At 46.2% G+C, this 56,539-nt stretch overlaps 1 protein-coding gene and 1 long non-coding RNA gene across 6 annotated transcripts; one reads left to right on the top strand and one right to left on the bottom strand.

Annotated features, from left to right (window-relative positions):
• Nucleotides 1-35,894: 35,894 nt before the first annotated feature.
• On the bottom strand, nucleotides 35,895-48,433 carry LGALS12 (galectin 12). 5 transcript variants are annotated; one of them, XM_070457523.1, is made up of 9 exons: nucleotides 48,047-48,433; nucleotides 46,294-46,382; nucleotides 45,985-46,198; nucleotides 44,860-44,979; nucleotides 43,894-43,932; nucleotides 43,275-43,301; nucleotides 42,565-42,653; nucleotides 40,468-40,618; nucleotides 35,895-39,466 (listed from the first exon to the last, which is right to left on the bottom strand). In XM_070457523.1, exons 1-9 carry the CDS (start codon nucleotides 48,113-48,115, stop codon nucleotides 39,443-39,445), a joined length of 822 nt encoding a protein of 273 aa, XP_070313624.1. In that variant the 5' UTR covers nucleotides 48,116-48,433; the 3' UTR covers nucleotides 35,895-39,442. The 5 variants fall into 5 exon arrangements, with proteins under 5 accessions (XP_070313624.1, XP_070313621.1, XP_020743401.2 ...); XM_070457520.1 differs by having other exon boundaries at nucleotides 35,895-39,981; nucleotides 48,047-48,432; XM_020887742.2 differs by having other exon boundaries at nucleotides 35,895-39,981; nucleotides 48,031-48,099.
• LOC139031878 (uncharacterized) lies at nucleotides 47,242-51,754 on the top strand. The gene is made up of 3 exons (XR_011484383.1): nucleotides 47,242-47,338; nucleotides 49,140-49,266; nucleotides 51,564-51,754. It is a non-coding gene; the product is annotated as an uncharacterized lncRNA (long non-coding RNA).
• Nucleotides 51,755-56,539: the final 4,785 nt, after the last annotated feature.

Here is a 56,539-nt window from a genome sequence, read left to right as displayed (position 1 = left end):
CTGTCACTGCCCCACTTGACAGATGGGAAGACTGAGGCTCATGGAGGATAGATGGCCTGTCTCACCTGTAAGTAGAAGAGCAAGACCGAAACCTAGTTCTGAATATTTCCAAAGTTATGTCCTTCATGATCCTGGGACATCCCAAGCCATCCTGGGACAGCTCAAGTCTAGGCTCCAGGCCTTGAGCCAGCTGGGGATCACAGAGTGTGGTTGGGGTTGGCAGTGGGCAGTGCCTTTCTGGAGTTTGCAGCAGCAGGAGGTATGTTGCCCTGGTCACACTCAGAATGCCAGACACGCCCTTCCTGCAGGAGTTTTATTTCAGGAACGCTCTGAGGTCAGCCAGCACCACAGCTCCCCGTGACCTGGCTGAGCCAGCCACACCCTGACAGGGGGCTGAGTGATGGTGCGGGCAGAGGATGCCAGCTGACTAGTGGAGAGACATGGCTGAGAGCAAAGCCTTTGGTTATAGGAGTCAAGACTCAACTTGGCCAAAGATGTGACAGTTTGCACATTAAAAAGAATAACTACACATATATTGAAATGTATCCAATATATTGAAATCTATGTGCTTATAATGATATTTTTAAATTTATTTGTCACCTTTGGAGAGTATGAAAGACTCACCATATCATTTGAAAAACTGATAAACAAAGGAAAAGATCCAGTCGCTCATTTCTTAAATGAGCTATACTCAGGGAATCTGATGAAAAACTACAGCAAAATCTAAAGTCACACACAACACTGAAAAGGTAGCCATACTTATGGAGGCAAATGAGTAGAAAAGTTATCTGGAAGGGCACACACCCAGCTGTCTAAAGGAGAAACTGTCTATATAGGAGACGATGGTGGAAAGGGATTTTTAGCCTTAATGCTGACAGCTTCGATTGGGCTTTGGTTTGGTTTTGTTGTGGTGGTGTTGTTATTGTTAACAAGGAAAATGTATTTACATGTTACTTGTGAAATTAAAGAAATTAATTGTTTTTTAAGTTCTGGCTTTGGAGTCAGACTCTTCTAGGGTCAGATTCCCTCTCTGCCTCTTGGAGAAGTTCCTTTGGAGAAGGGCATTCGTGCCTTCGAGTGTGAACTTGGGAGTAATTATTCCTACTTCACAGCTTCCCTGGTGACTCAGAGGTAAAGAATCTGTCTAATGTATGACAAAAGCCACTGCAATGATGTAAAGTAATTAGCCTCCAACTAATAAAAATAAATGAAAAAAAAAAAAAAGAATGTTCGATCCCTGGGTTGGGAAGATCCCTTGGAGGAGGAAATGTATACCCATTCCAGTATTTTTGCCTGGAGAATCCCATGTACATGATCTGGTGGGCTACAATCCCTTAGGTTGCAAAGAGTTGTCACGACTGAGCAACTGAGCATGCACACACACATTCCTAATTCACAGGGTTGTTTCAAAAGCTAAATAAAAGCCTTTCTCATACTGCAGGCTGCGGTGAGCACTCAGGGAATGTGGATATTTTTGAGCCAGAAGGGAGAAGGAACACATGGAGCAGGATAAAGGGATGGAGGGAAAGCAGAGGGGCTGCTGTGATGGGACAAGGATGCCTTCTGACAGCCCATCTGGGCCCACCGCTGGGAACCACACTCCTGGTCCCACTGATGTGGAGAGCGTGACTGAGGAGGTGGGGCTGGGCTCCCTGAGCCCACCATTCCTGCCTTCTCAGGACTGCCCGCAGGAGTGCTCCCCACTCAACCTGGACCCTCAGGCCTCAGCTTGACCTGCACCCCTCTGAGCCAGAGCTGCAGACCAACAAGGAAATCACCACCAACAGGGTTTTTTTTGTTTTTGTTTTTTTAAATAAAAGCTTATCTGCAGTTTAGACTGACTGAGGCCATCTTTCTGGCAAGATGATGTCTGTCTGTTTTGTTGCCTGGACATCCAGCAACATCGTTTCAAGAATTTGGTTTTTCCTCTGACGCTACCCAGGCACACAAATCTTTAGAAACGTGAGTCAGAGTTCACGTGAGAACTGTAAGCAGGGCCAGGCTACGTGCTGGGTAGACAAGCAGGCCCTGAAGAGGGGCCATCAGAGTTTGAGATGTAGGTTCAGAAGGAGCTGGTGAGGTCAGGGTCACGGTCAACACTCACCAAGTTTCAGGGCAGAGAGGAGAGGGTAAGAGGGCAGCAAGTCAAGCCAGGTGGCGTGAGGCAAGGCAGGGTGGAGAGGCGGAGTGCAGGTGAGAGAGTTTCACCAAGGAGGAGGAGCCCCAGGGAGACCCCAAAACTGGGACTGTTTCGCACCAACCTCAAAGCCAATGGAATAAGACCAAACAAGTCATCAGAGGCACATGGCCCTGCCACACCCTGGAAAGAGTGTGAGCCTGCTCAGCTACAAGGATGGTGGGAGACGATTCCCTGTTTCTCCCTCTGGTCCACAGTTCAGAGGTGCATTCTAGACCAAATGGAAACCCCAAATCCATGACAGCCTGGGTGTGGAAGGGCTGCTTTTTAAGGCACCCAGAATGCTATCCTCCCCAAAGCCTCAAATAAATGTCTCATACAACCTGTCCTTATCAGCTGTAACATCCTGGGCAAACTGGGTGGGGGGCAGGGGGGTGGGAGTAGGGAAGGCCTTTAGGATCCTCATTATGGGCCGTGTGGCCAGGGAAGCAAGGACCAGTAACCTACCTTCTTCAGGCTTTTAGTAAAAAAGGGGGCTTTATTTTCAGGATGCAAGTGGACAGGAACTGGGACTGGACAACGGTTCAGCATCCGCCCCTCTCTGCAGACCATCTGCTCTCACAGCTCATGTGGTCTTGCTTCCCTGGAAACTCAGCCTCTCTCAGCATCTCCACTCCATTCTCTGATTTCAGGGGACAGTCTTAGAAGTAACCCTCATCTTCCATTCTGGAGGGAGTTAGTGCTGTTGGCTCAACTGATTATCTCCTGAGTCCTTTGGCCAGCCCCGACTTGAGGATGCTGGACACCTTTGAGTTGCCAGCCTGGAGTCACATTATCAGGGTTCATCCAATCAGTGCCATCCCTTTGCCATGACATCACAACCCTGTTTCCCTGAGCTAGAAGACTCGCTGTGCACTTTTCAGTTAAAGAAAACTCAGATAGGGATGGCAGAGTGAGTAACCCAGTCTTTGGTGGTTGACACAGGAAGAAACGTCACTGTCGACATGCTGGGGCTTGTGGCTTTTCACCTAATCCAATTTGTTCAGGGCATCAGAGGATCAGACCCAAGAGCCTTGTGGCAGTCAGCAAAGCAAGAGCTGGTGGGCTGGGTGTTCTGCTTGTCCCGGTACTGTGCATAAAGGTGCTGGGCAGGAAAGAGGCCAAAGTGCCCCCAACTGTGCAGAGGGGAGATAGGGGTACCAGCCTATTCACAAGCAAGACATACAGTTTTGATCTTACGTGTGTTTGTGTGTGTGTGTGTGTGTGTGTGTGTACACTCAGCCACTCAATCATGTCCAACTCTTCGCAACCCCACGGACTGTAGCCCACCAGGTTTCTCTGTCCACGGAATTTTCCAGGCAAGAATACTGGAGTGGGTTGCCATTTGTTCCTCCAGAGGATCTTCCTTACCCAGGGATTGAAGCTCTCTTGCATCTCTTGCATTGGCAGGTGGATTCTTTACCACTGCACCATCTAATATAATTTAAAATATATATATATAATTTAAAATATGTATACTTTTTAAAATGTATAAAACAAAAGATGAGCTTCTATATTCCCACCTCCAGGCCTTAACCACCCAGATCCCCTCCCTAGAGGAAACTGTATTAATTTCTGATAGCCTTCCAAGAATATATTATACTACATATACTTTTTAATGAATTTTCTTAATATTATATCTATAGAGAACAGTCATAAGTGTAAGACATAACAAGTAACAATAAAATACCCATGCACCAACTTCTAGTTTAAGAAAGAGAAAATAACCAATAGCTTAGATAAGGCCCATGACACAAAAAAGTCTGTACATAAATATTCACAACAGCATTATTCATGATTGCCAAAAGGTAGACACAACCCAAATTGAAGAATGGATAAAAAACATTAGTATATCCATACAATGGAATGTTACTTGGCCACAAAAGGAAGGAAGTAATAATTCATGCTACAAAGGGGAGGAAACTTGAAAGCATATTTGTGAAAGAAACAGGTCATAAATGCTACCTATTATAAGATTCTATTTATATGTAATGCCCCAAATAGACAAACATATAGGGACAAAAAGTAGATTTAAGATGGTTTAAGATTGGGGGCACAGGTGGTGCTGGGAGATGATAGCTAAAGGATATGGATCTTCTTTTTGAATTGTTCTAAAATTGATTATGGTGATGGTTTCACAAATCTGTGGATATTCCAAAACCCGCTGAATTATAGACTTTAAATGGGTGAACTGTATGGTATGTGGATTCTATTTTATTTTATTTATTTCTTTTTTCCAACAAGAATGCTGGAGTGGGTTGCCATTTCCTCCTCCAGGGGATCTTTCAGACCCAGGGATTAAACCCGGGTCTCCTGCATCTCCTGCATTGGCAGGTGGATTCTTTACCACTGAGCCACCTGGGAATCCCTATGTGATTTCTATTTTAAAGAAGCTGTTATAAAAAAAAGTTAATCCCATTTCCTCTCCCTCCTAATACTGTTGTGGACATGCTCCTGAGTCTAAGGGCTTGCTTTTAAAAAATTTTTACACATATAAATGTATCCCTTAATGATATTTTAAAAAAATTGATAAAAACAGAATCAAACATCATACATTCCACAACTTAATTATTTCTGCTCATGATTAGGTTCCATGTTGATGGATTGTAGCCGTTGTTCATACATGTTCACAGTATTCCCTTTGTAGAATATAGCACAGTTAGTTATCCTGCCTTGTGTCAACGGACATTGGGGCTCTTCCCAGGGTGCCACGTTACTGACCAAACTAGCCTGAGCATCTTTATATGAACCTCCTGGAGCTCTTGGAGGCTCTTCTCTGAGCAGAGGCTTCTAAAACTTTTTGACCAAGACTCACAGTGAGAAATACACTTTATAATGCATCAGGACTATATACAGACCTGACATATGTAAGTAAAAGTCTTACCAAAAATTTACCAAAAAGCAAGATGAGATTCATTCTGATAAAAACTATTCTCTACATTCTGTCATTCTGTTAGTAAAATAATGCTCAAAAATCTGCAAGCCAGGCTTCAGCAATATGTGAACTGTGAACTTCCAGATGTTCAAGCTGGTTTTAGAAAAGGCAGAGGAACCAGAGATCAAATTGCCAACATCTGCTGGATCATCGAAAAAGCAAGAGGGTTCCAGAAAAACATCTATTTCTGCCTTATTGACTATGACAAAATGCCGGGAGCCAGCACACGAGATCCACCCATGACAAGGTCATGAGGAGAAGACCTGACAAGCGAGGCAGATCAGGACTTCAGGGATTTTGAAAAGCTGCCCCGGCGCTCACCTTAAAGATGATCTCTGTCTTTCTGATGCTTGCTATATTAGACTACTGCCTAATTTCTGTGATACAGGTAGAAGGCCTTCCCCGATCTCTTTCCAAACAGAATCAACTTAGAACTTTAATTAATATGTCCTCTGGACGGTGGTATCCTATAAGATTATCCAGGATAAAAGGAGTGTTTCAATTTAGGCCCCTTTACTGGCATTCTAGTCTGCTTGGCTAATGTGTACTAATGCACTTCAGGGGGTGAGGAAGCCCTATTAAAAAACACACAAAATATTATTCTAAAAGTGGTTATTGGATCAACGTTTGATTGCTGTTATTGTGCTGAAGTTGTGCAGTGGAAACTATTGTTAATATAGTTAGGGATTTAGAAAAATAAGAATTTAGCCCTAGTGTAGAAACAATAAGATAATTGTTAACTTTAACCAAGAGTGCTAAAACAGAGGCTGCCTCACCAGAGCTGCAGAGTCTTTGTGTGCTAATCTTTTTAGATAAATTTAGCTGAGAACTTCTGCAAAAAGACTGACCTTTGTGTTAACAGGATTGTATTTCTACTATGTTGCAACCTGCTGTGCCATGAGACTGCCACTGTTCTATTTTCTGCCAAGCTCAAGGCCAGAAGATAATGTACGAAAAATCTACGGGAAAAGACTCGCATAAACAAAAAATATACAGAGAATACCTGGTTTCGTGAAAGACAAGCTGATGTCATGTTAAACTAAGTCTGTGTGCTTATCTCCCCCTTAGAAATGTACTAACTTAGGGTATAAAGGCTACGGTGAAAATAAAACGCTGCCAGACCCTGCTGCACATACCCCGGTCTGGTCTCTCTCTCTCCCCCTCTCTCTTTTTTCTCGCCAACGCTGTTCATCCTGAGGGTACCCCTGGATCCTGCTGGGGCTGGACCCCAGCAACAAAACCTTTGACTGTGTGGATCACCACAAACTCTGGAAAATTCTGAAAGAGATGGGAATACCAGACCACCTGACCTGCCCCTTGAGAAATCTGTATGCAGGTCAGGAAGCACAGTTAGATCTGGACATGGAACAACAGACTGGTTCCAAATAGGAAAAGGAGTACGTCAAGGCTGTATATTGTCACCCTGCTTATTTAACTTATATGCAGAGTACATCATGAGAAATGCTGGGCTGGAGGAAGCACAAGCTGGAATCAAGATTGCTGGGAGAAATATCAATAGCCTCAGATATGCAGATGACACCACCCTTATGGCATAAAGTGAAGAAGAACTAAAGAGCCTCTTGATGAAAGTGAAAGAGGAGAGTGAAAAAGTTGTCTTAAACTCAACATTCAGAAAACTAAGATCATGGCATCTGGTCCCATCACTTCATGGTAAATAGATGGGGAAACAGTGGAAACAGTGAGAGACTTTATCTTGGGGGGAGGGGTTCCAAAATCACTGCAGATGGTGATTGCAGCCATGAAATTAAAAGACATTTACCCCTTGGAAGGAAAGTTATGACCAACCTAGATAGCATATTAAAAAGCAGAGATATTACTTTGTCAACAAAGGTCTGTCTAGTCAAGGCTATGGTTTTCCCAGTAGTCACGTATGGATATGAGAGTTGGACTATAAAGAAAGCTGAGGGCTGAAGAATTGATGCTTTTGAACTGTGATGTTGGAGAAGACTCTTGAGAGTCCCTTGGACTGCAAGGAGATCCAACCAGACCATCCTAAAGGGAATCAGTCCTGAATATTCATTGGAAGGACTGATGTTGAAGCTGAAACTCCATTACTTTGACTACCTGATGCGAAGAACTGACTCCTTAGAAAAGACCCTGATGCTGGGAAAGATTGAAGGCAGGAGGAGAAGGGGACAACAGAGGATGAGATGATTGGATGGCATCACCGACTCAATGGACATGAGTTTGGGTAAACTCCAGGAGATGGTGATGGACAGGGAGGCCTGCTGTGGTCCTTGTGGTCGCAAAGATTCGGACACGACTGACCAACTGAATTGAACTCAACTGGACATTCTGCTTTATTGAATGATTTTTAAAATACTGACTGTGACCCACTAAATAGAAGTTATCATTTGCTAAAGGGTCACAAACCAGAGTTGCTGGATTGTAGGGTATGACCTTTGGCTTTGTTAGAAAAAGAATGGAAAATGAAGCTTCTCACTGGCAGAATGCCAGAGGTGTAAATGCTCAGTATTTAAATATTTGCCAGCATGGTAGCTGCAGCTTACAGGGTCTTTCATTTAACATTTCCTTAATTACTTATGAAGTTCTTCATTTTGTCATGTGTTTGTGAGACATTTGCATTCACTCCTCTGTGAAAAGCCCATCAATGAGTTTGTCCACTTTTCTGTTGGGTTGTCTTTCCGTTATTGGTTTCTTTATGCATACTGAATACTAACCCTTTGTCAGTTTTTGTGTTACAAATATCTTCTCCCAGACGTTGCTTGCCTTTTCATTTACTTTCTTAATCTTATTTGATGGAATCAAATTTACCTTTTTGTGCTTTATTATTTTTTTCTGTGTTATTTTGTGCTACAGAATTACAGAAAGGTCATAAAGATGTTCTCCTGTATTTTTGTCTAAAAATTTTATACTTTTGCCTGTGATGGTTAATTTTGAGTCAACATGACTGGGCCAAGGTATGCTCAGATAGCTGATAAAACATTATTTCTGGGTGTATCTGTAAGGGTGTTTCCAGGTGAGATTAAGTATTTGATTAGTAGACTAAGTAAAGATCTGCTCTCACTTGTGGGCAGTGAGAAATGTGAAACAAAATGGAATCACAAAGGTAAAAATTTTTTTTAACGGAACCAGAAGGCCATTAATTAGGTGGACCTTTCCCACATCCTACTTGGATGGAACCTCAACTTTTGAACTGAGTGAAACCACAAATTCCAAGGACCCTGCAAAAACATCTAAAACTTGTGTGTGTGTGCTCAATTCTCCAGGCAAGAATACTGGGGTGGGTTGCCATTTCCTTCTCCAGGAGATCTTTCTTACCCAGGGACTGAACCCATATCTTTTGTGTCTCTTGTACTGGCAAGCCTATTCTTTACCACTGCACCACCTGGGTAATCCCCAGAACTTGTCATAGCAACAGGTTTTCACTTTGCTCTAGTTATAGTTTTAGTAACCCTGTTCAGCCAGGACTAGCTTCTGCATCCAGCTCCAATTAAAATTCTTTGCCATGCAAGCCTCCCTTCATTGTCTTTAAAAACCTATGACTTTTATTCCCTAGTAGGACACTGTTTAGGTTGCTACTCAAATCTGTGTGCTCTGCATTGTAGTTTTTTGATTCCAATAACAGATTTCTATCTCATTATCGCCTTCTAGGCTTTCCTGGTGGTTCAGATGGTAAAGAATCTGCCTGCAGTGCAGGAGACCTGTGTTCAATCCCTGAGTTGGGAAGATCCCCTGGAGAAGGAAATGGCAACCCACTCCAGTATTCTTCCCTGGAGAATTCTATGGAGAGAGGAGCCTGGCAGGCTACAGTCCATGGTGTTGCAAAGAGTCAGACACGACCGAATGACTATCACTCACTCACTCAGGTTTATAAATTGACAACAAGCATCATCCCATCTTCTGACGGCCCAAATAGAGTAGAGAAGGTGAAGGAAGAACTCTCTCTTTTCTTGAGTTGGGTGGTCCATCTTTTCCAGCTTTCTGATATCGGATTTCCTGGTTCTCCAACCTTTAGACTCCAGGGCTTACCTTAGCACCCCACGCTGCAAGTTCTCAGGCCAGGAACTGGAACTTAGACCATCAGCTCCCTTGGTTCTCAGGCCTTTGGGCTTGGACTCAGTTACATGACTAGCTTTCTGTTCTCTGCTTGCAGATGGCAGCTTGTGGGACTTCTCAGCCTCTGTAGCCATGTGAACTAATTCCTATAATGAACCCCTTCTTGCATTCACCTATCTACCCCTCTACTGTTTTGATCACGATAATAATTTACAGTAAATCTTGATATTTGATAGTGCAAGTCTCCCTGCCTGGTATTTCTTCTTGGCAATGAAAAAGCAAATCTTGCCTCTTTACTTTTTAGAGGTCCACTTTAGAATCTGGCAGCAAATTTCAGCAAAGACCCTGTTGGAATTTGATTTGGAATTGCATTGAATCTAGAGATGAAATGCGGAAAGAAACTGACATTTATGATATTGAGGTTTCCTATCCATGAAAACTGTATCTCTCTCCAATTACTAGATTTCCTTAGATGTCCTTCGATGTCTTTTCTCCACAGAGTTGTCATCCATATATTGCTTGAATGTTTGGTAAAACTCATCTGTAAAACTATCCAGGCATGCCTTTTTCTGTGGGACAAATTTTAACTACTGATTTAATTCCTTCAATGGTAATAGAGCTACTTAGATTTTTTTTATTTATCCTGGGTTCAATTTTCATAACATGTTTTTCTTAGAATGTATTAATTACATTCAAATTTACTAATTCATTGTCTTCAAGTTATTTATTGATTTCTTGTTGTTCATTCTCGTTAGCATCTGTAGCTATATCTCCATTTTTCCCTAAAACATTTACTTGTGCATTCTCTTTGTTTGCTTATTTTGATTCATTTCTCTTGGTTCATATCTTTTTACTTTCTTCTTATTTTTTTCCTTCTGCCTCTATCTTCTTTTTTTTTCAGTCTTTTTTAAATGTGTAATTAACATACAACATTATCTTAGTTTATCTTAGTTTCAGGAGCACAACATAATGATTTGCTATTTGCATATATTGCAAATGATCACCACAACAGATCTGGTTAACATCTGTCATACATAGTTACAAACTTTTCTTTTTCTTGTGACGAGCACTTTGAAGAGCTACTCTCTTAGAAACTTTCAAATATGCAATGCAGTATTTTACCTACAGTCACCACGTGGTACATTACATCCTTATGACTTATTTATCTTATGACTGGAAGTTTGTATCTTTTGACTTCTTTCACCCATTTTGCCCATCCCCAAGCCCCACCTCTGCCAACGACCATCTGTTCTCTGTGTCTACAAGCATAAGTTTTTTTTTTTAAAGATCCAACATATAAGTAAGATCATACAGTGTTTGCATTTATCTGACTTATTTCACTTAGCATAATGCCGTTAAGGTCAACTTATACTGTCACAAATGGCAAGATTTCATTCTTTCTTATGACTGAATAGTGTCCCATTCCATACATATATACCACAATGCTTTTCATTTTTTAGTTTTCAGTGAATCAGCACCTTTTTAAAATTAAAAAAACACCATTTTTTAAACACTAAAAACATTTCATATACCACAATTTCTTTATCCATTTATCTACTGATGGACACTTGGGTTGTTTCCATATCTTGGATGTTGTAAATAATGCTGTGACAAACTTGGGGGTACACATATCTTTTCAAATTCTTTTTTTCTTTTCTTTGGATAAATACCCAGAAGGGGGATTGCTGGATCATATGGTAGTTCTATTTTTAATTTTTTGAAGAACCTTCTTACTGTTTTCCATAGTGGCACCACCAATTTAAACTCCCACCAACAGAGGACAGCGGTTGTCTTTTTTCCACATCCTCACCACTGTGTGTTATTTCTTGCCTTTATGATGATAGCCATGAAGTGATATCTCATTGCAGATTTGATTTCACTTCCCTGATGATTACTGCTGTTAAGCATTTTTTCATTTACCTATTGGCCATCTGGGTTTCCCTTGTGGCTCAGCTGGTAAGGAATCTGCCTGCAATGAGGGAGATCTGGGTTCGATTCCCGGGTTGGGAAGATCCTCTGGAGAAGGAAAAGGCTACCCACTCCAGTATTCTGGACTGGAGAATTCCAAGGACTGTATAGTCCATGGGGTCGCGAAGAGTTGGACATGACTGAGTGACTTTCACTTCACTTCACTTCATTGGCCATCTATATGATTCTTTCTATTAATATCTTCTTAAATTGGATGATTAATTCATTAATTTGCACCTTTTTCTTTCTTAATGTAAGAATTCATGGTATAAATTCCTTTCTATGTATCTCTTTAGTGGAATGACCCAAATAGTGATATCTTAGTATTTGTGTTATCATCTAGTTCTAAATATTGTCTAGTTCCCATCATGTTTCCTTCTCTGACTCATAATTTATCTCATAGTGTGTTCTAAAATGTCTTAAAGTGTAGGATTTTTCTAGTTATCTCTTTGTAATTGATTTCTAGCTTAATTGAATTATGGTTAGAAAAAATGATCTTTGTCTTACCAGTCCCTTGAAATTTGTTCAGACTTGCTTCAAGGTCAAGGACATGGTCAGTTTCATAAGCATTCCTTTGTGCGTGGTCAAAAAGAATCTGTATTCCACAATTGTACTGTATGTGTTCATTAAATCAGTTTGCAGGTAACTTTTTCAAAGCTTCTATATCTTTACTGATTTTTGTGTACCCTTAATTTATCAGTTCCTGAGAGAGGTGTATGTAGATCTCCTACTGTATGGTGAATTTGTTATTTTCCCCTTGCAACAGGCTAACATTTTCAATATCTATTTTAGGACTTTTATTAGATGTGAACAATTTTAGAATTATCATACTTTCCTACTGAGTTGCAACTTTTATCAGAATTGTTGTGGAGTATATTCTAAGACCAGCAACTAATTCTCCGAGTTCCAGACTGGTTGCTCAACAAGTCAGTTCGATTTTGACACTAACCACAGACCTCACAGCGTTAGTGCTCAGTACCCTGAGACTGCCCTCCTTCACCTTCAGATGCTGTTCACCAATTGTAAGTCCCAGGCCGCATGTATTTCTGTCAATGGACTAAAAATCACAGGTTCCCACAGCCCCTCTGATGGTTGAATAATCTGCTAGAGAAGCTCACAGAATTCAGGAAAGCACTTTAATTATGTTTACTGATTTATTATAATGGATACAACTCAGGAACCACTAAATGGAAGAGATGCATAGAGCAAGGTGTAGGGGAGAGCTTGCAAGGAGCTTCCATGTCCTCTTGAGGCAGCCACTCTCCGGATACCTTGGTTTGTTCACCACCCAGGAAGTTCAAGTCTCCTCGCTGAACAGTTTTTATAAAACTTAATCTTCAGCACCCTCTCCCACGTTCCCTTCTTAGAGATCAGTAGCCTGAAATTTCCAACCCTGTAATCACTGGGTCTTTCTGATGACCAGCCCCATCCTAAGGCTACCTTAGAGTCTAAGTCACCCGATTAGCACAAACTCAGGTTGATCAAAGGGATTCCTTAGAAATAACAAAAGACAAGCCTATCACTTGGGAAACTCTGAGGGTTTTAGGTGCTCTGGCCCAGAACCAAGGACAAAGACCAAGCATATTTCTTATTATGTCATACTTTTTATCCTCTTACTGTCTAGTAATCATTTTTGCTTTAAAGCCTATATTATAGGATATGAAAATGCTATACAAACTTTTAGCTAATTAGTATTACTAATTAACAAATTTTTAGTTAGTACTTGCCTAGCATATCTTCTTTTAATTAAAAATAATTATATAATTTATTGAAACAATTTTGAAAGTTTTATTTTATTTAAATTTTAAAGTTCAAATTTCAGAAATTTTTAAGATGTTTTATGTGAAATTTTTAATATACAAAAATACTAGAAAGACTAGTACAATGACTATTCATATACCCAGTGCATAGATTAAAAATTTATTTTTTGTCATATTTGCTTTATCTGCATCTATTTTTAAACTGGATCATGTGCTTTACATAAAATTTCATGCCTATCACATTTAATAAAATTCATAATTTCTTAATATTGTAAAATACTCATTCCATATTTAAATTTCCCCAGTTATTCTGACTGCTTTTATACTCATTTTTCACACTTAATTGTTTTGCCTCCAACATGTTTTTCAGTCTAGGACAATTTATACACACGCTCAGTTTTTCTTCTTGATAACATTAACATTTTAAATACATCAGATGAGTTGTCATGTAAAATGTCCATCATTGTAACTTATGTTTGTGTTCTTATATTCCCTGGATTAGTTTTCTAATCCAGTGTAATGTTTGCTTTTACTTGGAAAGTTTGGCAAGTTTAATCCATTTATATTTATGGTCATTACTAATACATTTGGAATTAGTTCTTACATCTTACCTGGTTATTTCTACACACCACACTTTTTGTATTTTTCTTTCTTTATTTTTAAATTTAACTGGGTGTTTTGATTTGCTTTCTTGTTTTATTTTTCCTCATTCTTTTTTTAAACTACCTAATTAGTTTGGAGGTTAATAGTCTATGTGTCCACATCACATTCTGCCCCATGTAAGAGAAGGGGCTCTAAGATGTCTACCCTTTTTTGTTTGGCCTGTGTCTCTTGGATTTGGGGAGCTTGAGAGCTCGCATGACATGTTACATCAATAGGGCTGAACCAAAAAAAAACTACACCAGGAGAAAATTATTCTTAAATCAACACAGGGGCATAAAAAAGCACAAGCTTATCCTAGGTCAGATATGGCCCAAGCAGGAGGGAGCTGGCAAGGAGCCATTTATAAGTTCTGTCCAGGATTCCACAGACAGATGGTCCCCATACCACCGGAGCTGATCAAGGAAACACTGGCAACTAGATGGAGGATAAGACTTGTCCTGTGGACTGAAGGACAAATTGGCCCCATCAGGGTGCTTCTGAGGAACCCACGAATGCTCTTTTCAGGAAAATGGTAACTCTGAACATCTGCCAAGCCCAGTGAGTGATGGCAGCAAATCTCAAGGGTCCAACCAGGAATGGTCTACCTCCTTCCCTAGCCCCTCCCCAGAGGCTTCAGCAGCACGCAGGTCAGGTATAGGACCATCCACACCCACACTCCATAAGGTCTGAGGCAGCCCTGTACCATGGCACCTGGCTCCACTGGGCAGAGCTGATTGGTCTGGTGGGCCACCTGACCCAATGGCAGTCAGCCAATCGGTAGACAGCTCAGGGTGGTGAGTGGGCCAATCAGATTCTCTCTCAGGAGCTTGTGCTAGGAGCACCTCGCAGGCCACAGGGAGGGATGAAGCTAAGTGGATATGGGAAGAGAAGCCACAGGAGTGGGTGTGGGATCAGAGACTTGGGGGCCGTGACAAGCCCCAAGAGGAGAGAACATAGGATCACTGCGGGGTGGAACTGATAAGGCAGAGAAAAGCTGTGGAGACCAGGGGAGGTTTTAAACAAGATTGGCCGGAGCATATACTTTTCATTATGGCTGTGGTTTGGTTTGGTTTGAGCCCCACTGGACATCTACAGACTCCAGCTGCTGACTCCTGGAAGCCAGCCTGGGTCTAGTTCCAGGTCAAGGGTCCTGGTTTCCCTTGGTTCGTGTTCTTGCATATCAGTCAGGTTTGTCTGTCTCTCTTGCTGCGCACCTGTATCTATACAACTGGAAACACCCATTACTTAAGATAACCAGAGCTGGACTTTGTTTCCTGCAGGTAAAGAACACAGCCCACAAATAGAAAGTGAGAGAAGATCACCAAAAACCCAGGGCACAGCCTGGCATCAGCAGGAACAGAGCCTCACTGCAACCTCCACAGACTTCATGCCAAGAAGTTCTTGATGCATGTCCCCCAGTAAGATCCTCCCTTATTGGGTTTTGTCTTTATTATTGTAAGAAAAAATGAAATCCACAAACCAAACCAGAAACTGATAGCTTATGGTGTTTGGTGTCAAGTTTGTGGTCTCCAAAGGAGAAGATTTCACTGCAGGACCAAAGATGCAGTCTTAGTCACTCAGAGCTTTGTGCAGCAAAGATTTTTATTTAATGTAAAAGGGCAGAGTAATTTTCTGACATAGATATCAGAAGGGGGTAGAAAGATTACCCACCTCACTAGTTTAAGCAGGGCATTATATACTTTTCAACTGGTTGCTGAGAATAGATAAAAAGAATAGCTCAAGATTGAGAAAGTTTTATCCAGATCCTCTCCCACAGCATACATGTTGAGATAACATTGGCCCAAGATTAGTCTGGAAGAATGGGGTTTTAAGCACCCTGTCCCTGGGAGAGATGTGTTATTGCTATGTAAACAGTGAAACAGGTTCCCAGGCAACATTTGTTACAGTTATAATGACTAATATAGAGACATAGAGTCTGAGAAAAGCATACCCATGAGTAAGATATATTATGCTTAAAAGGCCAGTTTTCAAATGAAATAGACTGTTGCATAATTAACACAGAGCTTTTAAAATAAGCTAAGCATGTCCTTGAGCAAGATATATCGTAGCTTACAGGGCCTACAAGACTAAGGCAAAAGAATATGAAAAAGAAAGAAAGTTTACTTCCTCCTTAAAGGGGCCTTGGACTCCCTATCAACCTTCCTGTTAACTCTCAAGACTGTCTAGCAAAACAAGACTCTCCTTAATGCATAATGTCACTGCTGGCAAGACACTCCCTTCAGGCCATTGATTTTGCTTCTTGTTTCTTTTTTCTTTTTTTTTGCTTCTTGTTTCTTGACAACGTGACCTTCCAGTGCCAGGAGCACTTCCATGATGATAATTGCTGTGACAGCATCGCTGACCCGTGAGAGAGAGGAGGGTGAGTCAGACTCTGTGTCAGTAAGCTGAGTATGGACTGTACATTCAACAAGGATGTCCAGCTCAGGGAGCTTCACATACCTCATAGCCTCCTTGACAAACTCAGGAGTCAACAAATATTGGCAGGGAAATGCAGAGAGGAGGGTACCATGAGGAAGGAATTTGTGAATGGGGCATCTGGCCAATGACATACACAGGCCTGAAGAAGGAAATTCCCTTCAGCCTGCGAGTTTTTAAAGCAGACAGATCCCCATGGGGTGACTTTGGAAAGGACAGGGAGATGAAGCCAGATGGTTGAAATACTGGCTGATCAACAGGGAGCTCTTGAGGTACGTATAAAGTTGAAGAGGAACTGCTATTGAATCCTCAATGAACTCTGACCTGGGTCCTGGCAGAGCCCTCACTTGTTTTCATCTTTGCTGAATCTCCAGAGCCCAGACCCGCCAGGTGCCAAGTGCTCTTTGCACGTTCTTCAATGAATGACTCAACTATGAAGAAGAGTGGTGATGTTATACTTTAAATTATTAAGATATCTTACTTATATTGCTTGTACTAGAAAAGAAATCCTGCAAAAGAGTAAGTTTCAGGGTAAAAACAGAACATGTATCAAATTTCACTCCTTCCTGAACTCCAAATAAAAATAAAGTAAGACATTAGTTTTAGGCATAATTCCACTAGGACTCAGAGAACACTAAAGGCTAAGGCAGCTGTGGAAAAAGCTGAATATTAATCCTAAGTACAGTACGTCCCCTACATACTAACCTGGTCAGTTCTGAGAGCACGTTCTTAAGTCCAATTTGTTCGTAAGTTCAACAAAGTTAGCTTAGGTAACCAAGTAACACAATAAACTATATAGTACTGTACTGTGAAAGATTTATAATACTTTTCACACAAAAAATACATAAAAAACAAAAACAAAGAATAAAGAATAATTTTTTTTAAACTTCAATTTAAATTCTTTATTATAATACTCAGAAATACTTATTGAAAGTGAAAGCCTTAGCTGTTCATTTGTGTCTGATTCTTTGTGACCTCATGGACTGCAGCCTGCCAGGCTTCTCTGTCCATGGAATTCTCCAGGCAAGAATACAGGAGTAGATTGCCACTCCCTTCTCAAGGGAGACTTCCTAACCCAGAGATTGAACCCCAGCCTTCTGCATTGAATGCAGATTCTTTACCATCTGAGCCATCCTTTTAACAGGGTTCTCATACATTTAAAAGTAAAAGATTTATTCATTTATTTTTGACTGCACTGGGTCTTCGTTGCTGCGTTCAGGCTTTCTCGAGGTGCAGGAAGTGGGGGCTCCTCTTTGTTGCGGAGCATAGGCTCCAGAACTTGGGCTCAGTAGTTTTGGGCTCAGTAGTTGTGAGGTAACAAGGGCTTAGTTACCTCACTTCAGGTGGAATCCTCCTGGACTAGGGATCGAACCTGTGTCCCCTGCATTGGCAGGTGAATTCTTTACCACTGGAACCACCAGGGATGTCCCACTCATATATCTTTAATCTTACAGTATAGTACTTTGAAAAGTACAGTAGTAAAGAACAACACTGGTGTTGTTGGGGCTGGTGTCACGAGAACAGGCAAGAAGCGTTATTGACTGGAGGAGGGAGAGGGGATGGGCGATGGTAGAACTGAAGGATCGTCAGCAACAGGAGACGGAAGGCAAGCTTCAGTGTCTCTCATTCCTGACTTTGCTGGAACACAAGTTTGCATCTTTGAAAGTTCAAAACTTGAATGTTTATATGTAGGGGGCTAACTGTATACACCAGAATCCCTGAAAAAAGATCACATATTGACATCACCAGGTACTTCTGGAAGTGGGTGAAAGAGAGAGAGAGCTGAGCTCTTTCCTAACCACAATGAAAATCAGAAGATTAGGGGGTCTGAAAACAGAAGCACATGTGAGGGTGTGGGTATCATACCTCCAAAAAGGGATTGAGAGGCCATAAATATGGTAAACGGAGACTCTTGGCCTTCCCGTCCTCTCTGCTCCCGGGACTTTACCCTCTACATAAGAGTCAGGAAAACTTTTCTGGGGAATTTGACTGACCCAAGTGGAAACAATGAAAGGTACCAATATGAAGGTTCCCAGTCTACTCTGAAGTGAAACTCAAAGTCAGCAAGCCACTGCCCTCTCTGAGCTCACTCCACAAGACCCCTACTCTTAATCATGAGTGCACAATCCAGATGTACCAGACATCTAGCAGGACCTCTGAAATAGAAGACAGAGAGCAAAACAAAAAGGAAAAGGCAATCTGGAGAAAGAAAAGATAACATCTTTTAAAAAGATGTCTTTAGAGAATAGAATGTATACAGTAAAGAAGAGGGACTTCCTGGTGGCTCAGTGGTAAAGAATCCACCTTTCAATTCAGGATCCCTAGGTTGGGAAGATCCCCTGGAGAAGGCACTCCAGTATTCTTGCCTGGGAAATCCCATGGACAGAGGCACCTGGTGGGCTATGGCCCATGGGGCTGCAAAAATCAAATATGACTTAGTGACTAAACAACAACAACAACCATAAAGAAGAACACAGTGCTATTAAAAATAACGGAATGTTTAGAGAATAAAAGCAATTCTCAGAAAATAAAAATATGATGGAAATTACAAACTCAATAGACATTTTAGAGATAAAGTTGGGGAAATCTCTCAGAAGGGACAGCAGAAAAGATGAAGCTATAGAAAACAACTTCCAAAGGTAAAAATGAAGGCATAATCCAGTCAGTATAACATTTGAATAATAAACTTTCCAAAAAGAGGGACTAGAGGAAACTCAGAGGAGGGGAAGCAAGAGAGAAGTAACTCATGGAAATTTACTAGGACCAAAGGATATATGTTTTCAGATTGAAATGGTGCTTTGAGGATAAAAGCAGACCTATGCAAGGCACATTAGTGTGAGATCTTAGAACACTGGGTAAAGACAAGACATCGCATCTTCTCGAGAAGGAGAGAAAAACAGGAAACCGAGAAAAGATCAGAAATCAGAATTACTTTAGATTTCATCATAGCAATGCTGGAAGCAAGAAGACAAGGGAAGAATGCCTTCAAAATCTTAAAGTAAAACAATTTCTAACCTGGAATTATATACCTATGTGTTTAGTTGCTCAGTCGTGTCTGACTCTTTGTGACCCTATGGACCATACATAGCCCACCAGGCTCCTCTGTCCATGGAGAATCTCCAAGCAAGAATACTAGAGTAGGTTGCCATGCCCTCCCCTCCAGGGGATCTTCCCAACCCAGGGATTGAACCCAGGTTTCCCACATTGCAGGCAGATTCTTTACTGTCTGAGCCTCCAGGGAAGCCCAAGAATACTGCAGTAGGTAGTCTATCCCTTTTCCAGGGATCTTCCTGACCCAGGAATCAGACCAGGGTCTCCTGCATTTCAGGAGGATTCTTTACCAGTTGAGCTACCAGGGAAGCCCTGGAATTCTATACCTATACAGACTATTGAATCAAATTCAGACATACAGGATCTCAAAAAAAATTCTCCTTCCATGCATCCTTTGTCAGGAAGCTGCTGAAGGAGTTTCCACCATGAGAAATGTGTGAACCAAGACAGGGCTTCCCAGGTGACTCATTGGTAAAGAATCGACCTGCCAAAGCAGGAGACATGGGTTTGGTCCCTGGATTGGGAAGATCCTCTGGAGAAGGAAATGGAACCCCCTCCGGTATTCTTTCCTGGGAAATCCCATGGGCAGAGGAGCTGGAGGGCTAAAGCCCATGGTGTTGGAAAAGAGTCAGACACAATTTAGCCATTCAACAATAACAACAAACCAAGAAAGAGGACATGAGATATGGAAGGTGGTGCTCTGGTGCAGGAGAGAATAGAGGGAAATCTTTCTAGAATAACAGCAAGAGGAGCTCCCAGGACAACAACTGTACCCTGTGTAAAGAGTAACTGGTAGGCAGAAAAATAGCCCCCAAAGATGTCTAGGTCTTAATTCCATAATATGTCCTCATTCCTAATACTTGTAAATACATTATGCTACATGAAGAGAGACAATTAAGATTGCAGATAGAATTAAGGTTGCTAATCAGTTTACCTTAGAATAGGAAGATTATTCTGGATTTCCAGGTAAGCCCAATGTAATCACAAAGTTTCTGATGGAAGGGGGAAGGATTAGAGTCAGCATCATAGTGATGCAATGGGAGAGAGACTCAACCAGCCATTTCTAGCTTTGAAGAGGAAAGGGAGCCACAAGCCAAGGAATTCAGGCAGCCCCTTGAAGCTGGAAAAGACTAGAAAACAGGTTCTATGTGAGAGCCTCTAGAAAATAACACAGCCTTGCTGACACCTTGATTTTAGGCCAGTGAGACCCGTTTCAGACTTCTGACCTCTAGAACTATAAGACAATACATTTGTGTTGTGTTAAGCCACTGAATTTCTGGCCATTTGTTACAGCAGCCACGGGAACTCATAGAGCAACCAATTCAAGTTAGAGCCTGGCATGTAGAGTTAACTGTGTCACCATTATCGTATATATCTTAAGGCAACTTCTGGGGGATGTGGCCAACCTGAGTAAGAGAAACAGCAGAGAAATAAGAAACTAAGAGACCATGGAGCTAGGGACACAGTGAGGACCCACCTAGTTGCTGCGGGGGACCGTGTAGAGAGGCTCAAGGATGATAAACTCGCAGTAATTGATGATCAGGCTGCAGCAGAACTCCTGGTCCACCAGCTCCTCCACCAGCTCCTCTGCCGGCTGGACGGTTTTCCTGGGAGGGAAAGGGTTGTGCTTGTCATCGTGCTTGTTGTTGACCCTGTGCGTATCTCCCCCAACTATGGCACGCAGCCGCTCCTTCTTCACGAAGGCCTTGTCAACCACTGAAGACATGATACTGGCCCCATCAGCTCCCGGGATTTTTCCGGGATTCAGTTTAGGGACCATGATTGGTCCTGGGCCGGCCCCCAGCCTAGCATCCACCGCATCCACAAGGGGATGAGCAGATGAGTCAGGGTCAGAGCTGTGTGGCTTTGGATAAGACCCTTGTGGTCTCTGGTCCCTGGTTTTCTTTTCTGAAATAAGGAGGAGTAAAATCCTATGACTTGTTGTGATTTTTTTTTTAATGTAGAGAAGCTGGCCTTGTACAGCCTGTGACACTTTAGTGGGCCTCTTGATTGCGCAGTAGGGGCCCTGAGCACACCCAACTCCCTGGGGGAGTAGAATATGACTTTTTTGTGATCCTGCCAAGGATCCACTTCCCTGACACACACAAAGCTGATAACTGCAGAAAAGCTGAATGGATTTGCAGAAGGGGACTCCATCCTTCTGGGAACAAAGGGACCAAAACCCCACAGCTGCTCCCAAAGGAGTGACACCAGGGAGGTCAAGGAGGGGTACATTCGCAGAGTCCTGGTCAATGCTGAGGGGCTGGAAGGTGCAACAGATTTCCAGAAATAAAACTGCCTTGAAGATAGGGATTTGGGGCCAACACAGAGGCTAGGGTGGTGTGGAGCGAAACCTGGTGCCCACACAGAGATCCCTCTTGAGGTCACCAGCTTATATCATGTAGGGAGGGTATGATGACTGAAAACTGGGCTTGCACTAAAGAGGTGGACTGCAGGGAACATCACAGAGGATACTCATGCCCCTCAGAGAGCCTCTGTGGCCCTGCCATGATCAGGAACCCCCAGGTCCCTCCCAGGAGGGAAAGCAACCCATTACACAGGGCAGGACCCATCTTGCACTGTGATGCCACGTGACAGCAACAAGCAATGGCCAGAGTGTCTGATCAGAGTCCAGGTCCTGTTCTGCTCGGCTTTCCAAAGAAGACTGAATCCCTCTGCCCTGAGAACAACTCTGAGGTTTAGAAAATCAAGGAATTCAGATTTCCTCCCAGTAGGGCAGGAGGTGCTTAATGGATTCAGTGAGGTAAATAGAGATGATGCTGTTTTTGAGCCCCAAGTCTATTGAAAGGGTTAGCGTGAGGACTGAATCAGGGGAGCTCCAGAGGCCCATCCACCTTCAGCCCCTTGGTGGACAGGTAGGGGACTGGGACTGGGGAGAGGCAAACTAGGTGCCTAGGGCACAGGATTTTAGGAGGTCCAGCTCCAGAGGTGCAAGTTCAGAGTCAACACCCAACAGTGAGGGCTTCCTTACACTCCACATGCTGGGTGCCACCCTGATGAGAGTGTGCACAGGCTCAGAGGCAGAAGCAATGGGTGCTGATTCTGGTTCCATCACTGCACGGTCTTGACCTGTCACTTAACTTAGCTGAGCCAACGCTGGGAATCCACAAATACAAGCTAAGATGGATTCATGAACACACATCACTTTAGGAATTTAAAAGTTCCTTTTAAAAGAATTATTTTACTTTTTAAAGTTAGTCTATTGAACAAAATACTAATTAAACAATTGGAGAAAGGGCACCTGGATATGGCAAACACTCGATGACTGAATCTGGGGGAACCTCAGACTTGACAATAGAGACTCAGGTTTAAAGGCAGGAAATAGAGAGTCAGAGCCAGGGCTTGAGTCCCACCTCTGTGACTTTCTGCTATATGACTGTGAACAAGTTGCTTGACTTCTCTGAGTCCCCAGTTCCTTGTGGAACAGGTCCAATAAGTTCCACCTGTGCCTACAGCTGTGGACGGGGAGCTGCAAGGATTTAAGAAACTGATTAGGTAAGCTGCCTCCACCAGTGCCTGGCATAGGGTTAGTGCCCAGCAAGTACCTGCTTTCATTAGTACCGGGTTGTTCTAAGTTTCCATCCAGCTCTAACTTCCACCATTTTCCCTGTAGTATGAGGTCAGTCCCCCTTGCCTCACCTATTTCACAAGATTCCTGTGAAGCTCCAATGAGAAGATGCAGATAGGAACATCTTTTCCTTTTAAGGAGCATTGCTCACCCAGTGATGGGTGTCACACTGTCCACCAAGGTCCCTGTCATGCCTTCCCTGTCTCCTGTCCAGCAGTTACACCCACTCAGCACAGTCAGTCAATACTGAGGCCCTACCATGAACCAGGCCTTGTCCAAGGTGCTGAAGCCCTCCGTGAACTTCACAGCATACCTGCCCTCAACTAGTATACACTCCAGTGAAAGGACACTGACAGTGAACAAATAGAAAAAATAAAATACTTTTAGGTTTTGAAAAGGCTATGGGGAAGATTAAGTGAAGTCACATAGGAGAGGATGACCAGGGGAGGCTGCCCTTGCTTAGACTGGGGAGGGCCACACCCAGGAATGGCCATTTGAGTTGAGACTTGAATGATGAAAGGGAGGCAGCTGTGCTGAGAGCCAGGAAAGAGCATCACAAGCAGAAGGGAGAGCAAAAGCAAGGACCTCAGGCAGGAAGGCTGCAAGGAGGCCAGTGAGGTCTGGAGACCCACGAGGAGAGAAGAAGAGGAAGATCAGATAGGCAGCCTGGGCCAGACCATGCCAGGCTCAGAGGCCACAGCACAGATTTGAAACTTTTTCTATACGTGATGGAAATGCCAGTCGACATCTTAAGGAGTGGAGGGACATAGTCAGATTTATATTTTAGAATGACCATACTGGCCGCCCAGTGAAGGAAGGACTGACAATCCGTGGACAAGAGGCAGAGAAACCAAGCAGAACTGCAGTAGCATCAGGTGAGAGAGCATGGTATCTCACCCCAGGCACATCAGTGGAGATGCTGAGAAGTGATCATATTGTGGGTCTGTTTTGGAGATAAAGCCAATAGGATTTCCTGATGGATTAGATACAGGGTGAAAAGGATCAAGGATGATGCGTAGACTTTTGGTCTAAGCAACTGAATGGTGTTGTCGTCTGGAGCCCTCCATCTGAGGTGTGTGAAGTGCAACATGCCAGTTAGACACCTAAGTGAAGATGCCAAGTAGTCAAAGGTTATACAAGCCTGAGGCTGAGCAGGATCAAGCCTAAGTTAAGGTTGTGGTCTTAGGGAGATATCGACAAATAGAAGGTATTAGAATCCAGGGGACAGGTGAGGGAGGAGTGAAAATGAGAGATACGGGAGAGGAGGAGGGAGCCACCCCACTGCCTCCCACAGGAGGTTGCATGGAAGGGCCTAGAGGGAAAGGAAGAAAGGCAGTGCCAGGGGAAGCACAGAAAGAGGTCACTCGTGCTAAATGCTGCAGAGAAGCAAGGAGGCTGGAACCAGGATCCTGATGAAGCCTTGATGAGAGCTTCTCCAGGAGGGGCGTAAATACTCTCTGGTGGAACCGAAGAGAGGATGGGAAGGGAGGAGCCAGCAATGGCCATGGCAGACAAGAGATCTACCCCATGGGAAGTTAGTTAGAGAGAATGTGTGGTCAAGGGGGTCTTTGTTTAACAGTGGGAGATATTCCAGTGGCTTCAAAGCCAAGAGGAATAACACAGAAGGCAGGGGGGAATTTGAGGGCAAAATGCTTATGAAAGTAAGAGGAGGAGTCCAGGGCCTTTGTCCAACCCAGGGGCTGGCTTTATAAATAAGGGCATAGGCAGATTCTGTATATGTGGAGATTGGTGGTTTGGTTGATCAGGGGTGGCGACAGTGACATCTACCCTGGTTACTTTGATTTCTCTGGAAATACAGCATGAGGTTGCTGATTTTGCTACCATACTAGGTCAGCAGAAGTACACACTCAAGAATGTCCACAGCAGCTGCACACAGAGCAGCCTACAACTGGAAGCATCCAATACCAAGCAGCAGAAGAGTGGATAACAAATGGAGGGATTCCCATCTTCTGAGGATACACAGCAATGGAGAAGTAAGAACAGCATGGGTGACTTCATGGGGCCAATGAAAGAGCCGGACACAAGAGTTGCCCTGAAGTTCTAGAACAGGCAAACAAAAGCAGGAGGACCTAGAGAAGTAGCTGCCTCTCAGCAGGGAGAGAGGGTCCTGAAGAGGCATGAGGAGCTTTTAAGGGCCGTGGAAATGTTCTAGGCCTTGATCTGTTCATCATCACATGGATGGATACATTTAAAAAAATTCATTGACTGTACACTACAATATATACGTACTTGAGGGCATTTAGGTTTGTCCTCAGTTAAATAATTTAGGAAAAGGGAGTGGGGAATCCTCACAACAATTCCCCAAGTTAAGAATTCTCAGCCTCAGTTTACAGATGAGGAAACCGAGGGTGGAGAGTGAAACTGGATCCACAGTCACCTCTGCTGCCCAAAACACCTGTACTCTCTCCAGATGATTTGCTTAATTAAGATTCAACTTAAAAGTTGAATGTGTTTTATACAAGGTCATAATCTATAAAATGCATTACAGTAGAACTGCCCCCTTGGAATCCCACCTCAATCTCTCTGCATACCCCTTGGGTTCCAAGGGACAGAGTTTGAACACCATGGCCCCACACCAAGATGTCTTCTTATAGCCCTCAGGAACCAACTGCCAGTTGGGGAGCAAGAAGAATGTTGGGGTCCCCAGTTACCCACAACTCCCCCATCCCCTCTGCTTCCAGTCTTAGCACGGTGGAGGCGCTGGGTGCCCTTACTTGGGGGTGCCACGTGTACCACATATCCATCACCAACGCAGACAGCCCAGTGGCTGTAACAACAGCGAGATATCTCAGTCAAGTCTCCAGTCTGAGGTTTGGGCTGTAAAACCAAGAAGAAGTCTGTTAGAGGTGATGGGAGAGCTGGGAACCAGGGGTGGGGCTCAGCCCAGAGGGAGCAGCTCAGCGGCCTTCATCTCACAGCTCTCCAGGATGTCCTCCCAAGCCCGCCTGGCCATGCCGGTGCCCGGCCCACTTCACATGTCTGCCAGGGATTATGGGTCTGCCCACCTGTCATTACTACTTGTAAAGTGCACACCTCGCTGGGACTTCTACCTGATTGTTACTCTCAGAGCCTGGCGAAGGGTGGTGGCAGCCTCTGGCAGTAATGGGTCCCTGGCTGCTCATCCTGAGGGTAAGAGTGCGTGCATGCGTGTGTGACAAGCGAAGTAACACTCCTCTGCACCGTGCCCACTCCTCTCCTTCTGACACTGGATGTGTGGGTCTCCCACACTAAGCAATTCAATCCTCGGTGCACACTGATTGGGCATCCCACAGCTGAACTCAGTTCTGACACTGACGGCCCAGAGTCAGCCCAGACCCCACACGTTTAGTCCCAGGAGACTGAGCTTCAGATGCCAGGTGCAATTTGCAGGTTGCTACCTGCCTTCTGAACAACTGGCTGTAAATTGGTGGTTCCCACAGCCCCCCTCCTCGGGTTCAGTGGTTTGCCGGAACAGCTCATAGAACTCAGGAAAACAGTTTACTTGCTAGATGACCAGTTTACTAGAAAATATGCAACTCAGGAATGCAGAGGGCAAGCCGTGGGGCAGGGGGGATTCAGAGCATCCTTGCCCACTCTAAGGAACTCCGCTTTCTAGCACCTCCATGCTCTCAGCAACACCCCAGCTTAGCAGTTTTGTGGAGGCTTTATTATGTAGGCTAGGTTGATGAGATCATTGCCTACTGGTTATTAATGCTACTTCCAGCTCTTTGGTCACCTGGTTGGTTGAAAGGGGCTTCTTCTGAATGATAAAATGCATTCCTCTCTCCCCCACTGCTCAGGAAATTACTCGGGCTTTAGAAGCTCTGTGGCAGGAACCCGGGACCAAGACTAAATAGACATTTCTCAGTAAATCACAGTGGGCGTGTGTGGGAGTGAGGGTGTGCATGCATGTGCAGGGGAAGGATGCTGAAACACTCCTCAGAGCCCTGCCCTGTGATGAGAGCATTGGCCCAGAGCCTGAGAGCACTCAGGGGAGCTTCAAGATCACTGTCACTCGGTGTACTGAGGTCCCAGTACCAGACACTGTGCTAAGAGCTTCGGGTGGGGGCACTCTGATCTGGACTTCCCTCGTCCAAACCAACCGTAAATCTCTTTGGGACACCTGGAGACAGAGCCCCTCAGAGGTTGTTTGAGCCCTCTGTCCTTTCCCGCTCACCCCTTGCTCTTAGGGGACAGACCCATAGGGGTCTGTCCACATCCCACCTCCCAACTCTGGCCTGACTGAGAGATTCCAGCAAAGATGAGTAGGGAGTGTGGACTCCCCTGGGATAGCAATGATGGGCAGTGGGAATAGCCCATCACCACTCTACAGTGGCTGTGAAGCAGGGGCAAGGGCAGTTCAGTTCTATTTGTAGAAGCACTAAAACTGCCAAGAAGCATCCCATGTGGCAGGAAAAATATCTTTTTTTTTTTTGCTGGATTTTACAGACAAATCATGCTGTCTTATTGCAGTAACTATAATTTATCTTCCTAGAAGAAGTCTCCCAGACCTTACTGAGAGCCGATTTCAGAACACTGGACAATGGTCACAATTTATGAATCTCATTTGTTTTCCAGAATAGAAGAAAAAAAATGTACATTAATTGTTGGGTGAGAGTTAGGAGGTCGTCAGGGAGCCCCAGTGGAGAAGGTAATGGTAACTCACTCCAGTAATTTTGCCTGGAGAATCCTGTGGACAGAGGAGTCTGGCAGGCTACTGCTCATGGGGCTGCAAAGAGTCAGACATGACTGAGTGACTGAACACAGGGGTCCCCAAAGGGGAATTTAACTGGGCTTTTCCATGAATGACCCAGGATGTACAGGCAAGGCAGAGACCCAGCCTTCAAGGAGCTTATGGACTAGAAAAAGAGACGTTTAGGACTTGAGTAATAGGGGGTCAAGTAATCAGCAGCAGTAGGTACACAGACTCAAGGAGTTCACTGTGTCCCAGGCAAATACTAATGAAAGGAGAACTATACAGAGAAACAAGCTTGCAAATATATACGTATATATATATACCCAGCAGCAAACTTATCTACAGAGAAACCTGGACTCATCTCACCTCCCCTTTCTTTCTCAAGTTCATGTCCAACTAAAAAGGCTGACCCTGAAAGCTGTCCTTGAATTCACTGCCTCCTCATCTCCCGTCCTCTGACTTGGTCCAGGGCAACCCCGTCCCTGTATCTTTGACTCCCCCTCTGACCCCTGAAACCCCACCCCCACCCCACTTCCTGTCTCCATCTGGAGAACATATAGATGGACTGTTCACTGCATCCCTACGTAATCCCAGATGTCTAAGACCAGGGCCGGGGTACTGGCAACAGCAGACAGCGAAAAGGTGGAACATCAGCTGTGTCTCTACTTGGAAAGGAAATGGGGCAGGAACCAGGCACGGAGTAGCTCAGAGTGAGGCTTGATGCCTTTCTTGAGAAATATGGCACCTCTTCCCAGAATTGGTTGGTTTTCAGTAATGGCAGGAATCTGGCTTGTTCCTCTCCAGCTGCACACTAGGAAAGGAGCCTGCCCTGCGTGCCCCCCACTGAAACTTCTCTCATTCAGAAACACTGGCTGCTTGGGAGAGTGTTTCAGGAACAGAACGTGAAATGCAAGTGCATTCTCTGTAGCAGGACCGATGCCTTGGGTGATGGAGCAGGCAGAGGAGGTGGGATGCACTCATCTCCCTTGTCCCAGGGTTGCCCCCTCCACTGCCACACTAGCTTCCTCTCCATGGACCCCAGAACACACACCACTCCTCCCCATGGCAGTCCCTACCCCTCACTGTGCTGTGTGTGGACAGGAAGCCCACTCTGCCCAAAGACCTTGCGGTTCCAACAGGAAAAGGGAGTTTTAAACAACCGATATATTTTCCTATGAAAGCCTTCTCCAGGCAGGCTGTGGGAAAAGCAAGACCTGGCCTTTACAGGAAGGGAGTTGCCCTCTCATTTAGAGTCAGTGGTGGGGAGTTTCAGGGGACTTACTGATGCCATCGCCAGCCAGAGCAGTACTGAGATCTTGCAGCTCTCTTACCAGCTTTTTTTTTTTTTTCCATTTATTTTTACTAGTGGGAGGCTAATTACTTTACAATATTGTAGTGGTTTTCACACCAGCTTTTATGTCAAAGCTGAGTTTCGCTTTTGCTTTTCTTCTCTTCTTAAAAACTATGAAGCTGTAAAGTTTTTTTTTTTCTTTTTTTTTTAAATGTAGACTATGATTTGCTTTAAGTGGAAAGGTCAATGATTACCTACCTCAAAACAAAATTGCTGGGATTTTAAAGCTCCGTGGAAGTAGAGTAGGAGGCCGGTGATATCATCTGGCCTTGTTTGAGAAAACCAAGGTCTCTTCCAACAAAATCCTGGATGACTGTTCCTACTCCAGGAAGAGGGGCATTTAGAGGTTCAGAGGTGCCAACCCCCTAGAACACCTTCTAGGCCATTGTAACGACTCTAGGAAATACTGGGTCAGAAGCCATGGGGCGGGTCAGATGGGGTATTGCACTCCACAGGGCAAGCCTTCAGGATGTGGGTGCCTCGTGGCATGTGGGACCTAGGACCTCGATGCCCCTGTTGGATGCGTTTGGCTGCAAGAAGCAGAACTTAACTAAAACAGGTTTTGACAGCTTGGACAGTCACTGACTCTGTAACAGGAAGCCAGAGGCCGGTGACTCAGATCCATTTCAGTAGCTCATCGAGGCCACTAAGGACGTAGGCTTTTCCATCATGCTGGTGCTGTGCCCCCAGTGACACCCTGCCTGGTCACCGTGGCCGCAGCAGCCTCAAGGGGCACATTTTCTCCTGGCGATGTCCAAATGCAATAAAGGAAGGTGTTTCTCATCACTTGTCTTTTTTTTTTCTCCTCCAGGGAATAGTCTTTCCTATAACCCCCTGGCTGGCCTGCTCTCCCTCTTCACTGGCCAGAACTGTCACGCTTCCCCTTCCAAACCAATCGTGGGCAAAGAGAAAGGGGCCTCCACAGCAGCTTCAGACCACACACAGTGCGTCGACTGGAGCCGGAGGGTCGCCTGCTGCCTGATGAACAGCAGGATTGTGAGCCTGGGAGAAGGTGAGTGACCGTGGTGTGTGCGTGCATCACGGGGAGAGATGGCTCCTGACTATACAATCGACATATGGGATGCACTCACCTGCTTCTCATCTGGGTGAAAAACAACTTATTTCAAGGCTACAAACAGACAGGAACCAGTTCTCCAACAATCAGACAGCATCTGGCAGGAAAATCAGGGGTGATAGACTCACTGGGGATGGGAGGAGGATGCAGAGCAGGCTTGTGGATATGTAGAGAGCCTCCGAGTTACTGAAACTCAGTCAATTCCTGGAAAAGGTATCCTATTTCTCAGGAAGTATGGGCCTGAGTGGCTTTGACTGTGTGGCTCTGCACCTGTACCCTGCCCCATTTCCTTTCCAAGTAGAGACACAGCTGACTGCCTTTCCACCATCTGCTGTTGTCAGCATCCCAGCCGTGGTCTTAGACAACTGGGGACATTTGGGGATGGAGTGAATAGTCTCCACATGCTCTCTGCATGTAGACTATGTCTGGCCCTGCCCTGACAGATGGGGCACTTGGCCTGAGAGAGCAGAGGAGCTGGGCTGGAGTCCTGGCCCCACGGAGCCCCAGCCCTCCTCCTTACACAGTGCCTTTCTCCCGTTCCAAGCCAGGCCCCTGACTGGTGCTGGAGCCACAGGGAAGGAGGACCAAGCACACAGGATCCTCCCTGGACGGAGCTCCACGCCCAGAGCGGGTGAAGGCAGGCATAGGGAATCCCAGCCAGACACGACCGTGGGGAGGAGGGGGAGGTCCCGGGGGCCTGGTGACCCAGAGGGGATCAGCTCACCAGGCTGGGGCCTGCAGGCCAGCTTCTCAGAGGAGATGGGGGAGAAGAGGAAGGGGGTGTGGGGAGGGTCTGGGATCAGAGAGAGCCAGATGTGCAGAGGAGCAGAGGCAAGGCTGAGCAACCGGTCAGGGCAAGGGCACGGCGTCCGGTCAGCCTGGGAAGGGGGAGGCAGGAAGGCGGAGGAGGGGTGAGGAGGGTGGGTCAGCAAGGGCCTGTGAGCTGCCGAAACCGTGTGCCCTGTGCTCTAAGGCGAAAGGAAGGTCATGGGCAATACGCCCTCAGGAGGCCACAGGGAGTCTTGGGGAGACTGAATGTGGAGTGATAGAGATAGGAGACGGGGGGCGTGGGCAGAGGGTGGAGGGGTCACAGTAGCAGGGATGGGGCTGGCCTGGACCAGGTCAGTGGGTGGGAGCTGGACAAGGCAGTGAACTCAGGACAAACTTCCAGGGTGGGCAGTGACCAGACTTCATGGTTGGATGCAGGTGGCAGGGGTGGGGGTGAGGGTGGGCAGCAGGAAAGGATGTGTTCGGGAGATGGAGGACTTAAGATGGCCCTCTCTGGGGACTAGGAAAGCTGGAAGAGGGGTTGGAACAGGGGATGTCATTCCCCAGATCAGGAATGTAGAGGGAACAGGAAAATGATTCATTTTTGCAGCTGGGGTGGCCGGGGGTGGAACACAGGCCATGAGGAATGGGGTGAGGAAAGCGAGTCAGGCAGGACTGTGGGGTGCCTAGTGAGAGCTGTGGGCAAAGGCCCGGCTTGGCCTCTTGGCACAAGTGACCTTGAGCAAGTCATCACCCTCTGGGAACCCTGGTTCCTGCACCCCTACAACGGGATGAGGCTCCCTTGCCAGGGTGTTGTGTGGGTGGAGGGCCACAGGGCAGGGGTCCACCCCATTGCTGACAGCTGTGTGATCCCACAAGGTTCTGGCCCCTGGCCGAGCTGCCTGTTGGGTCACATTAAGATCCCTCCAACTTGCATCTCTCAAGACATCAGCTATTAGAGGAGGAAATCCTGAGGGCAGGAGGGGACCCAAAGTTGGGGCCCAATGAGGCCATGGACTCCACGAGCACAAGATGGTGGGCTTGAGGGTCTGTCCGCAAGACTGACTGCCCAGCATCGCCCTGGGTGGGCCTGGTGCTGGGACATGTTGGGAAGATGCTGTGCATGTTCTGTCATGAGTACACATGTGCAGAAACACATCCACACAGCCCTGGGTGTACGAAGGTACACCTGAGTGAACACGGACTCAGCCAACACAGTCCCAGGACCCTCCTTCCTTTCCCATGCTTCAGCAGGGGTTGAGGCTGGTGCCCAAGACAAGTGCTTGCACCGTCCTGGTTGCTCATCACATGATGAAGATTAAGCATCACCCCTTCTCCCCAAAGAAGCCACTCTCTGCAAGACAGATGGTTTAGATTCATGTACATCTTGTTTTTCTAGGGCAGGCAGGCCAAACACTATACCTGGAGATCTGGCTGAGATTTTTTCAAAGTGGCTATTAGATAAGAATTCGGTCCATCTGGTCCCTGCAAGCAATGAAGGATTTCCTGTCTAAATGTCAGTTCTGTCCGACTCTCAGTCATGTCCGACTCTTTACGATCCTGTGGCCTATAGCCTGCCAGGCTCCTCTGTCCATAGGGATTCTCCAGGCAAAAATACAGGAGTGGGTTTGCCATGCCCTCCTTCAGGGGATCTTCCCAACCCATGGATCGAACTCAGGTTTCCCACATTGCAAACCGATTCTTTACCGTCTGAGCCACCAGGCAAGACCAAGAATACTGGAGGGAGTTGCCTATCCCTTCTCCAGGAGATCTTCCCAACCCAGGCATCAACCCGGGTTCTCCTACTCTGCAGACAGATTCTTTACCAGCTGAGCTACCTGGGAAGCCCTATTTTCCATTACGTAGTCTTTTTAATTTTTAAGTTGGGTTGGTTGTTTTTCAGTTGCTAAATTGTATCTGACTCTTTGTGACCCCATGGACTGCAGCACGCCAGGCTTCCCTGTCCTTCACTATACCCCGGAGTTTGCCCAAACTCAGTTCATTGAGTCAGTGATGCCGTCCAACCATCTCACCCTCTGTTGGTTTATTGAGTTATCATTTACATATGGTAAAATTTGTCATTTTTAAGTTCAGATCTGTGAGCTTTGGCAATTATTATGTAACTACTGCCACAATCAGGATAGAGAATATTTCATCACCCCTCAAATGTCACTTGTAGTCAGCTCCTCCCCCCACCTAGTTTCGAGAAGTCACTACTCTGATTTTTGTCTTTTGCAGTTTGCCTTTTCCAGAATATCATGTGAATGGAATTGACCATATGGAGCTTTCTGGGTCCAGATGCTTTCATTTAACATAATGTTTTTAAAAATTATTATTACTCATCAATGTTGTTTCATGAAACAGTTTGTTATTTATTTTCACTGGGTAGTGTTCCATTATGTGGCTGTACAATAACTGTTTAATTTTATTTTTAGCTTTTATTTTAAAATTAATTTTTATTGGAGTATAGTTGATTTACAATGCTGTGTCAGTTTCTGCTGTATAGCGAAGTGAATCAGTCATACACATGCATACAGATACACCTACTCTTTGGCTGGTTCTGTTGCCATATAACTCATTACAGAGTATTGAATAGTGCTCCTTGTGATGTTCAATAGGGCTTTCTAGGTGGCTCAGTGCTAAAGAATCTGCCTGGCAACGCAGGAGACGTGGGTTTGATCTCTGGGTTGGGAAGATCCCCGGCAGAAGGAAATGGCAGCCCACTCTAGTATTTCTTGCCTGGGAAATCCTGTGGACATAGAAGCCTGGTAGGCTACAGTCCATGGGTTGCAAGAGAGTTGGAGATGACTTAGCGACTGAACAACTGCTATGCAAATGATTCTTAATAGTTATCTAGTCTATCTCAATTTCCCAAATTATGCCTTCTTCCTCTTCTCTTCTGGTAACCACAGGTTTGTTTCCTATATCTATGACTCTTTTTCTGTTTTATAAATGAATTGATTTGTAGCTCAGTTGGGAAAGAATCTGCCTGCAATGCAGGAGAGACTGGTTTGACCCCTGGGTCGGGAAGATCCTCTGGAGAAGGCATAGGCTACCCATTACAGTATTCTTGGGCTTTCCTTGTGGCTCAGCTGGTAAAGAATCCACCTGCAGTGCAGGAGACCTGGGTTCGATCCCTGAGTTGGGAAGATCCTCTGGATAAGGGAAAGGCTACTCATGCCAATATTCTGGCCTGGAGAATTCCATGGACTGTGTAGTTCATGGAGTCACAAAGAGTTGGACATGGCTGAGTGACTTTCACTTTCTTTTTTTTTTTTTTAGGAAGGACAGTCTCAGGAATTTTTTAATCCTTTAAGACAGAATAATTAAGCTTTTTAAATAACTCAATACATTATCTTGGTTTTTTTCAAACTTCACTGGAAAAGGAAAAATGTTGCCAAGCAGTTCTAGTGCATAGTCTTTTTTTTTTTTTTTTCATTTATTTTTATTAGGTGGAGGCTAATTACTTTACAATATTATAGTGGTTTTTGTCATATACTGACATAAATCAGTCATGGATTTACATGTGTTCTCCATCCTGAACCCCCCTCCCACCTCCCTCCCCATCCCGTCCCTCTGGGTCATCACAGTGCATCAGCCCTGAGCACTTGTCTCGTGCATCCAGCCTGGGCTGGTGATCTGTTTCACCCTTGATAATATACATGTTTCGATGCTGTTCTCTTGAAACATCCCACCCTCGCCTTCTCCCACAGAGTCCAAAAGTCTGTTCTGTACATCTGTGTCTCTTTTTTTGTTTTGCATATAAGATTATCATTACCATCTTTCTAAATTCCATATATATGTGTTAGTATACTGTATTGGTCTTTATCTGTCTGGCTTACTTCACTCTGTATAATGGGCTCCAGTTTCATCCATCTCATTAGAACTGATTCAAATGGATTCTTTTTAATGGCTGAGTAATATTCCATGGTGTATATGTACCATAGCTTCCTTATCCATTTGTCTGCTGATGGGTATCTAGGTTGCTTCCATGTCCTGGCTATTATAAACAGTGCTGCGATGGACATTGGGGTGCACGTGTCTCTTTCAGATCTGGTTTCCTCGGTGTGTATGCCCAGAAGTGGGATTGCTGGGTCATATGGCAGTTCTATTTCCAGTTTTTTAAGAAATCTCCACACTGTTCTCCATAGCGTCTATACTAGTTTGCATTCCCACCAACAGTGTAAGAGGGTTCCCTTTTCTCCACACCCTCTCCAGCATTTATTGCTTGTAGACTTTTGGATAGCAGCCATCCTGACTGGCATGTAATGGTACCTCATTGTGGTTTTGATTTGCATTTCTCTGGTAATGAGTGATGTTGAGCATCTTTTCATGTGTTTGTTAGCCATCTGTATGTCTTCTTTGGAGAAATGTCTGTTTAGTTCTTTGGTCTATTTTTTGATTGGGTCATTTATTTTTCTGGAGTTGAGCTGCAGGAGTTGCTTGTGTATTTTTGAGACTAATCCTTTGTCTGTTGCTTCGTTTGCTATTTTCTCCCAATCTGAGGGCTGTCTTTTCACCTTGCTTATAGTTTCCTTTGTTGTGCAAAAGCTTTTAAGTTTCATTAGGTCCCATTTGTTTATTTTTGCTTTTATTTCCAATATTCTGGGATGTGGGTCATAGAGGATCCTGCTGTGATTTATGTCAGAGTGTTAGTTTTTAATAAAGTCACTATGGTCATTCAAATGTGGGTTTTTTGCATTGACATGTATTTTCATTTCACTTGGGTGAATTAGGAGTGGGATTGCTGGTCATATGGTAAGTGTATATTTAAGCTAATAAAAAACTGCCAAGCCACCAACCAGTTTTTGAAATAAATCTGTATTTTGTAGACTTGTTCTTAAGATTCTCACTACTCACCCTCTCGCTCCTGCTTCCATTGCTGTTCCTTCTTTCTCCTCCATCTCACCATTACACATGCACACGCTGCCCATCCACTCCTCCCACCCCACCCCAGGCCCCCTCATACACTTAACATAACATACACCAACCCTACAATTCAGCAATTTCACCTGTAAGTGTTCAACTATTCACCTAAGTGAACAAACAATGTCTTTAGTTAAAGGAAAACCAAGAAAATTTATTACCTGCATCTGCTCTATAACAATTGCTAAAGGAAATTCTTCAGAAAAAAAGAAATGATACTAAAAGGAAATCAGGAACATCAGGAAGGAAGGAAGAACAACAGAAATTAAATATAATAGACCAGTGGTTTTCAGCTGGGGAAATTTAAACCCCCACCCTCTACCACCCTGGACATTTGGCGATATAACTGCGTTGTGTCCAACTTTTTGTGACCCCATGGACTGAAGCATGCCAGGCTCCTCTGTCCTCCACTATCTCCCTGAGTTTGCTCAAATTCATGTACATTGAGTTGCTAATGCTATCTAACCATGAGAAACAGTATCATATCTAAAGCACTTTAATATGCACCAAAAAACAGAACTTCAAAATAAAGGAAGCAAAACCAGACAGAACTGAAAGAAAAAATAGACAAACATGTAATTATAGCTGAAGGCTTTAACATTTCTCTCGGAAAACCTTATAGGACCTGTAGCTGGAAAACCAGCAAGAATACAGAAAAGCTGAACAATACCATCAACAAATTGGATCGAACTGACATTTGTTGAACAAGTAACATCAGAGTACACATTCAAGTGCCCACAGGAACTTGAAGTTTATATTCTGGATCATGAGAAGATCTTAAAAATTTTAAAATAATTGAAATTATACAAAGTGTGTTCCTGACCATAATGAAGTTAAACTATAACTCAATAACAGAAAGGTATCAGAATGATCTACAATACTTGGAATTAAATAACACACTTTTAAATAATCCACCCATCAAAGAGGAAGTCTCAACGGACATTAGCAAATATTTTAAAATGAACAAAAATGCAAACACAAAATATCAAAATTTGTGTAGTATAGGTAAAGTGCTGAGAAAAAATGTATTATCTTAAATGCTTATACTAGAAAAGAAGAAAAGTTTAAAATCAGTACTCTGAGCTTTCAACTGAAGAAATTAGAAAAAAAAGAGCAAAATAAGCCAAAGCAAGTAAAAAGAAGGAAATAAAAAAGATAAGGGCAGAAATCTATAAAGTTGGAAACAGAAAACAGTAGAGAAAATCAGTAGGGTCGAAGCTGTTTTTCTGAAAATACCAATTAAGTTGGTAAAACTCTAGTGAGACTGACAAAGAAAAAAAGGGAAAAAGATTCAAATTACCAATATCAGAAATGAAAGAAGGGTTTTCACTAAAGACCCCACAGACATTGAAAAGATAAGAAAATCATATTATGCACTGTATGTATGTATTACATTTGATGACTACGATTAAATGTAGATTGGTACAGTCACTATAGAGAACAGTATGAAGATTTCTTAACAAATTAGAAATAAAATTACCAGACGCCCCAACAACCCCACTACTGGGCATATGCTCTGAGAAAACCACAATTCAAAAAGACACATGTACCCTAGTGTTCATTGCAGTACTGTTTACAATAGCCAGGACATGGAAGCAACCTAGATATTCATCGATAGATGAATGGATAAAGAAGATATGGTACATATGTACAATGGAATATTACTCAGCCATAAAAAGGAACAAATTTGAGTCAGTTGTAGTGAGGTGGATGAACCCGGGACCTGTTATACAGAGTAAAGTAGTCAGAAAGAGCAAAACAAATATTGCCTATTAATGCATATATATGGAATCTAGATTAAATGGATCAATTTCTTGAAAAACACAAACTAACAAAGCCAACCCAAGATAAAATAGATACACAGTCTATTTCTATGTCCTATTAAAGGAATTGAATTTTTAATTAAAAAATCTTCCAAATGGAAATATCCAGGTCTAGATAGCTTCCCCAGCGAATTTCATGAACAGTTTAAAGAAATAGTCCCAATTTTTACAAAATTCCAGAAAATAGAGAAAGGGACAGCACTTCTGAGAGAACACACAGATGGAAAATTAGCACATGAAAAGATGCTCAACATCTTTAGCTGCTAGGGAAATACAAATTAAAGCCATAATGAGATACCTCTACACATCAAAAATGGCTAACATAAAAAATCCTGACAATAACAAGTACTGATGAGCATGCAGAACAACTGGAAATTTCATAGATTGCTGGTGGGAATGTGAAATTTCCAAAGCTACTCTGAAATGACTCTGGAAAATAGTTTGATAGTTTCTTATAAAATTAGACATGCATTTACCACATAATCCATCAAGCCCATTGGTAGGTAGTAAACCAAGAGAAATGAAGTTACATTCATACAAAGACTTGTACACAAATGTTTTTAGCAGCTCTATTCATAATTGTCAAAAACTGAAAACCACCCAAATGTTCTTCAGTGGGTCAATAGATATATTGCGGTACAATAGAATCATACTGAGTATTAATAATAAACAGAAATGACTCAGTGTTACACACAGCAACTTAGATCAGTACCCAAAGGTACTGCTGATTGAAAGAAACCAATTTCAAAGGGTCACATTCTACCTGATTCCATTTATAGGACATTCTCAAAATACAAAATACAGTAATGGAGAGCAGATCAGTGAGTTGCTGGGGGTTAAGTGAAAAAGTTGGCTTAAAGCTCAACATTCAGAAAACTAAGATCATGGCATCTGGTCCCATCACCTCATTGGAAATAGATGGGGAGACAGTGGAAACAGTGTCAGACTTTATTTTTTGGGGCTCCAAAATCACTGCAGATGGTGACTGCAGCCATGAAATTAAAAGACACTTACTCCTTGGAAGGAAAGTTATGACCAAACTAGATAGCATATTAAAAAGCAGAAACATTACTTTGCCAACAAAGGTCTGTCTAGTCAAGGCTATGGTTTTCCCAGTAGTCATGTATGGATGTGAGAGTTGGACTGTGAAGAAAGCTGAGTGCCAAAGAATTGATGCTTTTGAACTGTGGTGTTGGAGAAGACTCTTGAGAGTCCCTTGGACTGCAAGGAGATCCAACCAGTCCATCCTAAAGGCGGTCAGTCCTGGGTGTTCATTGGAAGGATGGATGCTGAAGCTGAAACTCCAGTACTTTGGCCACCTCATGTGAAGAGCTGACTTATTGGAAAAGACCCTGATGCTGGGAGGGATTAGGGGCAGGAGGAGAAGGTGACGACAGAGGATGAGATGGCTGGATGGCATCACCAACTCTATGGGCATGAGTTTGAGTAAACTCCGGGAACTGGTGATGGACAGGGAGGCCTGGTGTGCTGCGATTCATGGGGTTGCAAAGAGTCGGACACGACTGAGCGACTGAACTGAACTGAACTGAACTGAAGGGAGGGGGTGGAGAGGTATGATTACACAGAAGTGACACTAAGGAATTTTTTGGAATGATGGAGTTATATATCCTGATTGTATTGGTGGTCATCACACAAATCTAGAATTTTACCCATCCTGGAAAGTCAATTTTACATGTTAATTAAAAAATAAAATAAAAAGTATGTATAACCACTAGAAGTATATAAAATGGAATTCATAACTTTCAAATTAGCTTAAGAAAAAAATGGGAGGGTGATAAAGGAGACTTCATCAATCCAATAGTAAGTATGAAAGCTGAAAAACATAAGGACAAAATAGCAATAGTAAGTAGAAAACACAAAATAAGATCATATGAATAATACCAAATACTCCAGGAATCACAGTTGTGGACCTGTGACCAGGCACATGGTCATCTCACAGAGAACACTTCCAGCCTCCCTTGTAGACAGTGTGGCCATGTAACTATTTGCTGATGAGATGTGAGTGCAAATAGTGTGTGCCAATCCCAGGCCGGGGCTTAGAACATCAGGGGGGCCTTGTCCATATTCTCTATTTGCCTTCTCAGTGGTTCAAACCCAGATCCAGTGGTGACCATGCTTCAGCCATGCAGGTGATGCTGATGCTCTGGGTTTTGTGGGATGACCCAGCAGGTCCACAGGGAGCAGTTACCCACTGACCTGAACCATTTTCTGTTTATGTGAGAAGGAAACAAACATCTCAATTTTTAAAGCTGCTGTATTTTGGGGTACCTCCGTTAGTACCTTCGTTAGGCTTCATTTGGAGTATCTACCCCCTTTTAGAGACCCTGAAGGACAGAAGAGCCAAATCCCAGGCTCTCAGAAGAGGGAGCTGCAAAGTTTCTGGAGCCTTCACATTCTTGTGCCCACCTTCTGCTGTGGGGCCCAGAGCATCTGCAGACTCAGGCTCCTGGTTCCGGAGATGAGCCAGGCCTGACATCGTGGCGACGCTTTTAATGAGGGGAGCAGAGTGGGGTCAGCTGGTGGGGCCCTCGGTATAGGCAGGTCCTCTTCTCTGGCTGGGCCCTCTGGCTCCCTCCTCAGTAGTGGACACAGTAGAGCTGGACACTACCACTGATCCGCAGCTCCCGTAGCTGCTCCAGGACCTGCTGGCCCAGGCTGGTGGCCCCCACGCCCTGCCCGTTGAGTGCCAGCTTCAGGCCTCCCTCCTGGCACAGGAGCAGCACCTGGTGTAGAAGGGCATGGGGTGCTGCAGGCTCCCAGACCCTCCCTTGCCTGCCTGGCGCCCCATCCGGTGAGCTTCTCCTTCCATCAAAGGACACAGGGAATGGACCCATGGGGCACCCAGTGGTGAAAAAGACGGGATGACGGAGGGGCCCAGGTTGTCATCAGCCCTGCCACAAGGATCTGCCCAGGACTTAGCCTCCGTTTCACCATCTGTAACAGGGGTTGCTTCCCCTGGGGGAGTGGTCTCAACCTCAGCTGCACACTGGTCATTAGCAGGGCTTTTTAATAATGCTGAGGCCAGGGCCCACTTTGATTAATTAAATTGGTGTTTCAGGGCGTGCGATCAGGCCCACTGATTTCCTCTTCTAGTGGCTCTGGCTCCACAAACCGCACCCCCCCTCCCCGGACGTACCCCCACTCTCCCGGATGGGAGTGCAGCTCTGCGCTCCACCCCAGAGGGACCAGGGGTCTGGGCTCTGACCTACCTCGAAGAATCGCTGGGGGTAGAAGAGGAAGGGGGCCAAGATCAGCTTCTTCCGGCCCCAGCGGGAGACCCAGGCCAGAGTTCTGTCTGCAAAGGACGCCCTGAGCGTCACGGGAACATGGGCAGCCTCGTCTCGCAGACTGAGCGTGAAACTGTGGGAAGGGGCCAGAGAAGGGGCTTGCAGGTTTGCTAAATAAACACCAGGTGCTGTGCTAAGCCTTGAGGTCGGTGGCCCAGGGCTGACCTAACCTGTAGAAATGTTCTGGCTGGTCCCCAGTATTGTTCAACTTTAAAGTATTATCATTTTCGAAAACTGAGAAAGTTTATACAAAAGAGAACTTTTGGCTTCTTTTTTTTTAAAAAGTTCAGATCTGGCATCAGAAAATCTACAGAAATATTCTTTCCACTTCACCACATTCCCAACCTGGTGCCTCACTGTTTACGTGACCTGCCTGGCCTCTGAGGACACGTGAATTCACGGCCCTTGAGAGAGAACAGTAAAATGATCTGTGTGTCAACTACTAATAACGCATGTGACTCTGAGCTAAGATCTGGCTTCCTGTCTCCAAGTTTGGGAAGGAGCAGGGGTTCTTTTCTTTACTGGAAACTTTTTCATCTTCCCTGTTCAGGTGGGGTTATCTTTCTCCTTTTTTTCTGATGGGGGAACTCAGGGCTCAGAGGGGTGAAGTGACTTGCCCAAGACCACAGTTCATAAAAGGCAAAACCAGGAATCCAACCCAGTCGTGCCTGGTTTTTGAGGCCCATGCTGCCGAGGGCTTTGCTGCAAGCCCGCCCAGAATTCACGAACCTGATCAAGAGCGTGCGGAGCAAGGATTTAGTCAGCTCAGTGATTTAAAAAACAGGAACAAAACAGAAGGCGATGGGGCAGGGAAAATACACGGCATTCTCCTTACTCCCCTGCTCTTCCACATTTGTGGACCATTTGCTATGTGCCTGGCATAATCCCTAAAGCTGGCACTATTTTTACCCCCTTTTACAGACAAGGAAACGGAGGCACAGGGAGGAAAGGTCACTGCTGTGAAGCTGCTCAGATTTGAAGTGTCCTCAACAGAAGTCAAGGGCTTCCCAGGTGGCGCTAGTGGTAAAGAACGCACCTGCCAATGCGGGAGACCTAAGAGACACGGGTTTGATCCCTGGGTCGGGAAGATCCCCTGGAGAAAGAAATGATGACCCACTCCAGTATTATTGCCTGGAGAATTCCATGGACAGAGAAACCTGGCGGGCTACAGTCCGTAGGGTCACACAGAATCAGACACAACTGAAGCGATTTAGCACGCACGCCTGCAACAGAAGTAAACCCAGGAAATCGGGTCCAGAAACGTCATGAGATCCAGTGCAGTTCCGGAAAGAAGGAGAGAAGGAAGGATGATGAGGAAGAAGGAAAGAAAAGAAGGAGAAAGAAAGAAAGAGAAGAAAGATACTGGTCTTACTGGAGCCTGCAGGTTTGAGGGATGAAGTAGTAGCGCCCCCTGTGGGGGAAGCCAGGCAGCATCCTCTTGACTAGAGCTCCTCTAAGCCCCCGCCTCCCAGGGCCGGGCCTACTCTCTGGGGTCCTCTGGTGGTGTTTCCTAAACTAGGACACTAGGGGAGATCATGTCCTCTCATCTGTAGCGACTTTCCAAGTTGTACACTTTTATTCTCTAGTTTTTATTTTTTTGGCTGAGAGGCATGAGAGAATCTTAATTTCCTGACCAGAGAGCAAACCTGTGCGCCCTCACTGGAAGCGCAGAGTCCTAACCACTGGGCTGCCGTGGAAGTCCCAGCCTGTGTCTTTAAAGGGCCTTTCCTGAGGCTGCAGCCGGGGCCTGCGGTGAGAGGCTGGCCGGCCTGACCACACGTCCAGGCAGGGAAGACGCTCCCAGAATTGGAGCTGCTGGTGCCACAAAGCCACTTGAGCCCTGGAGACTGTCACAGGCTGTGACCTTGGGCAACGTACTTCTGCTCTCTGCTCCTCTGTCTCCTCACCTGGGGGCTAAGCAGTGGTCCTGCAGATTGAAGAGGTGATGCTTCTAAAGCTTGTGCCTGGCACAGAGATGCGTCCCGTCCCCCACCCCGCCCCCCAATTCTGCATACTTACTCCTTTGGCTCCGGTAAGACCAGGCCCCGCACGATGATGACCTGTCCAGGCCAGAGACCCTGGGGAAGGGCATGCGAGCAGGGCGCCTCCTGCAGGAACACAGGAGATGACTCAGAGGCGGGGGTGGGGGTGGGGTCTCACAGAGGGGCTTGGGGAGGGCTACTGCCCCGAGGAGCTGCTTCCTGGGCTGTCCTTAGGGGCCAGGGAGCCCCGAGGCAGGTAAATCTCTGCCTCTGCGCCTGCAGCCAGGAGGAAACAGCCCTGCTCAGTTATTATACACCTACTGCAGGCCGGCCTCCTGTACTCTGCTCTCCCTGTCCTCCCCTTCTCTTCGCCTGCCCCTCTGTGCTGTGAGCCCCTAATGCTGAGCTCCAAATGGTAACGGCTCATTCCTTGGTCTGCCTCCCCACCAGTCTGTAAGCAGCTGGAGGGGTGGAGCTGATATGTACCTCCACCCTAGAGCCTGGGGCTGGGCCTAGCAGGGACGACTATCAGAAAATTGTGTGGAGAATGGAGAATAGGTAAATGGAGAATTGGTAAAATGAAGCTGGAGCTTTAGCCTGAAGTTGCCCGTTCACCCACAGCTTGCAATTCAAGGGGAAATTCTGGTGCTGGGGGCCATTTCCCGCCAGGTGGGGGCGCCCTCCCAGCCCTGATAGAGCAGGTGAGGGACTGTCCCTCCACCAGACACAGGAGCAGCGGTCACTCACCAGCCCTGGGCTCCTCAGCAGGAAAGGCTGTCAAGGAAAGAAAGAGGCGACATGGAGGCCACGTGGCGCTCACTCAATAAAAGGGATCCTTAAAAGTTGGGGATACTGGGGATTTGCTTCTCTCAGAGATAATACAGGAAAATGATTGGCCCTCCAGTGGGGCCCTCTTGAATTCAGGTGGACACCGACTCTGGAATAATGGGGAAGAACTGGGCGGAGGGTCTGTCATTCACTCACTGCGTGACCCTGGCCGAGTCCCTGGGTCTCATCTCCCTTCTGCCCTGCAGGCCAACGTGCTACCTTGCAGGGTTGCTGAAGCTCCATCTGAGATGGATCCGGCAGAAAGGCTGGGCCCTGCACACTCCAGGAAGTCAGCCCACCCCATTCGTCCTCCCTAGCTGGCCTTGGCACCAGGGAGAGGCAAATCCAGGCTCCCATGGGCTGAGGCAGGGCCAGCTGTACCCATGGTGACCGCACAGTGAGGGAAGGGGCAGCTGGGCCTTGCACAATGTGAGCAGCAGCCCAGAGAATGGCAGGTCCTGCTGGGGTCAGAGAGAGGGGCACCGGCTCAGCTGGGATGGCTGGGACAGCAAAGGCTAACCCAGCTTCCAAGACTCACGTGTCCAACCGGATACTCGCTGCCACCCTCCGCGAATGGCTATTGGGAGAGAGAAAAAGCAACAGGCAGGATTCAGGACCACTGCAAGCCTAGAGCTTGACTGTTTTGGCTCCCGTCTGCCCTTCTGTGCCTGGGAAGGAGGGCAGAGGCCAGCTGTGGCCTTGGTAGCTCTTCCTCTCCCCAGAGGCCTTGTCAGGGCTTCTCAAACCTGGCATTTTGATCATGCTGATTCCTGGGCCCTACCTTCGACTTACTAAATCAGAATCTCTGGTGGTGGGTTCCAGAAATCTGCATTTTTAAATCAACTCCTCAGCTGGGAATGATACAGCCAGTGCTATGTTTGGGTCCCACGGCTCCAAGACTCTAAATCATTTGCCTTCTGGCCACTGCTCCACATTGACCAGACCCCACGCCCAGGATAGCTCCTCTGGCAGCTCAGTTGGTAAAGAATCTGCCTGCAAAGCAAAGGACCCTGGTTTGATTCCTGGGTCGGGAAGATCCCCTGGAGAAGGGATAGGCTATCCATTCCAGTATTCACGGGCTTCCCTGGTGGCTCAGAGGGTAAAGAATCCGCCTGCAATGTAGGAGACCTGGGTTTGATCCTTGGGTTGGGAAGATCCCCTGGATAAAGGAACAGTTTCCCACTCCAGTACTCTTGCCTGGAGAATTCAATGGGCCGAACAGCCTGGCAGGCTACAGTCCATGGGGTCTCAAAGAGTCAGACACAACTGAGCCACTTTCACTTTCACGTCCAGGATAGACTTCTGCCCCAGGCTCTTGGGCCCCTCTTCTGTGGTCACCTCTTCCCTCAGCCCCACCATGTCCCACACCTGGATGGATGCCCTCCACCCTGGCTGTAATCGGTGTCAGGACTTGTCTGGGATGGAAGGGGGTCCCAGGTTTGTCCAGGCATCAGGAGAAGTCAGAGGCTGCTGCCACCCAGGCCTTGGCCCCAGAGGAACTTACATTGGCGTTCAGGAATCCAACGGCCGTCACCAAGATGTCGCCAAATATGCCCAGGGTGTCTACCCGAGACAGTGGGAGCCGGTAGCGGTAGTGGAGGAAGTGCTGTCCATTTACACTCACCTGGAGAAAAAGACGAGGCTGAGACCGTCCTGACGTGCCAGACATCCACTGAGTCTCTTACTGGAATTTTCCTCTTTTAACTTCACACCAACTCTAGGAGGCAGGTATGTTTTACAGACAGGTGCCCAAGGCTTGGGGGAACTTAAGTAGCCTCCCCAGGGTTATGGAACTGGCAGGCAGAGCACCTTCAATGCTCCGCCTGGTCCCTGACACACCACGCTGACCCCCTTTCGCCTCTTAGCTGACCTGCCGGCAGCCGCAGCAGCCTTCCGCCTGCCCCATCCACAGGTGAGGAGTCTCAGGGGCTCTGGGACCCCTGTCTCTCTCTGCAGTGCTGGCTCTCACCAGCTCCCTCTGCCCTGGAGAAGCCTGAAGATCCTTCTGGCAGGAGTTCGCAGCAGCGGTGAAAGCCTTGAGGCCAAGTTTCTTTCTCCCTTCCTTCCCCACTGTTCTGTGTAAGGGGAGAATGAAAGTTCCCTCCTCGTGGGTTGTTGTGAGGAGTCAGCGAGCTGAGAACAGCATCTGGCATCTGCAGTGCTCTCTAGACACTCCCTGTGACAGTGGCAGCACCTTGGCATCAATACCGCCATGTATACCGGGCCAAGTGGGCCCAGGGCAGCTTGGAACCGGGCCTGGCAGCTGCTTGGTCCTCTGAGTACTGGACTCTGTGCTCCATCCCTCCAAATATCCCTTAACTCAGTGACAAGGGGGAAGGCTGGAGGAAAGAGAGGCAGAGGGACACAAGTTCTAGACCCCGTGATGTCCCCTCCCATGCGTGCGTGCGAAGTCGCTTCAGTCGTGTCCGACTCTTTGCGACCCTATGGACTGTGGCCCTCCAGGCTCCTCTGTCTATGGAATTCTCCAGGCAAGAGTACCGGAGTGGGCTGTCATGTCCTTCAGGGGGTCTTCCCGATCCAGGGGTCGTCTCCTGCATCTCCTCCATTGGCAGCCAGGTTCTTTACCACGAGCACCACCTGGGAAGCCCTGGTGTCCCCTCCCGCTCACCTTCATCTCCTCATTTCCAAAGAGGAAGAGGATGAGGAAGCTGGCCCCTCTCTGCAGGGCCACGTGGGGCCACCGGGCCTCGGCTTGCCAGCGCCCACGGTACAGGGTGTTGCAGATGACGTGGGGTTTGGTGGTGTGGAAGCGAGGGTTGAAGTGGATGGCGATGTCTGGCCGGGGGTGCAGGCTGCAGCCGCACTGGAAGTCCACCATGAACCTGTGGGGAGGTGAGGCTCTCAAAGGGCACCTCTGGTCAGAGACTCTCAGAGACCCTGAAGGCAGAGAGGAAGCCCCGTGGAGCACTTCCCTTACCTGCGTGCATTTAGAGGGACCGCTCCCTGGAGCATGACCATCTTGCCTGCTCGCAGGCCACCAAAAATTGTTGTGACATAAGGAATCACCTGAACAAAGAAGAAACTCATCTGTACAAGGTTGGAGAAAGTGCCTAGGGACCCCTGTGTTGGGGGTGGGATGGGGAGGGAAGAGGAACAAGATAACTCTCCCACCCCAAACAGAAAATGTCCTGATGGGGAAAAGCAAGTTTTCTCTGAAATGTTCTCTTTCGTCTCCTCTCCTGTCTTGGAGCTTCACAACGTCCAGGCCACTCCGCATGGGGGGAGCTGGATTCAGCTCCACTGCACCCTGGGAGCACCAGCCCAGCCCCCCTCTCAGCTTCTAGGGCGCGGTAGTGACCCCACTGAGGTTCACAGTCCCCGGGCTGCCACCCTGGCCTCCAGCAGCCTGGTGTCCAGTCTCCCCGAGGACTGTTTATAGGCCAGAACCTGGGAACTGGGAGGCAGAGGGATGGACAAGTTGGGATCTGAGCATAGATCCTGGCATGGATGCCTGATAATGACTTAGTCTACCTTCTCAGCTCACCTTCCCCCCGGTATTCCTAAAAGACGACGCACACTTTTACTGCTTCTGGCTCTTTCTGGGACTGTTTCCTCAGCCCTCCCTCCACCTTGTGAAATCTGACTTGACTGCCCAGGCTCTGACTGCTTTTCCAAGCATCGTCCGTTTTGGTGCCTGAATTATCCCTTCCCTCACTGAGCTCTCTGCTGCCGTGGCTAGTTTGGCCCTTGGCTGACTGGCTTAGAGCCCTGTGGCTGGTTGTTCAGGCTGGGAGGGACAAGCCCCTAAGACAAAGTCCTGTCTTTAGCTTCTACAGGCTCAGTGCCCAGCCTGGCACAGAGTGGGCTCTAAAGAGCTATCTGCAGAGTAAACATGAACTTGCCCAGGTTCATACTGGGCAGTGTCACAGGATGGGCCCTTACCCACTGTTCTCCAACTCCCGGCAGCTTTCAGAAGCCCAAACTGCCAAGAAGAGCTGAGACCCCACAGCTCTGCCCTCCAGGTGGGAGCTTGCAGCTTGCAAAGCAAGGGGCCCCTCTAACCTGGGGAGGATCGGGAGGCCCCGGCTATCAGAGTGCCCACAGCTTAGCCAGGCTCAGCATGTCAGTCCCTCCCACTTCCCAAGCTTCGGGCCTGGCCTGTAATTAACTGAGCTGAAGCTGTTCTCCTGAGAGAGGACCAAGGAAAGAGAAAGTATAATTAGTGCTCATTAGTGGGAGGGTGGGTCTCCTGGGAGTTTGGTCGTCTGTAATGCACTGTCAGGCTTCAGGAAATCTGCAGGGCACTGGGCCTAAGGAGGAGTCTAGGAAACCCCAACCCTGTGTCTGACTGGGAGGTTCTGACCTGACTCCCAGGCTGGAGATGAGACTGCCCTTCCTAAGTGATCAGGGTCCTCCAACGATACTACGCACTCCCCCCCCCCCCCCCCCAGGCCCTCTTAGTCACCCACTGTGGAATAGAAGATAGCACTGTCTTCAGGCTCTACTGCTTTTAAAATGCAATCATCCCATGAGCTCATTGAGAGCAAGTGAAAATGAGCTGTCAGTCACTCTAAGCTCAGGAGGACCTTCCAAGAGCCGTGGGCAGGGGCTGGGGAAACAGGGTCCAGGACTCAGGGCCTCTCCAGCCCCCTGCCAACCTGGGAGACCAGGCCCAGCTGGAAGGGGGAGCCCTGAGACCCAGGAGTTTCCAGACCTGAGCGGCTGCTCACCGGGTGGAAGACTGGCGGCTGCAGGATGAAAGTGTCAGGAAGCGGGTCCAGTTTCTCTCCAGGTGACATGGGGGTGGGGTGGGGTGCCTGGGGCAGGTCTCCCAGCAGTCCGTCTCACTCGCACCCTGCAGGGTCCTAGTGGCGCTGGGAGCTGTCTACCCCCAGTGCCTGGCCCCAGCTCCAGCCCCACCGGCTGGACTGGGTGTCCGCAGAAGTCCAGGTCGAGCGAGGGGTGCGAAGCTTGCAGCAACTAATCCTCAGGGTCTGAAGCACGCAGCCTGTTGCAGAGGGAAGCCAGAAGCTGGTTCCTTTGAGGCCCGCAGGGGGTTGTGGTTTCCAGGGCGGCGGCCAGAGCCCTTCAAGGTTCAGAGGCAGAGCTGGTGGTACATGTGGGCAGGTTCCAGGAGAAGCCCCGCCCCCAACTTCCTGGACACTGATGGGGGGCTTCCCCTTCCCTCCCCATAAAAGGTTTCCACCTCTCTCCCTCCTTTTCTGCCGCTTTCCCCACTCTTCTCCTTTTGGCAGGTTTCATAGTCCTTTGGGGCTCCATTTCAGCAATGGCTGGAAATGCCAGGGCCCAGCTGGGGTCACAAGGAAGTGGGATGGGGAGAGGTAAGAACAGGCAGGGTGAGAGGAGACCCTCTTTGGCTCAGAAGAGGCAGGTGAGCAGAGGGGAGCACATGACTACACCCAAGGAGGCCCGGGTTCTTGCTCAGCCTCTGCTCTAGTGCGCTGTTCCCCAGGACAAGTCACTTACCCTCGCTGGGGCTCCTTTTGATCATTTACATATAGAAAAGGTGATCACAGTAGCGTGTCTTCTGTCTTGAAGGGAGGTCTGTATCTGGGAGTGGGTCTAGATTTCTGTGTTTTTTTTTAAGCTACCCTGTTCTCCTTTGGTGGAGAAGGAAATAGCAACCCACTCCAGTATTTTTGCGTGGAGAATCCCATGGACAGAGGAGCCTGGTGGGCTACAGTCCACGGGGCTGTAAAGCCAAACACGACTTAACTGAACGACAACAACAAATGATCCTTGGGACTGGAACCATTCCTGTTCTGGTTCAAATTCCAATAAGCCTTTTCCTTTAAAAAGCAGCACAACCTCTCAACTTTATCCTGTGTTGGGAAGTCCCAGGATCTGACCACTGTGTCGACTTGGCAGCAGAGAATTCCTGGCAGGACGAAGCTGGTCGGGAGGGGAAAGGAAGCAGCTGCTCTGATGGGTGAGCCCTTGGGGGGTCCTAGGGAAAGAGGCTGCATCCGTACCTCCTGGGAACTTATTGGGCTTGCCTGGTGGCTCAGATGGCAAAGAATCTGCTTGCAATGCAGGACACTCAGGTTCAATCCCTGGGTCTGGAAGATCCAGAAATATAAACTTTTGAGCCCCATCCCAGAGATATTGGGGTGGAAGAGCCCAGGAATCAGCATTTTAATGTTTGAGAAACACTGACTTATTTTTTTTTAACTTTCTTTTTCTTTTTTTTTCATTTATTTTTATTAGTTGGAGGCTAATTACTTTACAATATTGTAGTGTTTTTTGCCATACACTGACATGAATCAGCCATGGATTTACATGGAAACACTGACTTAGAGCCTAGCCCGCAGGGCTCCAGGTACAGAACCAGGCTGTTTACTCAGACCCTGCTGGGTAGGGGGAGCTGGGCGGCTGAAGGTGTTGTGTGTGGGAAAATTGGATCTGAGGTGCGTTCAGGAAGAATGATCTATATACACAGCAGGGGGGAGAAACCAGAGGTAGAGAAACCAGCCGGGCAGGGATGGGGAGCCCTAGAGGGCGGAGCTCAGCTTGGCGGCACCCAAATGATGCCCTCCCCCACACCCTTTCCAGCCTCAGTGCCTCCTCCCTGAATTGAGGAACTGGGGCCAGCATAACAAAACACTGGGGGCTGGGTGGCTGAGACGACAGGTGTTTATTTTCTCACGGTTCTGGAGGCTAGAAGCCCAGATCAAGCTGTCAGCAGGGTTGTTTTTTCCCTGGGGTTGTTTTTCTCCTTGGTTTGCATCCTCATCTTTTCTTGTAGGGAGGCCGGTCATGTTGGATTAGGGTCCACCCATTTGACCTCATTTTACCTTCCTTTTCCTTTCAAAGGCCTTATCTCCAAACAGAACACACCCTCACATCCTACATACTGTGGTTTTGTTGTTTAGTCTCTAAGCTGTGCCCAGTTCTTGGTGACCCCATGGACTGTAGACCATTGGGCTCCTCTGTTCATGGGATTTCCCAGGCAAGAATACTGGAGTGAGATGCCATTTCCTGCTCCAGGGGATCTTCCCAACCCAGGAGGTAGACGGGTTCTTTACCACTGAGCCACCAGGGAAGCCATACTTGGGGTCAGGACTCAACAGATGATTTGGGGGTGGTGGACACAATTCAGCCCATAACAGGAGAGTGGTTCTGAAACCCCAGGTGGTTATAACTGTTTCTCTTTGCAACAGTCAGGAGTGGAGGCTGCTGAGGGCCTGCAGGAGGGAGGCAGCCGAAGAAAGGGGGATGGTGCCTGTAATTTCTCTTTTCCGATGACTCCAACTTTTGACAGCTGGTGGCAGATGGGGACCTGGTTTGTTTAAAGCACACATCCAGACTTGCTCTGAGAGGCTCCAGAGTAAGAGAAGGTCTTAGTCTGTCCAGGGGTGGCATGGGGTGGTGGAGTAAATTTCTCTTCCTGAGCCAGAGTCAGGGGGCACTTGTGGGAGAGGTTCAGGAAAGGGCTGAAGGTGACCTGACGCTTGCAGGTGGGGATCCCCTGCCGCAGACTGGCACTCTCCCAGCCCACCTCCATACCCTCCATCCTGTACCTTTTCCTCAGAGCATTTATCATAGCTTGTCATTACGTATGGAAGAACTGTTTAATGTCTGTCTCTTATTCCCCCCACTCCTCACCTGTAAGTTCCAAGAGGGCAGATTTCTTCTTACAACCAAATGCCTGACACAGGGAAAGTGCTCAGAATATAGACTGGGTGACTGTGAGAGGTGATGGTTTGTAACTCCTGTCCTGTCTCTGCCTTCTTCTCTGTCTCTCCCTTAGCAGGTGTGGAATCATGGCCCAACTGCAAAATAGCCCACATACTCTTCTAACTAGCCACAGATTGTAACTGAGGCATTTTAGAAAGACCCAGAGTGATCGGGTAGAGAGGGAGGGGGAAGGGGATTGGGATGGGGAATACATGTAAATCCATGGCTGATTCATGTCAATGTATGACAAAAACCACTACAATATTGTAAAGTAATTAGCCTCCAACTAATAAAAATAAATGGAAAAAAATATAAATAATAAAAAAGAAAAAAAATCAATATTTGTCAATTACCAATTAATAGTTTGGGAAACATAATCCATGCTCAGGGATCTCAAGGTGCCCCACTTTCCCCGATTCTTTGATCTAGCAGCCTCTTTCACTGCTCCTCAATAGGTATAACTCTCTGGGCCTAGGGAGGGGCTACTGCATAGGTTAACCTACTTCGGTCTATGTCTCTATCCCTTTCTTCTATCTGATTCCCTTCTAGGTCACTGAAAATGCTCATGGATCCTTTTTCTCTCAGAACCAGTTTTGCATCATCCTAAAACATCGTGGCAGGATAGAAGAACTGACAAGGCAAGAAGAATTGGCAGAACCTGACAGCTGGCTGGATAGGGAGACAAGGAAAAAGGACTCCCAAAAGGGACTCCAACATCTTGAATCAAATGATTCAGAAAATTCTGGAAAAACAAGGAGGATTGAGGTATAATCTGGGGGAGGGGGGTGGCAAGCTGGTTAATTCCAGCCAAGATCATTTTGGAAGAGGTGGGGGTATAAGAATCAGGTTAGGTGGAGCCTGGACACAGGGGATGTTCAATCAGTGTGTTTGGAGGAATGAAGGTGCTATTGTCTGAAAGCAGGTTCATATACTTTTGAGTAAACAGTTTCAATTTCTTTTGGTGGCTATGCTGCCCTGTAAGTGAGTTTTAGTGACTGCAGCAATTTTTTAAATAACTGGATGCTGCATTCGTTAAAGGGATCAGCAATCAATCTTACTCTCAGGGTGCCTCCAGTCTAATTGGAGAGAGAAGACATATACTTGGAGGGGAGAACCAATAGGACAAAGCCAGCTGTTTTTATTTCTCTTTTCCCCTCTCCAAAGAGATAGATAGAAATATCATAAAATTGGGAAAAGGACAAGCAACACTCATAGGTTCAGTAGGCTAACATGACATTTCTTGTTATTAATATTTTGATGTGTATCTTACTGAACCAACCAACCAAAGAATCCAAAAATCCCAAACCACAACTCAATCAGTGCACAGCTTTTGCTCTCCTATCCTATTTGCTGGGGGAGAGATGCAAGGCCTGGAAGAGCAGAAGCAGTCTGCTCCTGTGGGCACCTTCCCACTGCAGTGTCCTGAATGGGAGGGGAGGTGGAAAGGTCCTGAATGTGGGGGTGGGGGAGGAGAGCCATGGGGGCCCACCAGGCACTCCTTCTATCTCTGGGCAGTTCTACACTAGAAATAGTGTAGAAATAGAACAGGCAAAGTTCTTTTACTCCAGCACTCTCTGTCATGGAGGAGCCCCTCAGAGGGGCACCTGGGTCTCCCTTTGGGCCCTTTCAGAGGCAGGAGCCTGTCCTCCCCTAGCCCTCCCAACCCGCCTGGCTGCCTGAACAGCCCTGTGGCTCTTGCTTCTCCATATGATACCCCAGGAACCTCTGAGGTCCTCATCTGGGCACCATGAGAGCCAGGAGTTCAGTTCAGTTTAGTAGCTCAGTCGTGTCTGACTCTCTGCGACCCCATGGACTGCAGCACGCCAGGCTTCCCTGTCCATCATCAACTCCTGAAGCTTATTCAAACTCATGTCCATCGAGCTGATGATGCCATCCAGCCATCTCATCCTCTGCCATCCCCTTCTCCTCCTGCCTTCAATCTTTCCCAGCATCAGGGTCTTTTCCAGCGAGTCAGTTCTTCAAATCAGGTGGCCAAAGTACTGGAGTTTCAGCTTCAGCATCAGTCCTTCCAATGAATATTCAGGACTGATTTCCTGTTGAATTGACTGGTTTGATCTTCTTGCAGTCTAAGAGACTCTCAAGAGTCTTCTCCAACACCACAGCTCAAAGGCATCAATTCTTCGGCGCTCAGCTTTCTTAATGGTCTAACTCTCACATCCATATATGACTACTGGAAAAACCACAGCTTTGACAAGATGGACCTTTGTCAGCAAAGTAATGTTTCTGTTTTTTAATAGGCTGTCTAGATTGGTCATAGCTTTTGTTCCAAGGAGCAAGCGTCTGGAGCAAGCCAGGAGTTAATCACCCACAGATGTTTACTATAGGAACTTCAAAGGGCTATATTTTAGGAAGAAGAAAGATGGCTTCAGAGGGAAGGTTTGTGATGTGAGTAGGAATGATAAACAAATGGAGTGGCAAATGTATAGGCAAATCTAAGCATATATATGTATATATAATAATGGTAACAATAGTAATGTGAATTTGGGGTTTTAAAAAAGGGCAGAACTAAAATAGCATGGAAGGGGCAGATTGGAGTGAAAGTGTTCCAAGGTTCTCACATTGCTTCAGAGGGGTGTTTAGGATATTACTTTAAACCTTTGATCATGAATGTTAAAATTTTTAGGGCAATAATTAAAAGAATAGAGTGTAAACTTTCAAATGAATAGAGAAAAAAATGTAATACACACCTAAGATCAAATATCTATGAAGAATATTATAAAACTTTATTGAGAGACATTAAAGAAGTCCTAACAAAAAGAGAGATATAATATGTAATAGATTGGAAGACTCAATTTTGTAAAGATCTCAAAATTGCTAAATTGATTTATGAATTCAATGTAATGTCAATCAAGGTGATGACACACTCTTTTGAGCAACCTGACAAGCTGATTCTGAAATATTTATGGAAGGGCAAAAACTCAAGAGTAGTCAAGAAACTCCTGGGGAAGAATAAGGGGAATCTGAAGATATTTATATATTAAGATTTATCATAAAGGTGTAGTAATTAAGATCATATGATAAAATCATTTGATCCCTTCCAGGGTCCAAGAGTGAGTGGGCTCTTGTTTAACACTCAGAAATGAATTGTCCAAGGAGACACACATACTGACAAAGCAAGAGACTTTATTGGGAAGGGGCTCCCAGGCAGAGAGGTAGGGTAAGGGAACCCAGGAGAACTGCTCTGCCATGTGGCTTGCAGTTTCCAATTTTATGGTGATGGGATTAGTTTCCAGGTTTTCTCTGGCCAGTCACTCTGACTCAGGGTCCTTCCTAGTGGCACATGCATTGCTTAGCCAAGATGGATGCAGTGAGAAGGATTCTGGGAGGTGGTAGGACAGGTGGTATGTTCTTTTGACCTTTCGCAGATTCCTCCCATTGGTGGTGGCTTGTTAGTTCTGTGTTCCTTGCCAGGACCTCCTGTCGTAAAATAACTCACACAAATGGTTACTATGGTGCCTGGCCAGGGTGGGAGGTTTCAGTCAGTGTGTTTCCCTTAACAGTAGTAGCACAAACACATTTTCCTGTGGAGTAGAATAAGAGCCAACAATATTCCTGCTCATTCACGAAAACCTGACATGTGACAGAGGTGGCCTTGCTCATCATGAGGGTGGGGGTTGGGCGTGGGGTTGGGAGGGAAGGAAGAAACTACCAGTAAGTGATGCTGAGATAAACGATTATTCATATGAGGGAAACGCACAGTGGATCTCTGCCTCACATGCACACAAAAATCAATTCCAGATTGACAGCATGAAAAGAACGTTTTAAAAAATTTACAAGAAAATGTAGAAAAATATTTTTTTCTGAATTCAAGGCAAAGTAAGACTTCATGAAAAGACATGGGGAGCTGACCTCAGAAGAAAGAATTGGTAAATTCTGCTTCCTTAAAGTCCATAATTTCTCTTCAAAAGATTTCATAAAAAGAGTGAAAAGACAAGCCAGGACCTGGAAGAAAATGTGTGCAAACAAATATGACTGGCTAAAGATGAATATCGAGAATTTATAAACAATAGCTACAAATCAGTAAAAGTGCAACTCCAAAGACAAATGGGCAGAAGACACAAACAGGCACATTTGAAAGAGAAAGTCTAAATGGCTAACAAATATATGTAAAGGTCTCAATGTTATTAGTGACTGTGCTTCGTTGTTCAGATATGTCCAGCTCTTTGAGACCACATGAACTATAGCCTGGGCTTCCCTGGTGGCTTAAATGGTAAAGAATCTGCCAGCAGTGCAGGAGACCTGGGTTTGATCCCAAGGTTGGGAAGATCCTCTAGAGGAAGGCATGGCAACCCGCTCCAGTATTCTTGCCTAGATAATGCCCATGGACAGAGGAGTCTGGCAGTCTACAGTTGATGGGGTTGCAAAGAGTCAGACATGACTGAGTGAATACACACAGCACAGGATTATAGCCTGCTGGGCTCCTCTGTCCATGGGAGTCCCCAGGCAAGAATTTAGGAGTGGGTTGCCACTCCCTTCTCCAGGGGAACTTCTCAACCCAGGGATGGAACCCAGGTCTCCTGCATTGCAGGTGGATGCTTTAGCATCTGAGTCACCAGGGAAGCCCTATTAGTGATCAGTTATGTGCAAATGAAAACTTCAGTGAAATACTATTTTATATCCGCTCACCTGGAAAAATTAAGTAAGATAGTACTGCTGCTGCTGCTAAGTCACTTCAGTTGTGTCCAACTCTGTGCGACCCCATAGATGTCAGCCCACCAGTCTCCCCCGTCCCTGGGATTCCCCAGGCAAGAACACTGGAGTGGGTTGCCATTTCCTTCTCCAATGTGTGAAAGTGAAAAGTGAAAGTGAAGTTGCTCAGTCGTGTCCGACTCTTAGTGACCCCATGGACTGCAGCCTACCAGGCTCCTCCATCCATGGGATTTTCCAGGCAAGAGTACTGGAGTGGGGTGCCATTGCCTTCTCCAAAGATAGTACTACGTGTTGGCAAAGATGTAAATTAACAAAAATTCTTACCCACTACTGGTGGAAGTGGAACTGGTACCACCAACTGGGAAAATGTTTTAGTGTTCTGTTGCGGCACTTTAATGAACCGAAACCTGGTGATCCGGAGTCGATGATAAGACAGTGAAAAAGAGAGAGGGGGAGAGAGAGAGAGAGAGAGAGAGAGAGAGAGAGAGAGAGAGAGAGAAAGACACGGGGACCCAAGCTCTGATGGAGCAAGGGTGCTTTATTAACAGAAATGCAGGCTTATGTATCTTTAGTAAGATGATTACTCAGCTATTACACAGGATGAAAATTTATCAATAGCCACAATATGGATAGTCTAATACATACAAGGTCGCTGATGCTGAAAAGAGTCACTGAAGGGGATTCATGCATGTCTCATCCTATGACCTCAGTCCTGGGAATAGCGTGCCATTTCACTCATTCCCATTGCCAGGAACTGATAAGGAACAGAGGATTTATGAGAAATAGAAAACAGCATGCAGGAATCCTCCTGTTAAACGTTCCTTGACAGTGTTCTACTATAAAGTTGAATATTT

The sequence above is a fragment of the Odocoileus virginianus genome, chromosome 28 (genome assembly GCF_023699985.2).
Source record: "Odocoileus virginianus isolate 20LAN1187 ecotype Illinois chromosome 28, Ovbor_1.2, whole genome shotgun sequence".
NCBI classification, from domain to species: Eukaryota; Metazoa; Chordata; class Mammalia; order Artiodactyla; family Cervidae; genus Odocoileus; species Odocoileus virginianus.
This window is presented reverse-complemented; position numbering and strand designations above follow the sequence as displayed.

What these genes read in the sequence shown, in the direction of transcription:
- LGALS12 (XM_070457520.1), bottom strand. Translation starts at nt 48,115, where the DNA reads ATGTCACCTGGAGAGAAACTGGACCCGCTTCCTGACACTTTCATCCTG. An exon ending in TTGGATTCCTGAACGCCAAT is followed by an intron (nt 43,933 to 44,859) that starts GTAAGTTCCTCT and finishes CTCTCCCAATAG; the next exon opens with CCATTCGCGGAGGGTGGCAG. An exon ending in GTCTTACCGGAGCCAAAGGA is followed by an intron (nt 40,619 to 42,564) that starts GTAAGTATGCAG and finishes CCCTTCCCACAG; the next exon opens with TTTCACGCTCAGTCTGCGAG.